General features: G+C 39.1%; 1 protein-coding gene across 4 annotated transcripts; it reads left to right on the top strand.

The window, feature by feature from the left end:
- The first annotated feature begins 2,763 nt into the window (after positions 1-2,763).
- Positions 2,764-25,519, top strand: LOC108712598 (mitotic interactor and substrate of PLK1). Of its 4 annotated transcripts, XM_018254891.2 has the most exons (6): positions 2,764-2,834; positions 7,454-7,607; positions 16,492-18,616; positions 18,792-18,958; positions 22,416-22,454; positions 24,497-25,519. In XM_018254891.2, exons 2-6 carry the CDS (start codon positions 7,548-7,550, stop codon positions 24,584-24,586), a joined length of 2,481 nt encoding a protein of 826 aa, XP_018110380.1. In that variant the 5' UTR covers positions 2,764-2,834; positions 7,454-7,547; the 3' UTR covers positions 24,587-25,519. The 4 variants fall into 4 exon arrangements, with proteins under 4 accessions (XP_018110380.1, XP_041417808.1, XP_041417817.1 ...); XM_041561874.1 differs by lacking the exon at positions 22,416-22,454; XM_041561883.1 differs by lacking the exons at positions 2,764-2,834; positions 7,454-7,607 and adding an exon at positions 11,256-11,381.
- Positions 25,520-60,948: the final 35,429 nt, after the last annotated feature.

Here is a 60,948-nt window from a genome sequence, read left to right as displayed (position 1 = left end):
AGGCGCAGTAAGTTCAGTACATAAAATACATTTCAACGCATATTAATTTTTTCATTCTCATATTAAACATGCATGCATTCTCATAGAACATATCAATTACTCCGACTAGATATCCCACTCATAGGATGGTAGCCGGTTGCATCATACTACCTGCTTATCTTGAATCTTGTGGACCTACATAGCAAATACAAATTAAAGAACAAAGGAGAAGTAAAACCTCAATGATACGTTTCCCTTTTGCCGATCGCTTTCCGCGGTTCCTCAACTGCATCTTCAACTCAGTACAACTTTATTCAATGCTTGAAGCTATAGGGAAAAACAATTACAGCACAACCTTGTGCAATACCATAAATTGCATTAACGTATCACCCATGTGTGATAAGTTCACTATTCTTGTGACCAAAACCATAAATGGTTAAGTGTTCAATATTTTCTTGCCTTTAAAGGAGTGGTTCACCTTTACGTTAACTTATAGTATGTTATAGAATGGCCATTTCTAAGCAACTTTAATTGGCCTTCATTTTTTCTTTTTTTTTTTTTTATAGTTTTTGAATTATTTACTGCTGCCTTCTGACTCATTCCAGGTTTCAAATGGGTGTGACTGACCAATGTCTAGTAGCAGGGCTGAGCCAATCTATTTTGGCACCCTAGGCAAGTGCTTCAGTTGGCTCCCACCCTCCAGTCACACTGTCACATTACAGGCAGTCTCATCACCAATAACCAACTCTGTTACTGCATGACTGGCCCTGATAAAACCCTCTACTCAAGATGTTGAATCAAGAGACATCTAAATAGATATGGCTTGTATAAAGAAAAATGTCACGCTTTTTAATTGTTACATCCTTCTCTCCTGCCTCATGCTACCTTTCTCTGACAAACCTTTGCAATTGAGTTCCATTCTGCTCTTTACAGAGGAAAAACTTGTCGTAGCCACATTATTATTTTTGTATTGGTGTTGAAGGAAATTTTGAGGGAGGAGTCTTTCCTAGGTGAGCTAATGTCTCTTATGCCAACTGCTCAATGAAACATTATGTTGCACACACTGACTGTAGAATAGCTTTTAAGTCAGATGCACAGCCTTGATTTAAAAAAAATACACTCGTACTCCTCCCCTCGAGATTCTCCCTTAACTTTAACAGGCTGCAATATCTTTTATAGATAAATCACCTTTTCGGTGCAAGCCACAACAGAGCACCAAGTCCTGCAGCTTATCCCACCACCAGCATCTGTATGAATGATTTAAGCACACGCTCACCAACAGAGCATGCGCCAACCAGGGTCAGGGAGCATCAGATAAGGTAAAGACCAGGAGGGAGTGGAGGAGCAAAAGCTCAAAAGCACTAAACGCCCTTTAGTAAAGGGTAACAATTTAAAGAATTTTTACCCTTCACAATAAAAATGGTTAAAATCCATATAACCCACTGTATAAAAGAAAAAGACAATGAAATCCCCCCTGAAAAGTGTACCCCTCTGTGATTGCACCCTAGGCAGGTACCTACTCTGCCTAACCCTAGTTCCGGCCCTGTCTAGTATAGTCAGCAATTTACTAGATTAACTTTCAAGGCAGCATATCAATATATAGAATTGTAGCACCCTATTATTTAAAAAACAGATTACTTCCTTTCTGCAGAGATATTAACAAACAGTAGCATACAGGTGGCCCCTGTATGGCCAGCTTTTTATATATAGAGAGAGAGAGAGAGTAGAACATGTATAGGATCTGTTATCCAGAAACCCATTATCCAGAAAGCTTCAAATTACAGAATGGCCATGTCCCATAGAATTCATTTTATCCAAATAGTCCAATTTTTTTTAAAAAAATTCTCTGTAATAACAAAACAGTACCTTGCACTTGATCCAAACTAAGATATAATTAATCATTATTGGAGGCAAAACCAGCCTATTGGGTTTATTACATGTTTACATGATTTTCTTGTAGAGTTAAGGTATGAAGATCCAAATTACAGAATGCTGTTATCTGGAAAACGCCAGGTCCCATGCATTCTGGATAACAGGTCCCATACCTGTATATTAAAAAAAAGGATGTACTAATTTAGAAAATTTCTACTTGTTTTCAGTAATTTAAAGGGGTGGTAGCATGTTATACAATGGCCAATTCTAAGCAACTTTTCAGTTGGTTGTCATTATTTATTTTAATTGTTTTGAAAGTAATTGTGTCCAAATTGTTAGAAGCAAGAGGCCCACTGACACCTTGGCCCACCGGGAGTTATCCTGGTATCCAGGTGGGCCAGTCCGACACTGCCCAGACTCGGGTTAACTAGAATACTAATCTCACGTACTGTAAGTACCACTTGAATGATTCCAATGTTTGCCTGCTGTTGCACAAGTCAGTATAAGCGCACTTCACAACCGACAATGGAACTGAGAGAAGCCAAACTCTATAATACAAATGGAATTCTATATGATTACAATTCATTTGTTACCAAATATTGTGCCATTCAGCATTCAGTCTGCCAATTATAGACACTAGTGCTACAGTGTAAATCACAGGTTTCTGGCTCAGTTTATGAAACCTGTTGTTGAAGGGCATGCTGAAAAATCTCTTCCTGATCCTTCCCCTACCATCCCTGTCCTGACGTTTCCACACTGCCAGGTCCTGTCCGCAACAAGCTCCTGTCCGGCTTCTGCCTAATAAAAGTACATCTGTCATCAGCAACATTTGTGCCAGTGCATTCCCTCTGTCAGAATCTCTAGCAATTGTCCCGTTATACTGTGGACCAAGCAGCAGGCACACCAGTCGTCAATTATTCACCCTATCCTCACACTGGCATGGCCACAGCCTTATGGATATCTTGCACAATGCAGAGGTTCAGGTGAGATTTTCTTTAGTGTCTTACCTTATGTGTCGAGAGATGGGACAAAATGTATAAAAGTATCAGTGCTCCATATGTATAAACAAGAACTTAACATAGTACATGTATGCGACCAATTATACATGATGCTCAGGACCTGGAGTTTTCCAGATAAGGGATCTTTCCATAATTTGGATTACTATACCAAAAAAAATAATACTAAAAAATGATTTTACCTTTACATGAACCCAATAGAATTGTTCTGCCTCCAATAAGGATAAATTATATCTTAGTTTGGATCAAGTACAAGGTACTGTTTTATTATTACAGAGAAAAGGGGAGCTATTTTTAAAAGCGTGACTTATTTATTTAAAATAGAGTCAATGGGAGATGGCCTTCCTGTTCAGAGCTTTCTGGATAATGGGTTTCTGGATAATGGATCCTATACCTGTACTCAGAATGCTCAGAATTGCTTATAAATATGGAAAATTACTTTCGACCAAGATTATCTCCACAAATTAATTTGACCCATGGTGACATTTTTGTATTCAACAAGGGTGAGCTGGAATCAAAAATAGAAATAATTAACATGAAGTCAGTACTAAGGCAGTAAAAATTGGAGTGGGGCTTTAGACCAATGGAAGACTAAAGCAGGCCATAAACGCAAAGATTCAATCGTACGAATCAAGGTACGATCGGACTTTCCCATCTCCCGACCTGCCACTAACCATTCAGATCAAAGTCTTACCAGTCAGATCAAATAAAGTAGTAAAAGAACAGTTCAGCCAATGTACTACCTCTGACAGCAATCGTACTATAGTTATGACTGACAAAGCTAGTGACAGTCTCCCACTGAAAATCGTATGATCGGCAATACACGCAGAGATATTATCGGCAGCCGACAGAAATTTTCTAACCTGTTCCGATCGACCAAACGACTGATCTCGGCCGGACAAAAAATGTCGGGACTCTGCACACACCGTCGAAAATCGTACAATCAGATCGTTGCGTCTATGGCCAGCTTAAAGGTGGCCATACACGGGCAGATTAAAGCTGCCGATATCTGTCCTTTAGACCGATTCGGCAGTTTATATGCCTATGTATGGGGGTTCTCGACTGTTTCTTCCGATCGATATCAGGCCAACAATTGGCCAGATATTGATCGGTCAAGTTTAATTTTTTGTACGATCCAGGACCGCATCGGCTAGTTGATGCGGTACTGCGACCTGTCGGAGCCCATTCGTAGTATTGTAATCTGATCGTTTGGCCCCAGGGCCGAACGTTCGGATTCATCCGATATTTCCCAGCCGTTAGTGGGCATATTCGGTTAAGATCCACTCGTTTGGCAACCTTGCCAAACGAGCGGATCTTATAGTGTATGGCCACCTTAACAGTTTTATCTGTTATTCTATGCATACAGATACAAACAATATGCAGAATGTTCCCTCTGGGTATGGCTGATTTACAGCTCCCATTAGCAGTCTAGCTGTACCAGAACCATCAGGCAATACAATCACACTATACACTACTACTAAAATGTAATTTCACCAGAAGGATAGAAGGTTGGTGCAGTACTTTTACATTTCCCTAAACTGCTGGTGAAAGGGTTATAGATCTGGTTGAGGCTTCCCCTCTAGAAACATTAGACTGTGACAGATTTCAGTGCTACTGACATTAAATGAGGGGGAAAGACCATCTTTTGTATCCCATGATTTGCAACTACTCTAAACTATAGGTGTGTGTGTGTATAGCCTATAGAAATAATGTACAAAAATTTTATTTAATTATTACATTTAATTAATAATTTACTAATTCATTTAATTCACTGGCCAGGGGAACTTTAGAACACATCCCCAGTGACTGACATCCAAGACATCCCAATGAAATGAGATTTAAAGTAACAGTAACACCAAAAAAAGAATGTGTTTTAAAGTAATTACCCTGCACTGGTAAAACAGATCTGTTTGCTACTATAGTTCATATAAATATTATCTACTGTGTAACCTGAGCCTTTTCACTTTTGAATTGCTGCCCTCATTGCTACACAGCAGCTTGTTTATATAAACTATGGTAGTGTTTCTGAAGCAAACACAACAGTTTTACCAGTGTAGGGCAACACTGCATTATATTTGTATTACTTTAAGACACTTACCGTATATACTCGAGTATAAGCTGACCAGAGTATAAGCCGAGGTACCTAATTTTACCTACGAAAACTGGGAAACTTATTGACTCGAGTATAAGCCTAGGGTGAGAACTGCAGCAGTTTTTAGCTGAAAGAGCAAGTGAATGCTCAAAAACATGGTAAAAATGTGCATTGCTTTGTGCCAAAAAGCTAAGGTAAGCACTGTGGGATATAGCTGATATAGCAGGAAAAGTTGTCAGCAGTACAATTAAAGATATTATATCAATGTTTCACAAGTAGAATCCTAGAACCCAGCGAAAGAATGCTGGGAGTTTTGTTTCAGCAACTGTTGACATGCAGTAGGTTGGCTGTTATATAAGCCTGTTGTGTGAGAGTGGGGCGCAGTGCTTACCTGGGAGGGCGTGCGGGGCTAATTGAGTGAAAAACAAGTGTGCGCTGTTCGGTGATGTCACGCGTAATGCGCAGCCGGTGAAATCACTTGCAACGCGCATGGAGAACAGATCAGGGGCATGGGACTCCGGTCAGAAGCGCAGCCATTCGCGTCCATCAGCTAGGTATATATTTATACTGACTCGAATATATACACTATTAGTTATCCTACATATTCTTGAATAACTAAAGCAGTGTTTTCAAATAGTAAAGGAACCCAGAACCCAGTAGAACGGCCACTTTACATTTTTCAGGGGGCCAGAAAAAATTGTGTAAAATATGGGAAAATATTGAATTTTGGAAATGTATCATACATTATATATTGGTGGGACCACAGAAAAACAGTGTAAAATGAGAAAACATCAGGGTATGTAAAATTTAGGTTTCACTATATCTGACTGTAACCTTGTAAAAATGTTAGGAAAAAGGCTAAAAACAAATACAGAATCACTTTAGGGGCTATAACACCCAAAATGGCTTAAAAAGTCCTCCAGAGATTAAAACTGTGTGCTTGTTCAATTCAATTCAATTCAGCCAGAGGAGCTATGCCGCATCAATCATGGGGAATCCTGCCCTGTTTTCGTGATTTGGCAGTTGTGACTCTGGAAACCCTAGCGGTGTATCTGCCTTGCCCCCTTTAATGAAGGTGGAGATGTGCGAGTTGGATGCAGTCCTGTAAATAAAAATGCCTGTCCGGTTTGGGTCTGGTGCAGATTGGGAGCAGGCAGGTTAGGGTTGGGTGCAGGTCGACTTTTTTGCAGATAACTACTGCCCATGTATGCATAATTAGCATAACCAACACCTGTGTTTAAAAACAGTGATACCATTCAGACAATGCTTTAAGAATCTGTTGCAACTCCCAGTTACACCTAGATAGGGCCTGGGGTAGCACCGAACCTCAGCCAATCCCCTTTCTTCAGTGATCAGCACATGCACAGACAGTTCGGCCAATGTTCCCTCTAAAGCTGGCCATATACGTTACAGTAATCATCTTTCCTGCAACCATTAGTTATTGGTTTGTTTTCAATACAGACATTTAGAGCTGAATTGTCAGATATACAGGTAGAAACAATAGAATTCTTCCGATTTAGCAGTAAACACTGACCGATATTGGGCACTTTCAAAGGCGCCCAATCCAAATTTTTTACGACCTATCCAATCGGCGAGCCAACAGATATCAAAGTCTTTTGCCGGCTTGTCTCCCATCATACACAAACTGAATACGAATACCTTGTTTTGTATGATAATATCTGCGTGTGTATGGCCACCTTTAAGCTGTGCACTGGCTATACTGCATATGCAGCAATCTTATTTTTCTTTTTCAGAAAAGGTCATGTTTCTAAAGGACAATGACCTTTTCAGCCAGTAGAAATGAATGTGGAGAATGCAGAGCTATATCCATTAGGGTATAGGATATAATGAGGAAAATCACCAGTTTGTTGATAAAGAGGGACATCGGAAGTATTATCTTACCTTTGACAAAGAGGGGATGAAAATACCGAAGATAGAATGACAGCAGTGTAAAAATTTAAGAAGGGGGTTTATCCTGGAAAACTGAGAAAGTGAAAATAGATTTTCTCACTGGCTCTATTCCAAAGGCAGTAAGCAATCGATACTAGGGGTTTAAGGTTGGATATGATCATCATAAATTCCAGACACCTTGCTTGATTGGTGCCAATAAATTATTTAGGTCATAAAATGAAAATATGATCTGTCCCTGAGCAAGCAGATCTTTGCATTTATTTTCAAACTGGTAGTAGACTTGCTGGTTGGATACACTTGCTGCCCATGTGCAGTTTAACAGCTAGTAAATTAATACAGATATGCATACCAGTTTTATTTTGTTAACATTAACATAGCTAATTAGATCTTAAAAATTCAAAAATCATGCGAAAAATCAAAATCGTGATCATTTTAGTGTTCCTGACAAGATTATTATGTTCAGTGTGCAGTTATTTTACAAGGACACTTACCATATAATTTTTTACTGGAGAGAGTGTGAAAGTTCACTGTTCTCTCTTTCCTTATTTCCTCCTTTTGGCTCATGCTGACATGCGTTCTCTAGCACTGACAGACATTTACCTGCCGCTGTTCCTGTCTCAGTCTGACCCCCTGGCTCACAACCTCTTGGTCATTGGCTTGTCCTCCATGGTAAGAAGATGTTTAAATACCCCTCACCATGGCAAGTGCTCTGCAATGGTATGGACAGAAGGGATGGGGTAAGTAAAATAAAATGTGACTTAAACTTATGAACATTGTATGTTTAATGGAACAGTACACTTGGTGCTAAGTTTGAAAAAAAATCAACACCCTGCATACAGTGAAGGGATTGTGTTCACCACTTAATTTTAAGTATTTTGTAGAGATTGATATTCTGAGAATTTTTCTTATTATTTGTTGTTTTTGAGTTATTTAGCTTTTTATTCAGCACTTCTCCACTTTGTAATTTCTGCAATCTGGTTGCTAGGTTTCAAAATACCCTAGCAACCAAGCACTGCTTTGAATAAGGGACTGAAATAAGAACAGGAGAGGGTCTGAATAGAAAGATCAGTAATAAAAAGCAGCAAGAAAAATTAATTTGTAGCCTCATGGACCATTTGTTTTTTTGATGGAGTCAGTGACCCCCATTCAAAAGATCGAAAGAATCAAAAGAGGAAGGTAAATAATTCAAAAATTAAAATAAAATTTGCTATTCTGTAACATATTAAGCGTTAATATACAGGTGAACCACACCTTTAAGGTGTGTTTTTAGGAAGGGAACTTCTGTAAAATACGTTGTTTGCCATTGCAGCAGATTTTAGCATAATTCTGTCAAGTTTTGTGCCCTTTTACTACTGTATCTCCTTTGCTTAGGGACAATTTATTTATTTAACTACTAGGAGCAAATACTAAAACCCAAGTAACTATTGAAGGGCACAGATGTTCTGCTTGGGGTCCTTTTAGAAATTTTATTTCAACACATGTTCAAAGCAGATACATTCCTCACCACCACCACTACCGGGTTTAAGGGGTTGCTGAGTTCTGGCAACCTATTGCAATGTTATTGGGAGGCACGTTCCCCACTTCCCACATGCCACCCCTGGTGCAATCTTACTTACCGTCCTTTTGTACAGGTAATACTGGGAAATGGAGAACTTTTTGTCAGTTGTCAGTAGAATGTACATACACCTGTTATTAGTAGGTTAAGACATAATTTAGATTAGATTGACAATGTATATTATAACTGATAAAATGTATAATAACTAAATGTATATTATAATGTGCCCTTTGCCAGAACTCAACATATATTTCACAATTGTACCTGTATATTCCAGGCAGGGGTAAAGAAAAACTCAACACACACAAAAGACACACACACACACACACACACTTACTTCCAGGGTGGAAATACAGTCACACATACATACACACATGAGATATAAGCACTAATATCACTGCAACACATTAGTTTCTGATTGTGAAACAGTGTGACAGTAGGACAAAGTACAGTACTCTGAAATCAATAGCCCAAACAAAATGGCAACAAATCGGTGCTTTCATGAGGTAACTGCAGACCTTTGCAACACATCTTATCATATATTTCCCTCACAGGAAAACATTTCTATTTCCTTAAGGATGAAGATTTGTGGCTGTAAAAATGAACAGGCAGAGATGCACATAGTGACAGTCAAAATGGCTGATACTATAAGTGGCTTCCTAATGATATTTCCTGCACGTGTGCCTGTTGGCACTTCCTATTGATGTCATAGGGGAGCAACTAAGTAGCAGTCATCAGAATGCCCCAAGTAATGTCCAGCAATTCAGTCATTTCAAATAAATATGTGGAATAAAGATGACATAGTGAATATTTATTGTAGAAGAATAACTATATCGCTGTTTTAGTTGTATCCAGAGCTGGAATGACTTTTTATGCTTTCTTAGGCCTCATCTGTAATGTCATCCACCCCCTGTAAGCTGATATAGTTACCCATCTTCTGAGGGCTATGAATGTGTGTCACACTAAGCATGTAAAGTGGGTGCAGCTATCAATTTACATAGTGCTTACCTGGGCTGTCTTCGGGTAGTACTCCAGCCAGGGGTCCTAGGCAGAGGGGGGCCCAAGAATAGCAAAAGTGTGATTTGTGGATAACAGGTGGTGGAGCTTGCAGAGTGGATCAGAGGCAGGCTATTGGCATAACTGGGCAGTGTGCAGGGTGAATGAGGGGTATTCTGACCATAAATTCAAGGGCTGGTCTACTTTTTGGCAGGAAGTCCAGATGACTGGTGGGCTAATAAACTAATACCCCAAGCCAGTGCTCCTGTTAGCAGAAAACGTTGTCAGTTGGGTACTTCTGACTTCTGAGCAAGCACCGTCTTCTTCATTATTCAATGACCCCTGGCCGGTACATGTGCAGTACAGTGAAAAAGACAGCTTTTTGCTTTAAGGGGTTGATATTAACTTATAGTACGATGTAGAGAGTGATTTTCTGAGAGAATTTGCAATTGGTCTTTATGTTTTATTATTTGTGGTTTTTGAATGATTTAGCTTTTAATCAACTCTTCAGTTTGGAGTTGCAGCACCTACGTGGTTGCTAAGGTCTAAATTACCTTAGCAGCCTAGCAGTGGTTTGAACGAGAATGTGAATAGGAGATGGCCTATACAGAAAGATAAGTAATAAAATGTTACAAAAATAACAATAATTTCGCAGCTGCTGGGGTCAGTGACCCCCATTTGAAAGCTAGAAAGAGCCAGAGAAAGAAGACAAATTATTCCAAAACTATATAACATAAAAAAATGACAACCAATTGAAAAGTTGTTAAGAATTGAGATGCTAAGTTAACTAAGAGTTAAATAAATTGGCATTTCAATCTACTGTGCATGTGCAGCTTGCTCAGAAGTACCCCATGGCAGTTCAGTCTGCTAACAGGAGCAACGGCCTGTGGTATCATGTAATTAAGTAAGTAATTATAAGTGTTATAATCACTTATCCTTTAAAGGGGTTATTCACCTTTAAATTTTAGTATGATGTAATGAATGATATTCTGAGACAATTTGCAATTGGTTTTAATTTATTATTATTTGTGGTTATTGAGTTATCTGGCTTTTTATTAAGCTACTCTCCAGTTTGCAATGCCAGCAATATTGTTGCTAGGGTTTAAATTACCCTAGTAACCATGCATTGATCTGAATAAGAGACTGCAATATGAATAGGAGAGGGCCTGAACAGAAAGATGAGTAATAAAAAGTAGCAATAACTATTTATACAATATATCTGTAGCCTTACAGAACATTTTTTTCAGGTGGGGTCAGTGACCCCCATTTGAAAGCTGGACAGAGTCAGAAGTAGAAGGCAAGTCATATTTAGGTTTTTATTCAGCAGCTCTCCAATTTGAAATTTCAGCAATCCGGTTGCGAGAGTCCAAATTACCCTAGCAACCATGCGCTGATTTGAAAATAAAACTGGGATAGGAGTAGGAGAGTGCCTGAATAGAAAGATGAGTAATAAAAAGTAGCAATAACTATTTAGTCTTACAGAACATTTTTTTAGGTGGGGTCAGTGACCCCCATTGGAAAGCTGGAAAGAGTCAGAAGAAGGTAAATAATGAAAAGAACTATAAAAAAAATGAAAACCAATTAAAAAGGTGCTTAGAATTAAGCATTTTATAACATAGTAAAAGTTAACTCAATGATGAACCACCCCTTTAATACATATACTCCATATCCATGCTTAATTAAAATCAAAAACACCTTGAGGGAACAGGACTAGGGAGCAGTGCATATGAAATGCACCTCTAGGTGCATAACTACTCAAATACTGTCTAATACAAAATACGATCATTCCACTATACTCATGCATACATTCACATTCACTCAGCCTTGTCTCTAACACCCTCCTTCCCTTTGGGTGTGGCATTATTATGATCTCTGGACTTTGCCTGTCACTCTCCTGACACATCTTCAGAACAGAGTGAAGGGACACGGGCCAGAAGAACCAGTATCCCTGAAGGTGAAGGTGAGAGCAAGTGTCTATATGGGGATGCAAGGGAAGTAAATGCATTAGGAGTGGCAGGGGAGTGAGGGCATCAGGAGCTTGGGTAAGTGAGAAAATGTGTCAAGGGGAATGAGAGGACCAGAAAACTTCACACAAATAATTGAAATTGAATATTAATTGGAAAAATAATTGGACCCCCTCTATTCTCTTGGGCCCCCACAAGCTGCTGAGTCTGCTGCCTTAATCACTAGAACTCATTAAAAAAAAGAGAATGGAGACACATGAAGCACTAAGAGTCAAAATTTCGGGAGACAACACAGGAAAAGCAATGCACCTTGTGTTACTGGTGCCAGTGCCCAAACACTTAATTAAACACACTCTAGAAATGTTGTTAATTTGACTTAGTTTTGTTTGAAATGCTGTTTCATGAGTTATACATATTTCTAACATATTTTATACAGGTATGGGATCGTTATCTGAAAAACCGTTATCCAGAAAGCTCCAAATTATGTAAAGGCCATCTCCTATAGACTCCATTTTATCCAAAGTTTTAAAAGTGATTTCCCTTTTCTCTATAATAATAAAACAGTACCTTGTACTTGATCCAAACTAACATATAATTAATCCTTATTGGAAGCAAACAATCCTATTGGGTTTATTTCACGGTTACGTGATTTTCTAGTAAATTTAAGGTATGAAGATCCAAATTACAGAAAGATCTTTTATCCAGAAAACCCCAGGTCCCGAGTATTCTGGATAACAGGTTCCATACCTGCAATACAGTGCTATTATTTGTGGGGTATAATGCAGAAGTATGTATGTCTCTATTTGTATCTTATGTATCTTTACCTTTTGAGACACCATACCTATGTAAGATACAGAAGATTCTGTTCCCTGTGTTTTTATGCAATACACATGCTTTTGGAAATTGTGTTCTTTTTCAGGGCCCCATGTTGCCCTATGCCCATGTCAGCGTGTTTGTGTTTGTAAAATGTCTGCTTCTGACATTCTTGGAATTATCTCCAACTGGCCTTATCAGCAGCAGCCAGCAGTACTTGACTGCTTTTGATCTTGTCAGCCCCCCCCCTCCTGTTTCTTATACCCTTGGTGATACTACCCAACACAGGCACATGTATAATCAGTACTGCATTAAATATCCCAAAGGATCTCTATGTAAAGTCTGTCCATGGCCATATCCCTTACGGGTTTACAAAAAAGTTATGACATACTATAAGTACTGGATACATTTTAGTCATTTGCCCTTATAGCTGCATCGGGAGCCCTGTAACCCTGTTACTTAGCTGCCCCTAAGATCCCCTTATATAGTCTGTATATGGAGTACATCTAAAGCAAGCCTTTTTCTTGAAGCAAAGCAAAAGCTACAATTACATGAGTGTGTTTAGAGAACTTGCACATTGGCCCCATTGGCAGTTCACTGCATAGCATACGGTTAGAGAATACAAGGAGAAAAGCAACCCCTAAGTGTAAGTTATAGGGCTGAAAATGAAGAACTGAGTTGCCTGTTTTATAATATGGATTAGCCATTTGAAACAGCGTGCAATGCACCTTCATTCATACAAGCATTATTGTAATCATGCAAATCTGCATTACACCATCAGTTGTTGAACTACAGTCTTTGGCTGACACCCTTATATGGTTATTCACAAACATAACGCCTTCTTTACTCATACATTAAAACGGGGACCTTCAAGTCACAAGACAAACTTGTTGGCGCTTTTTAAATAAATGATTCAAAATACAAGTACTTAAATGGGTGGTTCACATTAAAGTTCATTTTTAGTATGTTATAAAATGGCCAATTCTAAACAACTTCTCAACTGGTCTTCGTTATTTATTTTTTATAGTTCTTTTCATTATTTACCTTCTTCTTCTTCCGACTCTTTCCAGCTTTCAAATGGGGGTCACTCACCCCATCTAAAAATAAATGTTCTGTAAGACTAAATAGTTATTACTACTTTTTATTACTCATCTTTCTATTCAAGCACTCTCCTACTCCTATCCCTGTCTTTTATTCAAATCAGTGCATGGTTGCCAGGGTAATTTGGACACTAGCAACCGGATTGCTGACATTTCAAACTGGAGGGCTGCTGAATAAAAAGCGAAATAACTCAAAAAACACAAATAATTAAAGATTGCAAATTGTCTCAGAATGTCGCTCTCTATATTGTACAAAAAGTTAACTCAAAGGTGATCAACCCATTTAAAGGCCTCTCATATCTCCATATAGTGTGACCACATATACAAATGTCATCATTATTCCATATGACTACTTTTTAATTACTCTAAGGTTGTTAAATTAAAATAACAGACTGCCTATATAACATATGCATTCCCTTTTCTCTGTGAACTGGAGAAAAGGGTTAACATTGCACTTCTATTAAACAGTGTCTTGGATAGACAAGCCTATCTTAACTATCAAGCTGGCAGAGCTCAGAAACGGCTTTCTCTGTATGTCATGCTAACCTACTGTACAAATTTAAACAAAAGTTGAATTTGTAAAAAAAAAAAAAAAAGCAAAAAGTTGCCTCAATGCAGTTTTTACTAATACTAAAACCATTTCCTATTCCACTGAAAATGTAATTTTTTTACCAAATAGGTAGTAGACAGGATTTTTTTTTGTACAATCACAAACTCTAAACCTTCTAACATTTATTGCAATACATGTATGGGATCCGTTATTCAGAAACCTGTTATCCAGAAAGGTCCAAATTACAGAAAGGCTGTCTCCCATAGACTTAATTTTATACAAATTTTTTACATTATACTCTGTAATAATAAAACATTACCTTGTATTTGATCCAAACTAAGATATAAGTTTTTCTTATTGGAAGCAAAACCAGCCTATTGGGGTTTATTTAATGTTTACATGTATCTAGTAGAATTAAGTCAAAGGCAACTGGACATTTAATGTCCAGTTTCCTTTGACTTAATTATATTAGATACTATATATCATGAAATATCATATTCATACACAAAATTTACTTGATTTTCTAGTAGACTTAGGTGCATATTTATCAAGGGTCGAATTTCGAATTGAAAAAACTTTGAAATTCGAATTCAAAAAGACCAACCAAAATTAACTTAAAGTTTTTTTTGGGTCAAATAGGTCCGTTTTCTATCGCATAGGTCCGTATTCAGCCGAATTCGAATCGTTCGAAACAAATTAATATCGCATTCGATCGAAGCTGAAGTTTTTTTTCAAAGTCCAATTGACTCCAAATAGGTTCTAGGAGGTCCCCCATAGGCTAAAACAGCAATTCGACAGGTTTTAGATGGCGAATGTTCAAAGTCGAACAGTACATGATAAAAGTCGATATTCAAATTTTTTAATTTTTTTCAAATTCGTATCGAATTTGGACTATTCCCTAGTCGTACACAAAAAATAACTCAAATTCGAATTTTTTTCATTCGAAAATTCACCTCGACCTTTGATAAAACTGTCCCTAAAGGTATCAGGATCCAATTTACGAAAAGATCAGTAATCCGGAAAACCCCAGGTCCAGAGCATTCTGGATAACAGGTCCCATAACTCTACTATTTAATGTTTATAGTAAGTATACAATTCGAAAAGATTACATGGACTCACTTGCCTTTATTTTTTTTTGGAAACACCCTAGAAAACTGCCATTCCTGTACCAAATCACTGTTTGTCCAGTATTAAAAAACAATTTCACTCTTCTGCAAAGGGGTTGAGGCTTGGACCCATGCATTTACAAGTCAACTATGACTGCTATTCCTTTAATTAGCATCCATACTCAAAAGGAACCTTTCAGCTATATTTGTTTTGTTTTAGTATCAATACTCATCTTTAGTAATATATTAAACATATCACTCGGAGGGCAAGCTAACTTAAAAGTAATTTCATTAGCAAGATTAAATTAAGATGCTCTGCAACTGGCCTATATTCTTAGTTGGTGTGTATATTTTTGAATGTTCATAATCAGTTGCCTATGCAAATAAGGACTGGGTAGAACCACAATCTTCCTTAAAGAAGAACTAAACTTAACTAAAGAAGTAGTCTAGAAATGTTGTACATTATGCTTTGGGCTTCTGTACCAGCCCAAGGAAACCACAGCCCTTTAGCAGTAAAGATTTGGGCTTCCAAAGATGCCCCTGTAACTCTTCATCTTCTTTTCTGCTGATTCACTGCACGTCACTTACTGAGTTTAGGGACCCACTCACAATATACAGTACACATAGAATAGAAATATCACAATATAAGGCTGATTAGTGATTAATACTGATAATTACTACATGGCAGCACAGAAACCTGTGCAATTAGCATAATCATTTAATAATCAGCCCTGTAGCATCAGCTTATATTACAGACCATCCTCATTTTCTGCTGGATAATTTGTGACAACCCTAAGCTTAGCTTCTCAACAGCTGCGAAGTGTGTGAGTGTTGCTAACACTTTCCTCTGTGACAAGTATGATCATTGCTGCTATTGACAAGCTGAAACTTTAGGCTGGTACAATAAGTTCAGTATCTAAAATATGGTGTTTTTAGCCATATTCATTTTTAGAGTTTAGTTCTCCATTAACATATATATGATAAAGTCTTACAAACTGCCCTGAAGTTAATTAACTGTATATAATTTGAGTGAATAATAAACAGCTTTTGCATGTGACTGTAACTAACTCTACCTGGAACATATTATAAAGCATGGCCATAGATCATCAAGATATGGCACTTTTGCTATAGAGCCACTTGAAAAGTGACACAAGAAAATCTCATTATATTTACCTACTACCCACTAAAGTATTTGATAGCAGTGATGCAATGAGTGGACATTCTGGGGTCAAAGAGAGAGTGGTCTAAGGAACAAGGGGCTGCCTCACAGGCTTGCAAAAGTCAGATCCTCTTGCAAACTTAGAAGATGGAATTTACAGGCCATCAGCAATAATTAACCAAGTTTGACAGAACTGATAAAAAAAATTGGTGTAATGTATGCATGCATGCATGCACACACACAGATACCTTGAACATTGCTCTATATAATTTATGGCAGGAAAAACATCAATTTGCTTGTTACAGCATAATATAGATGGGTAATATGAACACTAACATATGGTTAATGACTGCTTTTTCTTTTTTTTTATTGCATCAGATCCCAAATGACGAAATAGCTAGAAGTCTCTACGTGAATGATAAAAGTCATTCTCAGACTGAGGAGCCGACAGACAATATATTTGATGTGCATAGCACTGACTCATTCTGCCTACAACTAACAAACTCCCTGAAAGACCAAACATTTGGCTTACCTGAACAAGAAAGGAATGATTTTGAAAATCAAGCAGTAATTTTGCCAGACGATGTTAGCACACATCATAAAGAATCTAGATATGAATGTGAATTACAGGTGATAGGTACAGAGGAAAAGCCCTTTTGGCAAGAGGGTACAACTTTTAGTCAGGATATAAACAACGCATTTGAGGTAAAGGAGCCAAACACATCTGAACCTCAAAGCGTTGATGTTCCTGTTTCTATCATGGATAGAATAACCAGGAGTTCCATCTACTCATTATCCTCAGCAAGAGATGCAGAAAGCTGCAAGGAAGAAGCAAGACAGGAGACTAGTTCAACTGCTCAAGAGAATCCAAATGTGGATCGGAGAAGCATGAGCAGTGATGTATGGCTCCCCAATCCAGATCGAAATAGCCAGTTGCGTTTGTTGAAGGAAGAGAAACGCTTCGATGTCAGAGCATATCGTTCCCAGACCAGCCCAACCAAGCTTTTTGCTGATGATGATTCAGAGGATGAATTTAAGCCTCGCTCGCGAGATCTTACACCAGAAAAGCTGTTGGAGCTGGATGCACAGCGAAAAGACATCATTAAGAGACAAGGTCAACGGAAAAGCTTGGATATGGAAGAGAGAATCTTATTAGATGAGACAGGGAGTTCCATTTCAGGTGTTGACATAAATGGGCTGGATAGCAGCCCCAATACTGACCAGATAAACTTTGAAGCTGCCAGACAACAATTTCTGATGTTAGAGAAGAAAAAGGAAAGCCTACCACCCCAGAGCCCCCAATTTCAATCCAAGCACACCCGCCTCTCCTCTCGAGTTCTGCTTGAAAATGACAACAACCAAGAAAAGATAGGAAGTATTCATGTGAAAATGAGGGGCATTGCATCACCCAATACTGAGAGCCAACCCATATTTAGCAGAAGCAGAAGTTCTAGTCAGCTCTATAATAATGTCTCTGGGGAGATATATGCTGATAACGTAGACTCTAGAGCACAGGAAAAAACAGAAGAAATTTTGAGAACAAGCTATCAAATCCCAGAGCAAGAATCTGAGCACATTCCAAATCCAAATAATGAGACACCAATTGAGAGGGAAATCAGATTGGCCAAGGAAAGGGAAGAGAACTTGAGGAGGGAGAGAGGCATCCAGGTTAGTACAGAAACCAATGAGATTGTAGAAATCCTCAAAAATTCTGTCATCCCTTTCACTTCAAATGAGCCATCTCAGAAAAAGAGCAAAGACAGAGCTCGTACCTCTATCTTTCTACAGAGGGAAATTGAAAAAGAGGCCCAAAGGGAAGCAGACTTGAAAAATGAGGGTAAAGTGGCAGGGCTCTATGATAAGGGCACTGCTCAGGAAATAGATGAGCGCAGAAAATTATTTGAGCAGCCAGATGAGATTCCTGTGAAACCACAGAATGTGACTACAAACCCAATCTTTAAGGGAACAATAACTAACTATATTACAGCAGATGATATAACGCAAGTTGATTGTGGAGAACCTGATTTTAAAAGCAATGGTAGCATCCAAGATGTCCAGCAGCCATATAGTGTTCGAACCAACTGGAAGCCAACTCCCATGAACACAAATAGAAATAGAAGCCAGAGTTTAGAAAACATATTACACTATAAGGCAACTTCAGAACCTTACCAAGAAACTCAGATCTTACACAAAGAAAATGTTCATGTTAAACCTCTGAAATTCAATGTATCAGTGAAAGGAGATGAAGATGAAAAGAGGAAGCAGTTGTTTAATGGAACAGAGGAAAATGTAAACCCAGAAATAATATACAATGTCAACAGGCTTAGGCCTTCTTTGTCCAACATTATTGAGCAAGATATCCAGCAGACACTGGAAAGGGATAAGGAGCTAAAAGAACAACGAAGGAAAAGTGAAATATTTTCACTAACACCACCAGTAGACCTCCAAACCACTGCTTCCTTTAATGGCTACAACCAATATGAAAGACCAATACTGAGTTCAGGTAAGCACATTTATGTTTGGGACAATGTTCTTTGTAAAAATGAGAAAGCTTTGACTTACTGTCTGTTTACCTAATATATATATCAATTTGGTTGAGATCATAAAATAAATGGGGACAGTAGAATATGTTGATAAATATAATATGAGTCATTGTACATTTTCTCTCTTTTCCTTAGGTGCTTCCAATCAGTCGTCACCTGCTCCACACAGAGCCACCCCCTCTTATGGAACTCCTTCATATATATTGTCACCAGAACAAGCATTCAAAATAAAGAGATACCCTAAATTTGTTGCAACAGAGTCAGATTCAGATGGGCTAAGGAAATATGGAGAAGATAGCTGGGTAAGTGCTAAAATAATTGGTGGAATACACTTCAGAAATATTTTTTTTAGAGTTGATTTACATGTCCATCTAAACATATATGTTATATATTTTGCAAAAGGGATCATACTATATATACAGTAGGTGGATAGCTTGGATACTAGGTAAAAGCATCAACTTAAGTCCAAAGCACAGCACTCAGCAGGTCTTGATAAAGGCAAAATATTTTTTTTTTATTATTTTTCCTTTTATCAAGACCTGCTGTGAACTAGATGGATTGCCACTTTGGACAGAATGTGCAAAATGTGTCATTAACAGAAACACACAGGGGACACTTCTGTCCAGGGTCTGGCTGCACTCTGCACCTTGGCCCAGATAAAAACTCTGGCACAAGGTGCAGAGTGCAGCCTTGACAAACAGGACCCTGATGCAGCCTGCGCCCACTAGATTCCATAGCTTGTCCATCTGAATGACACGCTAGTTAGGGAATGGATAGGGATGGGGGGAGCATTTACGTGCCTCCCCTGCCCCTCATAAATACAGTACTGTCAATTGCAGGCATTGCTGTTATTTAGGGGACGCCATAGATTCTGTGGTTTGAAACTAAGTCCTGCAGCAATTCATCTAGCATGGAAAGCAGGGTTCACAGTGCAAAAGCATGGCAGATTACACTAATTTTTTCAGCCCCAACTATATACATAACTCTCAGAGCAGAGACTACCTACTGCCAGACCACACCTCTTTTAATTACACTTGAGGCTACTCAGCCCAAACACATAAATAGGCACATTTTACAAGACTTCTGTTCTGGGAGAAATGTATCCTATCCTCCCCACTCAAACTTGTTAGGTTCAGCACATTTGACCATCAGACATTTTACCATAGAGAGGGCATAAGTATTACCTTGTCTACTCTATGGTCAGTGTTCTACTAAAAATGTTAAATATTGTAGTGCTCCAAACCATCTGGTAACCCTGGAATTGTTTTCTCTGGTTTTGTGCTATCCACTAGAGAAGTGACGTCAGTTACTAATCTGAACAGAGACCCTATGTCCATAGGGTTTTGAGAGTCAATTTGATCGGCAGACATTCCCTCTTTACAAAAGTGTTTTCTTTTACCTGGAGTAAAGGTCCCCATAGACGCAAAGATCTTTCTTTGGTGAACGACCGTTTTTTGGAAAATCCGACCAATCTGTCAAATTATCGTGAAGTTAGTGGGAATCAAACGATCATACATCTTACAATTTTTCATCCGACATCTGTCAGAAAATTGATCAGCCAGATTTTCATCGACCCCTTGGATGTTGCCCACAGTGGCTTCAAAGCAGATGCTTATTTTTTATATTCCTGGCTTGAAGTCTAGTTTGGGTTGAATAAAACCAGATGTTCTGCCAAACAGAGCCTACTCTAAACTGCTTGTCTGCATAGTGTAGGGTTGCCACCTTTTGGGTTTTGACTTGGACAGCCTGGTTTTCAGAAGGGCTGCCCCGGGTCAAAACTGTCTGCCCAGTCATAGTCCTGCCCGGGGACATCATTACACTGCCCCCGTAATGTCACAACCTGTCCTTGTGATGTCACCACCCGCCCCAGACAGGAAAAGATGGCAACCCTAACATAGGGGCTATCAAATAGCCAATCACAATCCATATTTGGCACCCCAAAGGAACTTTAGTACTTGTGTTGCTCCTTAACATCAGTAATCAGTAAACTTAATATTAGGGGCATTTTTAGCTTCACGGTTCTAAAGTATGCTTTGCAGTGTTTTCAAAATCTATTTAGTTGATTGTACTGCTAATGTTTATTGATCTATACAATTCAGGAATCTCCAAAAAAAACTATTCTTGTATGGTATTGCTGTATCACTGACACAAAAGAACAACCTTTCATGTTTATTTTAAAAGCACTTGCTTCGGGGTCTGGCTGCACTCTGCACCTAGCACTGGATTGCAAATGTGGAGCCAGGTGCAACACCAGTGAGCAAGTCTGGACTGTGGATCTGTGGATTCTGGTAAATTCCTGGAGTGGCTGCTGTAAGATGCCATACAGGGCTGCTCCGGCCATGAGGCAAGGTGAGAATCTTGCCTCAGGCGGCATGGAGCGGCCAGTTACCAGGGACAGCAAAAAGCCACCTCTGGTAACTTTGAGAGCTGAATTTCCTTTTTTGAAACAGAGATTTAGCTCCTTTCGTGCAGCGAGCGCAATATCGCTCACTGCACTAGCGATGCAGCCCCTCCTCGACCCAATCCGATGATGTGTGTTAGAAGCGCGGAGCGGGGGCGGCGTCAGCCCCTGAAACGCGCCTGATGTCATAGACAGTCACTATTGGGCTGGTGGGGGCTGTTCGGGCCTCTATGTCTAACTGAAATGTCAGGGCCAGTCTAATTCTTACCTCCTGCTGGACAGTACATTTTTCTTAATACAGGTACCTGGATTAAAGCTGTGGAGCTGTGAGTTGATTCTTTTGTGTATAATATCAGTGTTTTATTGGTTTCTTGCAATTGGTTTAGTGTCGATGCAGAACCCCTGACCCTTTATTTATTGTTAAACTATGACCAATGTCAATTTACAAACAATACTGTAACTGTATTGTAGACATATCAGTATAGTTTTTATTCTGGCTTGTACACATAAAAGTTGCCAAATTTGGTCAGGTTTTACCACAGAATGAGAGTGTGCTGGGAGTTGCATCACGTACAAACTTTTATTTTAACTTTTGTGCAAGCATCCACATTCAGGCAGGCCATTTGTCAGACAGGTAAGCATCCAGCTGTCACTAAAACCAGTTAAATTATACACCTTCAGCCTCCAGTATCTTTCTTTAGGGGAACTTTTAGTCGCACCCCCTTGCAACAGGGCCAAATCAGGGTGCTTTATTTACCGTGAACTTTTCACTTGGGACATATTCCTCTCCTGCATAACCCGACAGCTGCCCACCTGGTGTGTTCCAGTGTATAAGCTTCTCATGTTGCTTACCTTGTTGTTAATTCATTGGCCTAAAATTACCACATGCACTCCTGTCATCATTTTTGGACACCTCTCTCTTTTCTAGAATTTCCCCAGAAAGGCTCCTTTTCTCCAGCTCCTGGTGGTCACTTCTAGTATCACATCTTTTGAAATTAACAAAACTTTCTTTTCATCTACTATTGAGAACTATACATTACATGAAAACATTTCAACCTTTTGTCACCCGCTTTCATTTTTTAGCAGATAAAATCTGTAAGTATAAGGCATTGGTCATGCTCGCATGATATCATTTAACACAAATTTGCACTATGCCAAACACAATGAAGCAGCTATATGTTTGTTGTTCTTTGAGGTCAGACATAATGTTTCCAGCAGATTTACAAGAGAATCATATACCATTTCAACAACTATTACTTGTAGGTTATGTATAGTAAATTGTGTTAGACTTTTTTGGACGAATCCTCTGTGCTGTAGGTCACCAGTTTCTTATTTTTTCCTCACTTCTGTCCCTTCAGTATGCCGGCATTGAGCCAAGCGATGAAGTCAACACAGAGGTAAATCAAGTTTTCCAGTGCTTAAATACTATGGGGCATATTTACTAAACGGTGAAAGTGAACAATTAGGGGCCCATTTACAGTGAAGGAATAGAATAAAAAAAACTTCAAATTTCGAATGTTTTCTTTGGCTACTTCGACCATCGAATGGGTTACTTCTACCTTCGACTACGACTATTCGACCATTCGATAGTCGAAGTACTGTCTCTTTAAAAAAAAACTTCGACCCCCTAGTTCGCCACCTAAAACCTACCGAAGTTAATGTTAGCCTATGGGAAAGGTCCCCATAGGCTTTCTAAGCTTTTTTGGGTCGAAGAAAAATCGTTCGATCGATGGATTAAAATCCTTTCCTATTTGCGGTAAATCCTTCGACTTCTATATTCGAAGTCGAAGGATTTACATTCGGCAGTCGAATATCGAGGGTTAATTAACCCTTGATATTCGTCCCTATGTAAATCTGCCCCTTAGAGTAGTTTCACCAAAAATTAAGATTCCCCTCAACGTCGCCAATTTATTTAAAGGAGAATAAACCAAGTTTTGGTGAAAATTTTCTTTGTACCAGTGTAAATTCACCTCTCTTCTCCAGGTGAACTTTCTCCAGTGAAAATTTTCCAATCCACAGCCACCTTTAAATCTCATTATCAACATCACTTTTACATGGCGAAAATTCTATAAAAATTTTCCAGATACAACTGTATGGGAGAAATATACTGGTACATTTTCACAGAGAATTTATGCTGGGAGAAAATTCACCACATTTCTCTTGAAAAAAATGTACTTATGATAAATATGAGATGTATATTAAATTACATTCTTTTGTTACTGTTCCTTTAAAATGTACTTGTCATTGCCACATATTACTTATGATGATCCAGCTTAATCACAGGAATATGTGAGAATCACTGCCAGTAATATGATTTACTTGCAGTCATTACAATGGCAAGGCATTTTCTAGTGATTTGTTGTCCGCAGGCAACAAATCCTAAATGTACTTAGCTGTTAACACTATAGACTGATGTTTGCACATAAATTACATGGTACAGGTGTGGGGCCTGTTATTCAGAATGTTTGGAACCTGTATTTCAGTATTTTTGATCTCCATATCTTAAATCTACTAAAAAATAATTTAAACATTAAATAAGCCCAATAGGCTGGTTTTGCTTCCAATAAGGGTTAATTATATTTTAGTTGGGATCAAGTCAAGGTACTGTTTTATTATTAAAGAGAAAAAGGAAGTATTTTCTAAAATTTTTAATTATTTCATTAAAATGGAAGATGGCCTTCCCGTAATTCGGAGCTTTCTGGATAACGGTCATATGCCTGTAGTCTGTCATGTCTGTGTTTAAAAGCAGGGCAGGCATCAGTCATACAAAATGCTTTCCTTATAAAAGTCACAATAAACCTCCTAATGTTGGAGGTGAATTTTATGATACTGTTCTTTTATCTATAGAAACAGGGTTTGTGCTACTGCCACATTGCAACAAGTATCTATGGTACCACTCAACAAATAAATATTGAATCAAAAATACAAAATTGTAGTAAAAAATAAAGGCGAAAACACTCACAGTTCACCTCAGTCCCAAGGTGCAAAGTCCAAAAATACTGTGTCCAAAAAGAATGTGAGGATCTCCAATAATAAAGAAACAAATGTAAAAAGTAGAAAAATGTATTAGGACATAAGACCTAACGCATTTCGTACCTATTGGGGCACTTACTCATAGGCCATGAGTAAGTGCCCCAATAGGCACGAAACGCGTTAGGTCTTATGTCCTAATACATTTTTCTACTTTTTAAATTTGTTTCTTTATTGTTGGAGATCCTCACATTCTTTTTGGACACATTGTTCTTTTATCCCCTCAATAATCATACCAAAATAAAATGTACAATGTTTAGTTAATTTGAAAAAAAAAGGCAAAGTCCAGCACCAGGGAAAGAATAATCTGTAAAAAAAAATCTCAAGAACGTTGATGAGCCACAGTATCACACAGACATGCAGAGAGAATGTTTCCGATTGTAATAATGAAATCATTTGTTTCCCTCAGATTGTGGAGTCTACACGTGTGAATCGGCACAAAAACAAAATGGCTATGCGCTGGGAAGCAGGACTGTACACCAATGAGTCAAGTGATTAAATCCAGATCTCCCTAGGCAGCTGTCTTTCTTTTATGCAAGAACTGCTAACTCCTTAACCATCAGAAAGGCCATACTGGACACATGACTAGCTGTTGGGTTAAGCTTATTGCTTTAAAATTGTATGGACATGACAATGAAGTGAGAAGAAGGAGAATTGTCACAAGTCCTTTTGTTTTCTTATGGAGCCTTATTTCCAGCTTCAGTTGAATATACCCAACTGAAACAAAACGTCTTTGTTTTATCACACAATTTTTTCCACTATGCATATAAGGAGGGTGGCTGTTATTTTTGTAAGACATGTTATGTGTGGGTCACTGTTAAAGCAAGAAAATTATGCTTGTCCACCATTTATGTATTATAAAACTGACTGTCAAAATATGAACGACAGCCTTTTAACTACTAGCACTGTCAGTAAATTATATACTACCTTTATATCTTTGACTACCAGGCAGTGTGATTGCTCTGCTGTTTCATGAAATTCGGAATTGTTGAATTTTGGTTTCTTTTTGCCAGCCATTGTCACTGGTAGTCAAAGGGTTACATGACTTCTATCTAATGTATGTGTGGGAATCAACAGGGAGTCCTGCCACTCAAGCAACAAAGCAAATCATGTTTTGTAAACTATATGATTTATTAGCAGAACTATTAAACTGCTTTGCCGTTGTCATGAAATAAACCCACTCTGGGACTTTAATAATCCATTGATTTTTCTACTTTACAGAACAGTAATTATAAATTGCTTTAATTACATAATTGCTATGTAATCCCCTATGGAGGAGTGATAAGGATCAGACTTGGTGCATGGTCTAATGCAGTATGTAGGATTGCTGGAAATGTGCCTGATGTGGAAAAGGAGGGAAGCCGGCTTCACTCCACGCTAATTGACTTCTATGCTCTTAGCTACTTAGATTTAAATAAAAATATTGAAATGCTTTTGCTTCTGTGTTTCATATTTTGTTATACAGGTACGGGACCTGTTATCCAGAATGATCGGGACCTGGGGTTTTTCGGATAATGGATCTTTCTGTAACCATATGTTCTATGTATATAATTAATGTGATTTAGTTGTATACAAATCAAATCACATTTACTTTACAGTGCTATGCAATATGTTGGCGCTATATTAATACATGTTAATAATAATAACTTGGATCTTCATCTTGTCTTTTAAAAAATCATGTAAATACTAAATAAACCCAACAAGCTGGTTTTGCGTCCAATAAGGATTAATTTTATTTCAGTTTGAATCAATTACAAGGTACTGTTTTGTTATTACAGAGAAAAAGGAAATCATTTTAAAAAAATTTGATTATTTAGATAAAATATCTATTGGAGATGGTTTTTCAGTAATTCAGAGCTTTCTGGACAACGGGTCTCTGGAAAACAGATCCCATACATGTACTAGATTTTTCTGATTTTGATTAATCATAGGGTGAGGGACATGCAGGGGTGCTTCGCCAATGAGGCTAGTTGAGGCTGTCGCCTCAGGCGGCAGCACCCCACTAGGTACCAGGGGCAGCAAAAATGCTGCTCCTGTTACTTTAAGAGCGATTTCGGGGGGGGCAGCAGCAAATGCTGCTGCCTCAGGCGGCGGAGGGGCCAGGATTGCCCCTGGGGACATGACAAGTAAAAGTATTAGATCTAAATGTAATACTTGTAATTTGTTGTTTTTTTTTGTTTCTATAATGGGGAAAACATTGCCTAAAAACTACAAAAATTGGAAATGTTACAAAACCAAACATATTGCCATCAACATGGATTTGTACCATCTTAATTAACAATACTCCATGGCAAATGGCAATGCTGTACTTTGGACTACTGTTTACTTAGGGGATAATTTAGTAATTACTTGATCCTCTGGGCGCAAGTAATCGGATACTACTACTTTGTCTCCTGACAAAATATATAAAAAGGTCAGCAAGTGTTGAACATTGTATATTTTTGAAAACCTAATGGGGGGGGGAATTATCTATAGTAAGCCAAGGTATTTGGATGTGGAAACCACACATACGTTTAGGAACTCAGGTGTGATTTTAGTAAATAATTGCATGACCCCTAAGGCTTGAACATTTGTAAATTAGCCCCGTAATATCAAGATGATAAAACCCTTGTCAGTATACATATAGGTTTACCAACAAGAGAACTGAGGACCTAGGTACACACTGTCTAAGTCTTCTTTCCTCGTGCAAAATTGCATCACTGTTCTGCTTCCTGCACTTTTATTTGGTTATATTCCCAAATCTCTGACTGGGTACTATGACTCACCTCATGGCTGGAAGATCCCAGAGTCACATAAGACCTGAACAGCTTCAATTTCTATGGCTACAAAATACATTTGTATTATTGTATTTTCTGCTTGTGGGCACTACAAAACCAGTAAGCAAAACCTCCAACTCAAGCATAGTTTGACAAATCCAAGAACCTTGAATTTGTGTCACCATAAAAATGATCAAACCAGAGTTTTACACTGCACAGCCCTGATCCTTCTGACAGGTACCAGTGAAGGAATGTACTGACACACTCAAAACAGTAATAAAATAAAGATACAATCTCCAGTGTAGCATCCATGTGTAACTAAAGGCTCAACATTTGGCATTGGCATCTGCTTTAGTAAGATTTTACTATATCCTAATCTATGTCAATTACTGATATTGCACTGATTGATCTCTCTGTCAGTCTTGTCAATGACTAAACTCACCTGTAAGGAATTCAGAAGAGGACCCCATTGACTGGGCACAGTATGATTACTCATGGGGGCAGATTTAATATATGGTGTAAAAAACAGCAGGATAATTCAACACACATCACCAGGCTGTAAAAGTAGATTTTTTATGCGTTTTTTTTTTTTCCTAGAATGATTTCCTCTGGAACTTACAAAGGTCGGAAGCAATATAAAATAATTGCGGCAAATCTGGCATTTGCATGGCGTAAAATCAAACACACCTTGATAAATTCCCCATTTATTTTACAAAACTTTTTTTTACACTGCTTCTTTGATGAATTTTGTTTTACACACTGTAATAAATATACCCCTTAGTCTGATAATGTAACAATTCTGCAGCCTTCAACCCAGGAGTCTGTACTATTATCTTCACAGCCAATCTCCCTTAGTACACAAGCTGGGAAGTTGTAGACTTGTACCTGTTTCAGTAATGAATAGGCTTGCCATCTTTCTTATATCGGCCTTCAGGACAGGGGGGGGGCATAATGTCACTTGAGGGCAAGGACATGACATATAAGGACAATGAAATTAATTTGTTGGGCAGGAAAGGGTGGATGGGCCAGAAAGTGGGTGCACTAATGGCCTGACTAGGCAAGGAAATAGGCAGAGCAGAGGCAGATCAGGGTTAGAAGACAAGATTGGCAGCAGAAGGGGTAAGGGAGAGTAGGAATTTATAAGACGTTACAGATTTACAAGCAACTACATTGCCAGTATATTGGTAAGTAATACAAGTGCTGGTCCCAGCTGGTGATTTGCCGGCTGGGCCAGTCAAATACTAACCAGTTAGCAACCGTAGTAATGAAGCAAGGCTAGCAATACCATAGGGATCATGCAAAAGCAAGGTCAATTCAGACCAAATCGGTTATTGAAATCAATAACAATCAATTAGCAGAGCCATGTAAATCCGGGTCATACATGGGAAATCACCAAGTTAAAGTTTGCTGAGATAACCAAATTTATTTAGTCTTAGGAAAGCAGGGTTATATACAGAAAATACAGACAAGATATTCCATTCACAAATATTAGCTAGGAAATCACCGATTCTCACTAGGACACTACAGAGCCTGTTTGCTCAGGCAACGAGAGTAGGTCAGACCTTATATCACCGGTATTTACTTTTCTAGCTTAGACATGACAAACTTGCAGTGCACGCTTACTGACTTCAGTTTTTAACTTTTGCATCCATCGCCATACCAAGCATCTGTATTCTAAAGTAAAAAAGAAAAAATTTATTTCGTGCTGCTAACATTGATTGGTTTTACCACTTTGGAAATTGGCCACAAAAGATGGTTTTAGAGGCCAAAGCTTCTTAATACAATCTATTGCTGAATGGTTACCACTAAAAAAGAGTGACATAGCAGATAGCACTCCTATTCATTCTTTGATATGCTCTGCCCTGCTAGCCTATCTACTGACCTGTTCTCCCCTTACTTTACACCTGACAACAAGATCCAAATTTCCATTGTTTTCTGCTCCTCACTATTTTTTAAAGGGATCTGTTACCTAGACATACAGAATTTTTTTTTTTCAAATAGTTTAAAGATCATATACTGACTGTCCCATCTTTATGACATCGGCATAGCAATCATTTCATTTACTGTTCTTCCCTTCAACTCCCCACATTCCCCCTCCCTCCTCACATATAGGATGTGCTATGGCACTTGCATCAAGTCCTCCTTTCTGGAATATACACCAGATTTAGGAATGATGCATACTTTGATGACAACTTGATGACCAAAAAATGGAATTAACCTGTTGCTGTAATTAAGGATTGCACAAGAATTCACATGGGCTCAAGAGCTAGGTGTAACCCTGCCGGAACATGGGAAGAGGTGTGGAGCCTAGAAGATTGGTTGCATTATCTGTGTGAATAGGAAATTATGCCTATATCTTTGGCCATCTGCCCCTAAAATAAAAATGCCTATCCCTCTCGGATAATGCATAAGGTTTTGTAGACCTGATGGACTGCCTATTGTGATACAAACCTGGGGAACATGTCCATGTGGACCTAAGGTCATGGCAATGAGTTTCAATGCCAGCAGCAGTGGGTGGGGCTGATTCCTGGTACTGTTATGCAGGGTCCACAGGGTTGCTGCTAAGAAGTGGTCATCGGGTAGGCTCTGATCTATTAGAGTAAAGGACTTACTCAGCTGTGTGGGGGAGGCTTTCTCATCCATTAATTTTTTATAGTGCCCAGTGTTCTATTTTGGCTGTCTCCAGACATGAAACAAAAAAAGCAAAAAGGCTGGTACTCTCCCTAATAGGTACCTGGATTTAAAGGTGGGGCCCGGTTATTTTTTTCCCATTGAAGTCAGATGGGGGGTGGCCTGGAATTTGTCCTAAACTAAAAATAGATAGCTCTGCTGGTAAATAAATAACAGAATACGAATAAAACATTGCTATTTCATAAAAACAAGCTGTTAAATTCAGATCCATGTACTGATATTGAGGGTACAAAGTTTAGTTTGAAAATAATAAATGTTTCCTTGTTCCTAGGCTATCAAAAAAAAAACAACATGACACACATCTTACCAAAGTACTTGAAGGTACAACATTACTCTACAGTAAATTCATTAGTGTGGTGATACTGTACTTCTCCATATCACTGGGTTGCACACGCTTTAATCTTATTACATAAGGAACTATTCTTTGCTGTTGCATTTCCTTTGCAATCTTTTATATCAAGTTCTGTATTTTCTCATCAAGTGATAAAAGAGTTTTGGCAGTTTATCTAGAAAGTAGCAGCAGGTCATAAATACAGGAATAACAAGACACAATGACTGGGATCTGCTTTATGTCATATATAATTAAAACGTATACACTGCATTTTATTAATATGTCCACTTGAACTTGAACTGAGCTGTTTTACTTTCAATAGCAAACATGGAACACAATTTTATAAGGTAGCTTGTCTGAATGTTGTCATTTTTATTAGTTTCATAATTGCCTGTTCAGTGGCGTAACTACCGGGGGAGCAGGGGGTGCAATTGGGCCAGGGCCCGCACCCCGCAGGGCCCCCCGGCAGTCACGCTGGCTGGAGTCGGCCGCAGCGCCGCACGGACGAGGGTGGGGGGTGGGGCCCGGCTGCACAGCCCGCACCAGGGCCCGCCCCCCAACCTAGTTCTGTCACTGTGCCTGTTACAGTTTGCATTGTTTAGAAACCATCCTAACTTTCTGACATTTCATTCTTCTTCAGTGACCTATGTGATATTTAATACAGTTACGGCATCCGTTATCTGGAAACCCCTTATCCATAAAGCTCTGAATTACAGGAAGGGCATCTCCCATTGTAATAAAATAATTACATTTTTAAAAAATTATTCCTTTTTGCCTGTGATAAAAAGACAGTACCTTGTACTTGATCCAAACTAAGATATAATTAATCTTTATTGGAAGCAAAACCAGCCTATTAGGTTTGACTAATGTTTAAATTATTTTTTTAGAAGACGTAAGGCATGAAGAACCAAATTACAGAAAGATCCCTTATCTGTAAAACCCCAGGTCCCAAGCATTCTGGATAACAGGTCCCATACTTGTACAATCAAATCCAAAAGTGCCTGCTGAAAAAATTTTTTGCCTTAAACCCTAGGAGACATCAGTGTGCACTAGATGGCACTAACTTCCTGTGTCTGTGGTCCTCTGGTTCTAACATGCAAACAAGTGATTGCTTCGTAAAGTAAATACATAGAATTTGTCATTTAATTACCATTCCAGATCAGATGCAATAGTCATGGTTTTTTTTTTACCCCAAATGCAATGTGTTCCAAATGGTGTAACTTTTGGCACTTGTATCAAAATGATGTGTGCGCCAGATTCATTAGATGCAAGTTCATGCAGGATTATTTTTGAGTGCCAGGTCAGCCAGGCCAGCCAGGCCATTTACAAACAATTTTTGGAACTAAGGAACAGCAGGTGCTTAACACGACTATGTAGAAGTGCAAGAAGCAATATTTTAACACCCAATGACTGTGACCATTTTGTGTGGCCACAACTGCACTTTGAGACATAATAACCTCTACAGTATGACATTTACTGGAAAGAGACATCTCAAAAATCAGTAGTTCTACTAAACTTCACTTATGTAGCACTGGTAAAATATCATCATCATTTTTATAGCTGCAGCAAGTTGCGCAGAGATTTGCAATAATATTGCAAAAAATGAAATAAAATATGTAAAATATATATTTCTAGATGGTAATTAGTGACACGCATGACCTGTTTGTGGACATGTAAATATGGACATGCAAATCCTTGGTTACTGCTAAAGCTTTTATATAGATGCATTGTTCCTTCTCTAGACACAGTTAGTAGGCACACTTTAGAATGACTTCCACCCAGTATTCAAAAACGAATACTAGCAACTTGTGAAAGGGTGGGGTGCATTTGGATGACTGCATCTGGCACTTGAGGAGATCGGAATAATTGGTACAGTGCAGGGCAGAGGATAAAACAAAAAGCAAACAGAAGATGGAAGAATTGGCTACTGAGATCTATGTAAGTTTATATTCAATGGGGCATCATGTATTCCTAGCGAAGCATCATGTATTCCTAACGAAACCAGCAGGACCAGTAAGTCCAGTTTGGTAGGTCTTTGCAAAAGGCGGGCCTTCCCTCTAATTTTGTCGCTGTGCAGTAACCCGTAGCAACCAATAGAAAGTTTGGTTTTTAATACGTACTGTATATGCTACCTGCCATTTACAAATAGACGTGTAGCAAATTTTGCACCTTTTATTTAATAACCCCCTTAGTCCTGGTCCTTTACTGGTAGTTCCATTAGTGGCTCTAGATGGAGCTGTGACGCTATTCCAGCACCCACTCCCACTTGTCCTTTTCTCTTGCTTCCCCACACCTTCTTCTTTACTTTCCTTACTTGTTCTTTTCTCTTTTAATTAAACAAATGTTGTTCAGTATAAAATCATACATATATAATATTTGTTAATGCTAAAAGAGCAATTTTTATAAAGTCTATTTAAAATCAGTTATAAATTTTTATATATATATATATATATATATATATATATATACTGTATATATATATATATATATATATATATAGTTATTAGAATATAGGAATGCACACTGGGATAAAAAATCTTCCTTATTTATTCCAACATTAAAAGAAACAGGTCAACGTTTCGGACCTTTATCAAGACCTAGATCATCATTTAAAATCTCTATAAATAGTTAAAAACAATTAACCAATCAGTATACAACCACACTCTGATGCGTGACATCACTGTAAGTACAACCCCTTCATATGTTGTTCAACTGACTTAATCAGCTGATTTCACAACAGAGTGTGAACAGGACCACATAATTGTAACTTTGTATCACATCAATACCTTATCTCTGATTGAGGAAACATGAAAAGGAACAATGTTCATTTAACCCATATGGTGATAGAGTATTCAGTTTTTTAATCCAAAAGACTTCTCTTGATCTATCACCACCCCTACGTAGAGGTGGTATATGATCAATCGCTATATATTTAAATGTTGGCCCTTTTCCAAAAAATTTTTGGCCACAGGTTTTTGTGTTTTACCATCTCTAAAAGCTACACTAATTGCAGATCTATGTCCATCCATTCTCAGTCTCAATGTCTGATCAGTTTTCCCTACATACGAGAGGCCACAGGGGCATGTTACCAAATAAATCACGTGTGTTGTGGAACATGTGATATGGTCTCTTATAAGAAACCTCATACCAGTATGAGGATGTAAAAAAACTAACACCAGGGTTCATGTATCTGCATGATGTACAGCTAGGGTATCGAAAACATCCTGGTTTATTTTCAGGGAGCCAAGTATTAGTTGTTTTCTGATAGCAAGTTAAGGGATTGTTTTTTACTAGAATATCTTTTAAATTAACCCGCCTCTTGAAACCAACCATTGGTTTACTACTATAATAGAAATGAAAGTAGCTTGAGCTGTAAGAATGTGTTCATCTGACATTGTATGGTCAGTAAAAGACAAAATTCAGTTCTGATCATACAAAGCACTAGATCTTATGTCAAATATTAAAAGTATTTCCAAGATCGCATTTATGGATTTTGACTTATTTGAATTTCCATGTTTACAAGTTTGCCATGTTTCAGCGTGAAAATAAAAACTGTGTAAATAGATAGGCTGTGCAAAATAAAAAATTTTCTAATATAGTTAGTTAGCCAAAGATGTAATGTATAAAGACTGGAGTGACTGGATGTATAATAAAATAGCCACAACACTACTTCCTGCTTTTCAGTTCTATAACTCTGAGCTAGTCAGCGACTTGAAGGGGGGGCCGCATGGTACATATCTGTTCAGTGAGTTTGCAATTGATCCTCGGCATTCAGCTCAGATTCAAAAGCAACAGATATGACCCACGTGGCCCCCCTTCAGGGTAACCAGTCAGTGGAAACCAAGAGAGCTGAAAAGCAGGAAGTTGGGCTATGTTCTGTTATGTTAGACATCAGGGTCGGACTGGGGGGCCCGGGGCCCACCGGGACTGCTGGTCCAGGGCCCCCCGCCCCCTACTGCGCCGCTCGAACGCCGCCATGCGCATGCCTGAGCGGCGCTTCTCGGTGCGCAAGTGCCGATGCGCATGCGCAAGCGGTGATGCGATGCGCATCGCCGGAAACTTTTTAAACATTTTTATACTATTAGAGGGGGTCTGGCCCGGCGGGGGCCCACGAGGGTCGGGGCCCACCGAGTTTTTTCCCCGGTGTCCCGCCGGGCCAGTCCGACACTGTTAGACATCCAGTCACTCCAGCCTTTATACATTAGATATTTATCTAACTAACTATATAAGAAACATTTTTTATTTTGCACAGCCTATCTATTTACCCAGTTTTTATTTTTACACTGAACAATTCCTTTAAGTTTGCTGTAAAAAACAGTTGTCATAGGTGGGTGGTGGTGGGCCATATTTGCCCCCAGCCCAGGCTCTTTCACTCCATCCCCATCCTGTCTCAACCCCTTTGAGAAACACAGATACTGACTATTGCTATTTATTTACTCACATCAAACCGTCCACCCCCTCCAGAGACATCAGAAATGGGTGGGTTTAGCTTGGGCATGTAAAGCATTGTTGCAAGGTGGGCCAGGTTTGATTAGGGCAGCTTAGGGTAGGCATGGCTTACTGGACTTTCAGCCCCCATTTGTTGATTAAAGTTTTGAAATAAAGTCAGTGGCATAGTTATCATACATGCAAGCAAGCAGGTCTGGACTTGGAGTCAAAATAGGCCCTGGCATTTCAAGTACACAGAGGCCTAAGCAGTCCCACACCAGCCTACTCTACAGTGACTGTCTATGGCATCTTATAGCAACCCCTTTGGCATTTGCCAGAACTCACAGATTACCAATCTGGGCCTGCAAGCAAGCACATGTGAATGGAAGCTGCGTGAGCTGCATCAATTAACAAAAAACAAATATGAGTATATTTAAATTTGTATTATATTTGTATTGCATTGTATTGAAAATCCTATAAATGCTAGTAAATATCTATAAAGCCCTTTGATTTTGTCCCTTTAAGAGGCAACAATGCTGAATTGTGTTCTGGGCTCCTGTACCTTGTTCCCCTGTATCTGCTTTGCCCAGGCAGGTCATTCTCCACCATTATCTCAGCCACAAATTACACACAGTTGCAGTGTTGTGTACACAAATATAGAAGGTGAGGTCTATGCCCTTTAATATACTCCATTTTCAAAATATAGCTGAAAGATAGAGGCCAATGCTTCACAAATCACCCTGAGCTCTACTGCAGTCATGTACCTATTCCTCAGCGTTCACCACAGCCTGATATCCCAGTATTACAGGTTTCAGCTTGATGATCAAAACACTGCAATTAAGTAGGGATGGGTCACTGCCAGAATTCCCATCATCAAAGAAGTGCTAAAATGTTCATAGTAACAGTGTTCTTCACTAGTTTTCTCATTTAATATTGTTTTTTTAATTCTGAGATGGTGAAAACAATTCTACACTATGGGCAGAATCAGTGTATCCAGGCAAATAAATAAATAAAAAACATATGGTGTGTTCATGATGAATTCTCACACTGAACGGCTATGGCAAATTGTTGGTTGGGGAGAAAAAAATTCTGTAGCATATAAAAAATATTGTTTATGTGCACAGTAGCTTGCATTGTAATACATTTTAAAGGGGCAATAAACGTTCAATTTCATTGCTAGATTACTGAACTAAATATACTTTTTCCCAATTAGGAAATTTATATCAATCTATGACTGAAAGTAAAGCCACATTGTACTTCCTGACAGTAAAATAACAAATTACCAGTGCACTGAGAAGCCCCCCACCGCAGACTGTTGTCCTTTATGATAAAGAGCAGCTAATTTTTCAGAGGTTTCTTGGTGGACTGCTGCCTAATATATAGACATAACACAACGTTGCTCATTTAATTGAGCTTGTTACTGTGTAGCAGCCAATTGAATCAAGGATATAGTGAGTGAATGAGTGTGCCTCAGCATATGTACTATTTCTTAAAGTTGCAGCTGTCCTTTGTGAATCCTTCTACCTGCTGACAATCTCTACTCCTCACCCTGGAATTGAGTAAGCACAATCTATACATTTTAATATCTGAGGAATAGTCATTTTTTGTTAAAATTGAACAATGGGAAAAGTCCTACCATTTTGGTAGCTATAGATAAATAGCAGACTGTAGCAAATCTTGCACCTTTTATTAGGTAACCCCCTTAGTCCTGGTCTTTTACTGGTAGTTCCATTTGTGGATCTAACTGGAGCTATGATGCTATTCCACGTGGGTCTCCTCTTTTTTCCTTGTTTCCACTCCCCATTTGACTTTCCTTTCTTGCTCTTTTCTAAACAAATGCTACAAAGCTGATTAGTTGGTCATCTGTCATTTTATACAGTGTATATATACAAATATACAGTGTATATATACAAATATACAGTGCTTGATCTACCAGTAGCTCTACATTAAATCATGGATATATATCCATTGATGCTATTAAGATGTACTATCATTAAATTAAGATCAATCATAAGATAAAGAAAAGCCACTGCTTGACTTCAGATATAGATGTGGGAGCTGAATATGTTCTATGCAATATTTTTATTGAATGGTAACACAAGTGCTTGCTCGATTTGCCATTAAGCTACAGTATGACCACTGATGAGTTGAAATCGTCGTGTTAAAAAAAAAAAATTCCACTTAAGCATATAGGGATGTTTTTTAATTACATGAGACCAACGGGGACTTTTCTATACACTGATTCAAAGCTTGAAAATGTAAAAGTCTTGTGTTCACAAAGTGCAGCTTGTCTTGTTAACATAGTACAACAACTGAGTGTTTCTAAATGATTCATGTGAAGTGCAGTACATCTTTTAATTGGGTATATTACATTATGGCAGCTTTTGTTTGCCCCAGTTACCTCCCTGGCCACCCCTTACTGTGCACAACCCCCAGCTGGCTCCACTTTCAGTATTATACGTAATACACAGACACCAGCTCCAATTTCAATATCTACAAACAGAAAGTTTATACAGACAACAGGGGTTATTTATCATACAAATGTGTTAGGTGCCTGCAAAAAAAAAAATCCAATTTGCTCTTCAAAGAGCGTTTTATAGCAGTTACACATACTAACTAATACCACTATTTTTTAAAACCATTAGGCGGGGGTGCAATGAGGGTGTGACCACAAAATACATATAGTCAACTAGCCTAATGGTTTTAAAAAATAGTGGTGAGCACAACTTTCCCTTGTTTGTTATAGTTATACAGGAGCAGTGACCAGCTCCATGTTGTAGCTCCCACCCCTCCCAGCTATAGTCAGGTGATCCCACTGGTGACTAATAAAAGGGCAGCCAAGTTTGGGAGTTTTACTTTGAAAGCAGCTAGTAAGTTGCAGGTAAAACTTAGTCCCTTTGTAAAATGTATAATTAAGCAATTGAATTCTTAATGAATCAGATGAAAATTAAGCGTAGGACTGGCCAGATATGGGATGACTTTGACGTAGTTGGCCAGCTTAAATATATTGCAATATATGGACAAACAATCCCTGTGTTGTTTAAAGGGTAAAGCATTTTTTAGTAGCACTATGCACAAAATGTCTCTGTCTTAAATATATTGATAATGGGTTGAGTGCAGAGGACCTCTTGTAGTTGACTATATGTATTTTGTGGTCACACCCTCATTGCACCCCCGCCTAATGGTTTTAAAAAATAGTGGTGAGCACAACTTTCCCTTGTTTGTTATATATATATATATATATATATATATATATATATATATACACATATATGAGTTTTTGGACTAGGTTGGATGGGAGGGTGCAAGCACGTGGGTCAGTTATTTTTCTTTTATATTTGATTTAAATACTTGACCCTGCACACCATCTACTTTTTTCACATTTGAAGGTGCTCCCCAAGCATTTTTTGCATATATAAGGTCCAAATTACCCTAGCAACCATGCACTGATTTGAATAAGAGACTGCAATATGAATAGAAAAAGGCCTGAATAGAAATAAGTAATAAAAAGCAATAACAATACATTTATAGTCTTACAGAGCATTTGTTTTTAAATGGGATCAGTGACCCCCATTTGAAAGCTAATTAGTTAGAAGAAGAAGGCAAACAATTGAAAAAATATAAAAAAATACATAATGAAGACCAATTAAAAAGCTACTTAGAATTGACCATTCTATAACATACTAAAAGTAACTTAAAGTGGACCTGTCACCCAGACACAACAATCTGTATAATAAAAGTCCTTTTCAAATTAAACATGAAATCCAATTTCTATTTTTTATTAAAGCATTCATAGCTGTTATAAACTCATTTTAAATTCTCAGCTGTCAATCAAATATTATCTCCCCCTCCTCTATGCCTTCGGCATAGAGGCGGGACAGACAATTACTTTCACTTTCCATTTAGCACTTCCTAGATGTCACTGCTCTCCACACATTCCCCCATTCTCTTTACCATTTAATTGTGTAGCCAGAGCATGGGGATGGACATTGGGTCCCCCATTCTGGTGCACAAACAAGATTCTGAGATGATACAAGGCTTGCCTTAATTACAGTGTGCACAAAATGGCTCCTGCCTGCTTGCTATAACTATGAATTCTCAGACTGAAGGAAACAAGATTCAAATAATTTATATAGTGTAATTAAAGTTAATTTTACTTGACTAATGTGATAAAATAGAATTTTGAATAATTATTTGTGGTGACGGGTCCCCCTTTTTTTTTTTTAAAGATTTTCTTCCATATGAATACATTTATATCACATTTTTATGCCTGGGCTAACACCCAAGTGCCCCAGATCGCATCATACTTCCTAGGGCAGGGCTGTCCAACTGGCGGCCCGCGGGCCCCCCCCTCATGAGGCCCTCCACATTAAAGTCTGTTTACCATATGTAAAATTTAAAAGGTATCACTACAGAGATTAATTGGCCCCTGCATTGTTTAAATCTCAAATTCAGACTAATCCCCTGCATTGTTCACACCTGTGATCCCCCTGCATTGTTCACACTTGTGACACCTCTATTGTTTATACCCCTAAAGCCCTGTACTGTTCCACCTGAGACTCGGACTGAAACTGCCCACATTGTTCACCTGTTCACACCTTATTCAAACTGCTAATGGGGCACCAGCACTGTGTCGCTGTATGTAGTACATATTAGACTGGTCCTGATTCCTGTCTCCTGCCTGTTCTGCCTTCCCTATGCTCCCTGTGTGTGTCATACTTTGGTATTTATTCTGGGGGTTTGTTAGCATTTGAAAATTGGCACCTAAGGTGTGTAATCATATGCTGGGGTACTGTATTATACACAGGGAAGGAGGAGGCATATGGATTTATGGGTATGTCTTAATATGACTTAGCTTTTTTCACATATGAGTGGCATCCCTGCCAGGGCAGACACAAGGTAGTTTGGCACCCTAGGCAAGAGCTTCACTCAGTGCCCCCCTGTCCTGCATTACCATTTCCCTCCTTACCATGCTGGTTTTTAACTAAAGAGAGCAAGAAAGTGTACAACACTTTTTCATTTATATTACTGCCCCCTGTACATGTACCAGCAAGCTCATCAGCCATCCATCATACAGCCCTCCTGCAGCCATCATATTGCCCCAATCTTTAACTGTGTCAGCAGAAGCCAAAAATAAATCTGATCACATCATATTGCCCCCAAGTATTTATGTCACTGTGCCAGCGCCCAGCCCAGCAGCAACAGCAAACATATGGCCCCCAAATCTGTACCTGGCTGTGCCAGCAGGAAGCTTCACACTTTACAGTAATAGAAAGAATGTCTTCAGTTCAGTGCAACTGTGCAAGGCTGAGAGCAGCGAGATAGAGCCACACCAAGCAGCCCCCCAGCTCTCTGCCTCTCTCTGTCACCGAACACATGAGTGAGATCATTGACACTTGAACGCACATCGCGGTGCACCGCACAGAAGGAGCTATTACTTGCCAGCAAGAGGGAGAAGGAGATGGATTAAACCCAACTGGGTGACCATGATTACTGAAACAAATTATTAAATAAACGCTTGAAAAAAGAGCGCCCCTCAATGATGGCGCCCTAGACAGCCGCCTACTCTGCCTACCCCTAGTTCCGGCCCTGATCCCTGCAGTGAGCACCAACCATCTGTTTTTTTGGTGTGCTATTAATGTGGACATGGTCTTGCGGTAACATGGGTGTGGTTTAAAGTGGGTGTGGTCTAAAAACAGGGCGTGGCTAACATTGGATTCCGTTATCGGCCCTCCACCATGTAGATTGGAAAAATTCCGGCCCTCGGTACCATAGAAGTTGGACAGCACTGTTTTAGGGCATCCTCTTGTGATATAGATTAACTTTTGCTTTGTAAGAGAGTCATTAATTAACTGCTTCCAGAGGTCAAGGGGGGGAGCGGACATCGACTTCCACTGTAGTAAGATCGCTTTTTTGGCATAATATAACAATTGTAAATCGCATAGTCTTTGGCATTTACTTAGTGTACAATCTGCTATTATACCCAGTAGACATGTAAGAGGGGAACAAATGCCAGGAAGATCAAGGTATGACGCCAGAATACCATTCCCAGAATACATGAAAATACGTTCCTGTTGCGTTTCTACATTTGGGACAAACATCTAGTGCGGTAGGGAACATCTTAGCCATTCTATATGGGGTGTAGTACAAAACTTTATTTGAATAAACCTGTCCCTCATTGAGATCGTTATTTCAGGTACCTGTTTCAATGCATCCCTCCACATTTCCTCATCCAATTCAGGAATGTCTCTTTTCCATTTTTGTTTAATTTTATCCAAAGGGTTAGTGCCCGCATTCAATAGAATTGTGTAGCACATTGAGAGCGGTTTCCGCAACCCTGCTTGGAGCAGGTATTTCTCTAGTGTTGTTTCTGCGGTCTGTATTGGTCTAATGGGGAATTGTGATAAGAATGCATGTTTAAATTGGAGATATCGGAAAATCATATTGGAGGGGAGGTTGTACTCCTGTTTTAGGAGTTGGGAATTGTTTAAGCTCTCCTCCCTCTACAATATCTCCCAGTACCTTAATACCATGATTGGCCCAACAACTAACATCTGGCACAAGTTGGAATTGGGGTAGATTGCTGTTGCCCCATAGGGGGGTCCAGGTGGACCAAGTTAGAGGGTCAGTCCTTACAAGCTGCAGCGCTTTTTGGAATGCACGGGCCACAGTTAACATAGGTAATGTGGTGACATAGTATGGGGATGGACCCCTGTTTAGTGTCCTAGCCAGGCCTTCAAAAGAACCTACTGCTGCTGCCTCCAAAACCACAGCTTGGTTATCTAGTTTCGGGTTTATCCACCAGTGTGCGAAGACCATTTGACTTGCCAGAAAATACAGTTTGAGGTCTGGCAGAGCTAAGCCTACTCCTGTTATCGGGGCACATAGTGTTTTGAATGCTATGCGTGGATGACCCCCCGCCCATAGGAAGTTTCTGAGCAGTCTATCCACACTTTTAAACCAACCTGCTCGTGGAGTTATAGTAGAGTTTTGGAAGGCGTAAAGGAATTTTGGCAGACTAACCATCTTAAATATACTCACCCTACCAGGCAGTGAGAGTGGGAGCTCTTGCCATGTAGCTAGTTTGGCAGTAAGGGCTTTTACTATAGGGTCTAAGTTTAGAATGGTATATTGCTGCAAGTCCCTGTGTATCTCAATCCCAAGATATTTAAAAGTGTCGACTTCTTGCAAGTTCCCAATTCTCATGGGACAATTCTTTGGAAATGGGTCTATGGGAAATATAATAAAATAAAAAGTCCTGAAAATTCTCCAGAGGTGGATACCGTTTGCAGGAGGGCTGTAAGAGCTTGGTTGGGGTTCGCCAGGTAAATTAACATGTCATCTGCATTTAGAGACAATTTGTCTGTCACCGCTCCCAACGTTAGCCCCTCAACCTGCTGGTTTGCTCTGATTTGTATTTCTAGGGGCTCTATGGCTAGAGCAAATAATAGTGGCGAGAGGGGGCAGCCCTGACGCGTTCCCCTTTCCAAGCGCACCACACTAGATATTACTCCATTAACTAGAACTCTCGCTTGAGGATGTGCATACAATGCGCGAACCCAAGCTCTAAACCTTGGACCTATGTTATAGCGAGCCAGTACCTCCCACAAGTAAGACCAATCTACAGTGTCAAAGGCTTTAGTCATATCAAGCGACACCACAACTCTCTGCCCTCCATTGTCATATTTGAGTGATAGATTAGTATAGAGGCGTCTCAAGTTGATGTTAGTTGATTTATTGGGCATGAAACCAGTTTGGTCTGGGTGTACTAGCTCTTCTATAATGCCCTTGAGCCTGTTGGCAAGAATTTTGGCAAATATTTTGAGATCACAATTTAGTAGTGAAATAGGCCTGTATGAGTCACATTGGTCAGGTGCTTTACCAGGTTTAGGAATTAACGTTATATACGCCTGGTAGCAGGAGTCCGGCAGTGCCATGTTTGGAGTGATATTGTTATACCAGGTGTTTAATTTTGGGGCAAGTAGGTTACTATGCATCTTATACCATTCACCTGGGATACCATCTGGGCCTGGAGTTTTATTTGGTGGAAGGTCCGATATGGCCTTTTCTATCTCATCTTGGGAGATATCTATATCAAGCTGAGCTCCTTGCTCATCAGATAGTTGGGGGAATTCAATGGAACTAAGATACTTCGCAAGTTCAGTTGGGAGTGCAGACGGGGGGGCAGCATATGTGGATTGGTAATATCGGCCAAATGTATTAGCAAGTTCTTGATGGTCAGTAATTAGGTCACCAGTGCTATTATATACCCCTCTTATTACAGTGCGTGAAAGAGCCCCTCTTGCCAGCATTGCTAATAGCTTCCCATTTTTGTCACCTTTTTCGAACCAAGCAGCATTTCTATATAACTCTTTCTGGGAAAATGTATCCACATACAGTAAGTCATTTGCCTTTGGGCTGTGCCCATTTGGGTTGCCTTTTCAGATGAGGGGGCCAACGCCTTCTCTGCCTCCAATAGCCTAGAACGTGTTTGTGCCACCTCAGAGTCTACCTGTTGTCTTATTGATTTGATAAGCGTAATATAAGTTCCCCTAATATAGGCTTTAGTTGCGTCCCAGACCACCAAGTCTGATGCCGTGCCCTCATTAGCCTCGCAGTGCAGTGTCAGTGCATGAGGTTATTTCCTCTACCATTTTAGGATGGTGCACCCATTTGGGGGATAGTTGCCACTGCGTGCCGCATTGATTGGTTTTGGTTCTAATCCTTAGACTCATTGGAGCATGATCGGAACATATTCTGGGTAATATCTGCAATATATGTTTGCAATATCCAGGCCTGGATTTGTGGAAAGGCCACGTAGGCCTGGGCCTAGGGCGGGAGGATTTTAGGGGGGCGGCATACTGCCCAACCACACCCACATTGGTTCAAAAACACTGGGGATGCACTGGAGATACAATCATTTTTTAAATTTCCCATGCGCCAATCCCCATTGCTCCTGTCCCCCTTGAGGGGAGAGGGGCAACGAATGGCAGTGGGCCTAGGGGCGCCCACTATGTAAATCCAGCCCTGGCAATATCTCATTAGTGACTAGATATAAATCTATACGTGAGAGAGCAGCTGTAGCTGATGAATAGCATGTAAATTGCTGGGACTGCGGATTTTTCCACTGCCATGCATCGGTTAATCCTAGAGTTGTGGCCCACTGGGCAAAACAGAGTGAGTCATGGGGGTTGGGTTTGAGTCTATCTGTGACAGGATTTAGGACCATATTAAAGTCACCTGCCCATATTGTAGGTAGTTGTCCAAACATAGCAACCTTCAGTACTAATTCATTTAACAGTTGTGTGTCTGCTGGGGGAGGAAGTTAAACATTAATTATGAGATAGGATGTTCCCAAAATCTGAGCATGAAGTATGAGATATCTGCCAAACCTGTCGGAAGTCAGGCCTTCCAGGTGGAAGTTGAGGTATTTCCTGACAAGAATTGCCACCCTCTAGAGTGGGAAGAGTACTCTGAAGTGTAAGCAGCGGATACCCAGTGACGTTTAAGGGCGCGTGTGCGTTGCCCTACTAAATGTGTTTCTTGGAGGAGCATGAGGTCTGCACCAGACTTTTTTAGCGTGTCTAAAATCACTGATCTCTTAACTTTGTTATTTAGCCCTCTGACATTCCATGTAAGAACTTTAATTTACTATCAGCCATTTAGAAAACAATAAAATTTGTTCGAGGTAGGCCATCCGGGGCAACCCCAAGGCTCCAGCCCACCAGATGTCTGGTGTATAACATTTACAGGCGGAGTGTTGCAGGCATCTAGCCTGGGGATGCCCCCAATGCCCAAAATGCCCAACCCCACAATACCATCACAATTATTCATGGTGACCCGTGAGACAGAGATTAGAAAGTGAAAAAGAGCAAACATTAGGTAAAGGAGATACATTTCCCAAGGGAAAAAAAAGAAAACCCCTCCCGGTATCCTCCCCCAACTTGAAGATACATTAATCCCAGAACGTATAAACCAATTTGAGTGAGGTCTGGATTAGATCCCAACAGTTACTTAGTTAGAGTTCTGAACCAAAAAAAAAAGAAAAAACAAAGCTCACACCATCGTAATGGTTATAATATTATAAGATGGAGAATCTGGGTTATCTGGAGAACCCCGTTAGTAGTCGGGTGAAATCAAGCCTTTGTAACTCGGTCATAGTCCCACCAAATCAAAGTATCAGGAACCCATTGGGAAGCTAGTAAAAACATATTCCTTCCATGTATAGCAGAGACATTTTTGTTAGTCAGTTTTACTGCGTGGATGTAAACGTGAATTCCCATGGTGCCTGTCTGTGGCTTGTTCAAAGTAATCAAACATATATCCTGTATAAGGGCAGTTCAAAATAGTTGCTATAATTACATCATATGCTGGTGTAGCAAATATGCTTTCGCAGCCCGGGCCCTGTGTCCCCAAATAGTGGCCCATCTGACAAATAGTGTAGTGCCGTTGTTATACTGTACCGGTTCATGACCCAGGATCATCCATTGGGTGTCTCATACAGGCAAGACAGGAGATAGGAGGAATTAAGGTTGCCGATTTTGCAGTGGAGCATGTCTGCGGTCCAGCCAGTCGGCCACCAACTCGGGTTTGTCGAAGAAAAGTGATTTGCTTCCCTCTTGGATTCTTAGCTTGGCCGGGAACATCATGGAGTATTCGAGACCCAAGTCTCTAAGCCGGCGTTTGACTCCTCGATAAGAACTTCTTTTCTTCTGGACTACCGTGGAGTAATCCGGATACAGCGGATACAACTCGGGCTCCCTCAAATAATATGTCTCAAATATGTCTCACTTCTTCCGTGCCGCTCTTAGGGCTGCATCCCTATCTTGGTAATTTAGGGGCTTGATGAGGAAGGCCCTGGGAGGCGCCCCCGGAGGTAGGGGCCTTGTAGGGACCCTGTGTGCCCATTCTACAACAAATTGCGCTGAGAATTGCTCCTGTCCCAGTGTGTCTTTGAGCCACTTCTCTGCAAAGAGCTCTGGATTGGGCCCCTCAGTGCGTTCAGGAAGGCCTATTATCCTTACATTGGATAGTCTCTGCCTGTTCTCCAGATCATCAATTAGATCAGTGGCTGTTTGTAGTAGATCTTTTAGCTGGGATATGTCCCCTAGGACCCGTTCTGTGCGGTCTTCTACTCCCTCCACCCTCTCCTCCAAGCGCCCTGTGCGCTCTCTCATATTCTGCATGTCCTGCTTAATGAGTGAGAGGTCCACTTTAAGTTCCTCTAGTTTGGAGGTGAAGGCAGCCAATGTAGTTTGGCATTGCGTGATAGCTGCCATTAGATCTGCATGAGAGGGGCCTGGCGGTGCAGGCGCATCTGCTAGCGGAGGCTCTGGTGGTAAGGGAGGAGGTGACGGGGCCCGCTGCGGGGCATGCTGAGTCGGCGCCATCTTGGGGAATCACTCGCGCATACTGCTCAAGCCGCACGGCTGCTTCAGATTTAGTTGTGCGCGTATGCGTACCCATCATCAGTGCGCTCGGGATTCAGCAGGTAATAGGCGCTTATGTGCCACAATTTCTGTGCTAATGGTGGTTGCAAATGGGCATACAGTATAACAGAGGTTCGGTGCGTGCAGCTAGGTCGCCATTACGCCACGCCCCCCACGGGTCCCCTTTAAAGGTGAACCACCCATTTAAATGTTGTGATAAAAAGTGGTTATTTTTTTTTAAAGAGAAGATGGCTAGTTCTATAATATAGATACATAAATGGAGCAAATCACTGCACTGCTAAAAAAAATATTGATTTTAACAGTAAATATAAAAAAGTACTCTCCATTTCACAAATTGATGTTATTTGTCTATTTCTCTTAATATTAAAAAAGACCAGCAGAGGGCTGTCACGAGAGTTATTGCAGGCTCGCTAATAGAGAGCTCATTATCAGATGCTGCATTCTTGGCATTAACTATTCGGAGCAGAAATCATTCATATCTTTTCAGACTTTCATCTAGCTTTGTGTTTGTATGTTAAGAATTCTAAAATTGTCTGCCACAACTTTCAAACTGTTAGACTGTGAGGTGAAGTAAAAGACAAATCAACTGCAAATCTCAGATTGGTGATTATGCCTTTGCAGATGTAGATGCAAATATTTTTAAAGCTATGTTAAAAAAAAGCATTAAAATATACTGAAAAATTACCATGTTAACAGTACCTTTAACAATGTAATACATTTAGGTCTACGTGCAACATGAATTAAAACTGTAGCGTAAAAAGAGATACACTGTACCTGTATATTGGAAAAACATAAGCAGTTATTGCTTAAAGAAAAGAAAAAAAATATGAAAGTGCAGTGTATTAATAATTACTGCACTTTCTACGAGCTATCCCAGTCAGAGGGAACAAATAAAAACATTATTTTTTGCTCTTAAATTATGCATCTATAGTAATTAATAAATATACTTTTATAAATATTTATAGATATGATGAAAGGAAAATTAGCATTATTGTTCACTTTTTACCAGGTGAAGTATTGTATGGCAATGAAGGCCACATCTTAAATTGTTGATTGCGCTTTTATAAACAAGCCCTACAACCTGTGGTTTTATTAATTTTGCCTATTTATGAGAAAGTGTAAAATTAAAAATATGTGTTATACTAAAAATGTATGTAGTTGGTAGGCAAGTGATAAATATGTATAATCTATGGCTCAGCTAAATACAATAGCCTGAGCTGGACTTTGTTTAGACAGCAGATAAAAGATGGTTGTAAGTGATGCTGACATCACGTATTTCTTTTTCTTAGCGGAGGATCCATCTACAAGACCCGGTATCCTGGGCAGGTATCCTGCTATAGTGAGTAGTGAAATCTGTATAGTGAGCAGGGAAGAGGCCTCTATAATCAGCGTGATATAGCTACTAAAAAGTAAAATTATTTTTAAAAAAAAATTATCATGCCAACATGGTGCAGCGTTAGCAATGGTGGGATCATAGAATTGATTTCTTCATGGCACTATATGCAACGAGTATATATATATATATGTGTTTATTGTGTTCCCTCTGGATACTTCAGTTTCCTCTCACACGTGAAAAGTTACATAGTTACATAGTTAAATCGGGTTGAAAAAAGCCAAAGACCAAGTTAAACCCCTCCAAATGAAAACCCATCATCCATACACACACCCCTCCATACTTTCACATAAACCTATACTAACTATAGAGTTTAGTATCACAATAGCCTTTGCTATTATGTCTGTCCAAAAAATCATCCAAGCCACTCTTAAAGGCATTAACTGAATCAGCCATCACCCAGCAGTGTATTCCACAACCTCACTGTCTTGACCGTGAAGAACCACCTACGTTGCTTCAAATGAAATTTCTTTTCTTCTAGTCTAAAGGGGTGGCCTTTGGTAGGGTGATCCACTTTATGGGTAAAAAGGTCCCCTGCTATTTGTCTATAATGTCCTCTGATGTCTTTTTTTCAGAGAAAACCACCCCAATCTTGACAGTCTCCCCTCATAATTTAAGTCTTTCATCCCTCTAACCAGTTTAGTTGCACATCTCTGCACTCTCTCCAGCTCATTTATATCCCTCTTAAGGACTGGTGTCCAAAACTGCATACTACAGATGAGGCCTTACCAGGGACCTATAAGGGGAGATTTAGTCACTTGCGAATAATCGCCTCGTCTTTGCTGCAACCAATCTCCCCGAACGCCTTCCCTCTGTCTTGCGCCAGCTATATTCCGAAGTCACCCAAAGTTTCCTCGTGAGGCAACTTTGGAATACGAAGCGCTGCGTGTGCCATGCCGCAGGCAACTTTTCAGTATAGCCAGCGCAAGACAGAGGGAAGGCGTATAATGAGTAGTTAAAAACTTGTTGTCATGACTTGTATTCTATTATAATTAAAAGTTATACAACTATTAGTGCCCCTCCCCTCTTGTTTTCTGTATCCCCCTTGTTTATTTTAAGAACTGAAAATAAACAAAAAAAGAAAACTATACAGGCAGGTTAACAGTCTCCTAATAAAACTAACCTTAGTATGTGTGAATATGATAGAGATTAGCAGTGTCAGACTGGCCCATCAGGATACCAGGTGGGCCCAGGTGTCAGTGAGCCCTCCTGCTCACCCAACCATTTGACTGATATGCCGGCCGGATTTCAGGCTTGGGCGACCCTAGGCTGCTGGATCCCTCAGGAGTGAAAACGCCCCTCCCCACCTTTCCGCAGGAACCGGACGACTGGGGTAATATTACACTTGCCCAGTGCTCCTTAAGTTACAGCTGGGTAGCATGCCTACCCTAAAAACTTGCCGCCCTAGACCCAGGCCTTTGTGGCCTCGCCACAAATCTGGGCCTGCTTATTTGCCTATGATTTGACCATTTCCCATTTCTAACAAGGAGAACAAAGAGGAGAAAGTCCATTAAGTCCAACACTGGAAATTACACTGTAAGTTCCACTAGGGCAGGGGCTAGTGTAAATAATGTATCTGCAGAGAATGGTGGAATATGTCAGTGCTATATCCAAAATGTATACTAATGGGGGGATGGCACCTCTACCTTATTTATAAAATGTAATATACGCTGCTAATATCACTTTGTTACACGTGTTAGAAATATCTGGTCAGTCAATTCAAACTCAAAATGTACCTTTTTGTCTGTCTGAAAACAAAGTCCAAGTTAAAAAAAAGCTCTTTGTATCCATATAGGGAATATTTTATGCTGCCGTATGTTCGTTTCTGAGGAACCATGCGAACGTTGTATTAAAATAAGGTTTCAATTCTAGAAATCGTATTTGTTTTATTATATTTGCATGTACAGTAAGTCTCTGTGAATGCTACAGCTTGTTCCTGTGCCAGGCAGATCCTGAATATAGCTCGGAGCTACAAGATTGCCAAGTCTTGGGATACGGCTGTCCTTCCCACAAACATCTGGTACTGGAAAATCATTAACATGATATACTTGACTCATCCTTTTTTCAGTGAAGTGTCCCCACAACAAGGGTTACTTCATTTACAGAGGGCGCTTTATGTTCATACAAGGCAACACTGATACTTGGAATAAATGGCCTAAGCAGATGCTGGACTGCTCTGATATCAAAAGAGGTCTTTACCCACCAGCCTCAAATCTATGTAGAACACACTCAGAACAAGACTCCTACACATCTTTTACACCTTTTTTGATTATTGCTATTAAAGAAACTCAATTGAAATTTGTGACTAACCCCATGGTTAACATGATTTTCACCAGTTTTAAGATGTGAAATGCAAAAAAATTACAATGATTTTAACAAAATGTTTCACATTTAATAAATTAAGAATACTTAAAACAGTTACTGCAATTTGCCTTAATGAAATGCAGATAATAATATCACACACATACAAAAACAGATCATGATATGTTGGACATATGATATGATATGTTGGTGATGTAGGTTAGCTGGTAGACTAAGACATCCCTGCTGACATATCACATACCTCTCAACATTTTGAAAGGGACACAGCAGAGCAATTTTTTTAACCACATCAATTTTAATGACCACACCCCCTAATTACCGTGTTCATTTTACAAAATTTGGCAGGTTTTGAAAGTTTGAACATATTTCTGTTTTTTTTTCAGTTATTACAGTTTTGCTAATGAAGGTGAATTGCCCTTTAAGCTGCGAGTCTAACATTTCCCAAGGGACCTGATTATCTAAATGGTTAAAATTACTTATTTGCTTATCTCAAAATTGTTACAAAATATCTCATTTACACCTGTTAGCTTTTCTGGGCTCTCTGCCAAAAGAAAATAATGTTAGAAACGTTGTTTCTTTTTCTGCCGATAAATTCGGGACTTTCCAGTACAAACGAGGGACTGCGGGTTGAGCTGTCAAAAGCAGGTCTTTCTCGTTGAAAACGGGACAGTTGGGAGGTATGATATCAGAGTAGGCTCAATTAACATGTACTATACTAAATAATGAAATCTTTTGTTGGCATAGAATGGCCAGGAAAATATAAATCGAGGAATATTCCTTGCAACAGATAAGAGCCCCTAGGAAGATGTCCATGCTGTATTCAAAAATCAGTATTTCAGCTGACACTCGTTTTTTTCAGTGGGTATTAGGCGATTTTTACATGGTTGCATATCTAAATACAAAGAAGCACAAAAAGAGAGAGGGGATGTTTGCATAACAATGAAGGAGACAGTTAGGGCAGGGTCTTTAGCCCAAGAAGCATATACAATTGACTTGTTTTGAAAGCATCAAAAGGGCTCAAAAAGGATTAGGTTACAGGTAGGTGAGACCAAATGCAGTTGCAGTAGCAATATTACTCAATAAGAAAACTAAAATCAAAGTAATATAATATATGTTCTAGAAAATTTCTCTTTCTAGACTTTACATGTCTGGGTGCAAGCCCTCTGCTTTTGAATTAGTAGAGCTCATTTACTATAGCCAAGTGCAAGAACACAAATTTGTGCAAAATTCCATCCTTTAGTGCTTAGTTACAAAGAACTTGCTTCCAGAGCATTGATGTTCTCTGCAACTTATGCCGCATTAGGATTATAGTGCAAAATACCTCATATCCCTCTAATTTGTGGAATATTCAACGTGAAAGTTAGGAGTTGGGATAGGAGATGCCCATTTGATGCCCCCAGTCAGCCCCTCATGAATAGAGTGCTGTCAAATTCAAGCAGCACTGAATTCATGGTAGGAGAGTGTGGGGGTGCAAAAGTGCAAGAAAACAAACCAATTTACATTTAACATATAATGGAAAGCAAAAAAGCTGAAGTGACAAAATGTTATAGATTGCCAGGTGTGCAGAATATATATATATATATATATATATATATATATATATATATATATATATATATATATATATATATATATATATAAAACAGCCAAGTTTGGGAGTTTTACTTTGAAAGCAGCTAGTAAGTTGCAGGTAAAACTTAGTCCCTTAGTCCCATATAATGGAAAGCAAAAAAGCTGAAGTGACAAAATGTTATAGATTGCCAGGTGTGCAGAATATATATATATATATATATATATATATATATATATATATATATATATATATATATATATATATATATAAAACAGCCAAGTTTGGGAGTTTTACTTTGAAAGCAGCTAGTAAGTTGCAGGTAAAACTTAGTCCCTTTGTAAAAAGTATAATGAAGCAATAGAATTCTTAATGAATCAGATGAAAATTGAGCATAGGGCTGGCCAGATATGGGATGACTTTGACGTGGTTGGCCAGCTTAAATATATTGCAATATATGGACAAACAATCCCTGTGTTGTTTAAAGGGTAAGGCATTTTTTAGTAGCAGTATGCACAAAATGTCTCTGTCTTAAATATATTGATAATGGGTTGAGTGCAGAGGACCTCTTGTAGTTGACTATATGTATTTTGTGGTCACACCCTCATTGCACCCCCGCCTAATGGTTTTAAAAAATAGTGGTGAGCACAACTTTCCCTTGTTTGTTATAGTTATACAGGAGCAGTGACCAGCTCCATGTTGTAGCTCCCACCCTTCCCAGCTATAGTCAGGTGATCCCACTGGTGTCTAATAAAAGGGCAGCCAAGTTTGGGAGTTTTACTTTGAAAGCAGCTAGTAAGTTGCAGGTAAAACTTAGTCCCCTTGTAAAAAGTATAATGAAGCAATAGAATTCTTAATGAATCAGATGAAAATTGAGCATAGGACTGGCCAGATATGGGATGACTTTGACGTAGTTGGCCAGCTTAAATATATTGCAATATATGGACAAACAATACCTGTGTTGTTTAAAGGGTAAGGCATTTTTTAGTAGCAGTATGCACAAAATGTCTCTGTCTTAAATATATTGATAATGGGTTGAGTGCAGAGGACCTCTTGTAGTTGACTATATGTATTTTGTGGTCACACCCTCATTGCACCCCCGCCTAATGGTTTTAAAAAATAGTGGTGAGCACAACTTTCCCTTGTTTGTTATAGTTATACAGGAGCAGTGACCAGCTCCATGTTGTAGCTCCCACCCTTCCCAGCTATAGTCAGATGATCCCACTGGTGTCTAATAAAAGGGCAGCCAAGTTTGGGAGTTTTACTTTGAAAGCAGCTAGTAAGTTGCAGGTAAAACTTAGTCCCTTTGTAAAAAGTATAATGAAGCAATAGAATTCTTAATGAATCAGATGAAAATTGAGCATAGGACTGGCCAGATATGGGATGACTTTGACGTAGTTGGCCAGCTTAAATATATTGCAATATATGGACAAACAATCCCTGTGTTGTTTAAAGGGTAAGGCATTTTTTAGTAGCAGTATGCACAAAATGTCTCTGTCTTAAATATATTGATAATGGGTTGAGTGCAGAGGACCTCTTGTAGTTGACTATATATATATATATATATATATATATATATATATATATATATAATATATATATATATATATATATACATACATACATACACAGGTATATATTTATATGCATCCACTTTTGTGCAAAATACATAGGACTCGTGCAGATGTTTCGCACGGTGCCCATTTTTGTTCAGCGGCATCCGCCCTGCCCACCTTCAACAAATGGAGAGTCCTATTTATCAAAATTCCGATTTGTGAATTTTAAAGTCATTTTTAATTAGTATAAATGTGAAATTTTATCAAACTGGAATGTTTGCCTATTTATTAAAAAATTTAGATCCAAAAACTTGATCGAATAAAACTATGAAAAAAAACTTAAATGCATTAAATTCATATTCTACTTATCATTTTAAATAGGTCTACAAACTCTCAAAAAAGTCGAAATGAAAAATTATTTAAATATTGCGTAGGACAACTCCTGTTGTCTTCTACGTTCTAATTTTTGAGCTTTTAGATGTTTAATTTTTACATTTGAGGTTTTCAACTCTTTTTTTGTACTTAATAATCATTTATAATCATTCAGATACATCTATGACTAAGCGCCGGAGGGTGCGAAACGCGTAAGGTGGGCCTGGTGGGGTCAGTATGTATCTGAGTTTTAACGCTAATTTAAATAAAATGATATTTTTTTACTGAAAAAAGCCTCGGGGCAGTTATCTTTTGATAAAGGAATCTTTTGCATATAATTGCCTGAGAACTGGGGCGAGTCCCTTAGGCTTAACTAAGTTGGAAATCAGATGTGGACTCCCAATTGATGAATAATATAAGTTTTACATTTGAGGTTTTCAACTCTTTTTTTGTACTTAATAATCATTTATACAAATTAAAAATACACAAATCAGAATTTTGATAAAAAGACCTCACCATTTTTTCATCAGCTTCTGAGATCTTGGTTAATTAAATTCAAGTTTTGGTAACCCAAATTCAAAATCACGAGTTTAAATTTAAATCATGGTAAAAATTCTAATTTTAATTTTGAAAATTCAGCCATTTAGAGTATTTCCAGATGTTAACTGAAATTATGCAAACTTTTTTGTATTTAATATTTATTCATTATTAGTATTATGCATTCATTATATAAATATTATGCATTCATTATTACACCTTAGGTGCGGCAATTTGCACAATAAAGCTTGACATAATGTTTTTGTGGTTTGTGGGATAGGCGAATGAATGCAAAGGTTTGTGGGAGAGTGGAACAAATTATGAATAATGTAGAAACAAACCTGGTTGATATACTCAGATACAAATGCTTGTATTTTGCAAAGGCATTTTACGTTGCAACATAACAATGCCATGTATAACTCTTAGGGCCTATCCCCTTACTTTAATGCCGATTGTGGACAGAAGGCTCCAATTAAAATTATGAATGCTGAACAGGGATGTTACTAGGTGCTCCATAATGGAGCATTTCATTTTGGTCACGTTCTATTCATTTAGAAACCTTTAAAAATAACACAGGTATTACCTTTTTATATTTTTTAAATAAAGTGATACTGGATTCATTCAGCTTTGTGCATCACTATTGTCTAGCATTTATAATTGACCTATATGTTGTAACAGGAGCCTGCATTCTAATTAGGATACCCAATCCCAATGACAAAGAACTGAAAGCAAAGCAGACAAGCTCCTCTTTCAGGAATATATATACGTGTAACCTGACAGGTGAGGAGTTACTGAGAGCTCAGGAATAATGCATGACAGCTCCACTTGGCTGCTGACTGCACTCCCCACCTGCCACTTGTCACCGCTTGTCTAGTTTCTTACACAATGAAGGCTTGAGGGAAATTTAATCATGGAAAATAAAGCTAGTTTGGCAATGGCAAAATTGTGTGCTCACCGTATGATCTATGATATTTTAGACCTGTAGAGCCTCTTACTTAAGTAAAAGAGATAAGCAGTTAGAGATATATTCTAAACGCCCACTGAATTACTGTACATGAAATGCCTATTATATTTAATTTATTTAGATTTTTTATTTATAATGTTCACAAATGCACTAACTGTAAGTTAGTCTATTACACACACAAGCATGGTGTAACATTTACAGCCATTCAAGCCCAGCAGACTTGTATATAATGCTGATTAGGGTCATTTTAAGCAGGCTGGCATGAGGATTTTGAACTGTACTGTTCAAAACAGGAAATTAAAAACTTTTTATACACAGACTCCTTCATTCTGGGTGATAAAATATCTTTCCATTCTATCTTTTTGCTAAATTTTGAATTTCTCATTTCTCTATTTAAGGGTCACAGTGTGAACAGCTACCATAATACTGTAAACTGTTGGACTATTTTGGATACTTCTAATATAAATAATTCTAAAACAACTGGACTTGCTGAGTAATCATTGAAGACTTTCACTACTCATCCGAGCAACTTCTTCAGTTCAACTGACTGGTGTGGGAAGTCCTTGGTATATAAACTCTTCCACTAATCCAATCACAATGGCACATTGTAACTCTTCAAAGAGGTGACATCTACAACGCACACCCTTCCATAGTCATATTTTGAATACTGTTGAACAATTTACAAAGATATAACAAAATTGTTTAATACCAGATCTTTTTAGACTACACACCCTAAATTGCAAACTGGAGAGCTGCTGAATAAAAAGCTAAATAACTCAAAATCCACAAATAAAAAATGAAAACCTATTGCAAAATGTCTCAGAATACCACTTTCTACATCATACCCAAAGTTAGTGTAGTGTTTTGATTTAAAATATGGATTCATAAAGAAATCAGTGTTCTCCATATTGTGTGGCAATTCAACAAAATGCTAAATTGTACATAATGATAAGGAAAGGCACCGGCTGGTGCGCCATAGCTTGCGAGTCTGTATGATATGCAAGTTAGGGAGCAACCTGATGTATAGTCCCTAGACAGCCCTTTGTGAATACAGTAGAGGGGCAGGACTTTGTGGGCCTTTCCAGAGTGCAAAGAGCTGTTCCATTGAAAATTAAATACAGAGTGCAAAGTACATGATGATCTGTACCCATAACACAGAGGTGATATCAGGATGATGGTCACTCATACATTCCAAATGACATAAATGGCAAGAAGTCAATTTCTAAAGAGCAAAGAAATGATTAATCAAATGATAAAACAATGTATTTTGTTACTTAGTATAAATGGTAATGGTGCCCCTCTGCTGCTTTTCTCAGTAAACTTCTATCCTTTTTCTATGTATAAAACAGTTAAGATTTTAGTGGCAGAAAACCAATTTCTAATACAAGGTAGCTTTTAGTATACCTGTATAATAAAAAAAATAATATATAGCTGCAAAGATGGACACAGATGAACAACAGTATTGTAATCACACTGCATCAATGATCGTTGTTGAGTAAAAATAACCAAGGCCACCTCACCCAGGAATTAAAAATACTGTACCTATTACTTTCTACATTCTTCCAGAACTGACAACTAGAAGCTGATTATCCTTTACTGCGTAGTTACAAAAGGTTAGTCATTAAACCATTTCCAGAGCTCTCAATATATAAAGCTCCTATAAAATGACAAAACATGCACATTTTACTGCAATAAATTCATCTTAATATAGATATGCCCCAAACATTTGTGTATATTTATCTGAAGAATTGTACGACATATTTTACAGATTTGCAACATTTGCAAGGAAGAGATGGGTTTGTTCAGCACGTTTTTATTTTCTGGCAACACACTGACACAAACAGGAGGTTTATCTCTACAATAAATCTGCAGCCTTGGCTGAATTTTTGAAGGAGTCTTGAATAGAATGAAATGCCTGAGCTACAAGGCACAGTTGTATTTCAGATGTTAAGGAACCAGGAATCAAACTAAAGGCAAAAGTCAGCAATCACTTTAGCATTCAGAAGTACTGTAGAGGTGACTGAGAAGCTGGATACAAACTAACAATGTAAAATGATTTTCCATAGTCAAGTCCAATCCAGTGTGTTCATATTTGAGTTTTAGGGCACAAGCTTATAAATATAAACTGTGTGAGAAAATATGAAACTTCCCCTCAGCCCCTCCCTTATGGAGCCTATTAACCATCACTTTCCCCTCCTCCATTTTCCTCTCTCCCTCCCTCTATCCTCAGGCTGTCTCCCCCTACCTCTGGCCCCTGCCTCTCAAACTGGTTTCTTGCAAAATCCTGCAGCATACTTTACATTCCGTGGCTAAGACCGAACATTTATTTATACAAACAAACCTCTGCTCTTCCTCTACTCAATCACATCAGACATCTGTGAGAATACACCTCCCCCTCTCTGCACTCTTAGAAATATTTTCTGAAAGATTGTGCAACATAATTCTTAGGATCATTTAAAGTGGATTGCTTAATGCTGAAGCATCATTGGAACTGGTGATTTTGTTTTGGTGTGAGAGAAAATGGGTGCCCATGAAAATGGAGGAAGGCTGAGCTCCCCCAGCATGGAAAAAAAAATGCAGTCATATCCTGTCTGTCTGCAGAACCCAGCCGTTGATGCTGGGAGCTGTAGTTCAACAGCAGGGGGTCATCCTTAAAGGCCATATAGCAAATTATAGGGCAAATTCTCTTTATGCTCAGCCCTTGCACCAGAAATGGCTTTGGGATAATTAAACAGCACAGGGGAAAATAGACATAGGCAAGCAAGTATTCCATATGGTATAATATGGAAACCTCCATAATTTCAGTTTAGCTTTATGCACTTTTAAAATAGATATAATAAACAAAGACCAAATAGGTCCTGGTATAGGACAACACATATTTTAAGCACACCATGAGCAATATGAATATTTATTCTGATTTATATCAGAAGTCTGCCACAATTTGTACAAGCATTTTGCAGGCTGACGATATAAAAGCTGGAGCTTTGAAGCATGAGTGGGAAATGTTTACAGGAAAGGTGGTCGATGGTTCTCCAGTAGAGGCTGTGACTTCCTGAGTACAGGCATAATATCCAGGGTGCAGAAAGAGTGTATTATGCAGCTGATCCTTATCTCCCACATTAACAACAAAAAGAAACTAGAGGAAGAAGAAATGAATTATGTAGCATATTAAAAAATTCATTACTTGTTTGTGCAGCTAGTTGATAGGGGTAGTTCAATGAATAGTGCTTGGGCTGAATATACTTTTTGCATTTTGTTTTAATGGTTATGGTTTTTGTTATTTCTAGAGCTTAACAGCGCAAAGAGGGAAACTGAAGCAAATACTTTGATTGTTAGCTCTATGGCACAGGGACCTCCTTCAACTAGTCATTTTTAAACTTTAGCACTTAAATTTGAATGTAACTATATTTAGTATTAATCTTTTATTTTATGATGGTATTGACCCCTGATTGTTCTATTAACATTTATTTTTATAATGTATAGTGCTGCCTGCACAAGTAAAGCTTTCAAATAAATATATACTGTACATACATGCTGTAGTTTGGTCCTTGCATGTTAGATATATTACCATGGCACAGATATTGCTCAGAAGCACTTGTCATTCATTTGAACGGCAATTGCCTGGACTCGTGGGTGCACCTGTTTGCTTCTGTTCACTTATGCCTGTGCATTAATCTTTCAAAGAATCCCACATCCAATGTTGCTGCTTATATGGACTTCAGATAAAGTTCACTGTTGCCATTTAAAGCCTCCAGTTTAATAGCTCGATTTTAAATTGAACTTCCACTATTAACAAGCGTATTGAGAACGTTTGCGCCATAAAAAAAAAGTGTTTGTGGGGCAATCTCACTGAATAAAGTTTAATCTAAACCTTTAAAATCTTGTGGTCTTGCTAGTTATCCACCATCTTAGTTCACCCATATGCAATCTCTGGATGCCATATTTGACCTCTCAAATATGAGGTGTTATTTAAGGATACTAATAAAGCACATTTAGTTGTGCAGCCCTTGAAGAAGCAATGGCATAATATGCATTGGGCTGAAGGAACACTATAAATTTTTGAGTGCTTCTGAAGAATCCAAACTGATCCCTGTCCCAACAATTTTTTAGCAGTACTGACTAGCCTACTTATAATAATAGACAGATTTATTTTTATTAGTGCTGTCTGATAGAAATCAGTAATAACCTTGTATTTGCTATGGTAGAAAGAATAGTATAAATTTTGAATATGTATCTGTCCATGCAGTGATTTGTAGGTGCATCAACCCAGACAGCTGCTGCTCTGTACGCAAGGGTATTAAGGCATTGGGGTATATTTATCAAAGAGTGAAGTTAATAGTGAAGTTCCCCCACTAGAGTCAAATTCCGCCACTTCCCATTCATTTCTATGGGGTTTTTAAAGGCGTATTTATCAAAGGGTGGAATTTCACTCTAGTGGCGGAACTTCACTCTTTGATAAATTTACCCCATAGCCTTTGAATGCTATTAATAATTTTGCCATAAAAGTATTTGCCTGATGCTTTTACATTACCTTTCTTACACCCATGTTCCTCTATGAGGGGGCTGCCATATTTGTGCAGCAGTAGTCTGTTAGCATTAGAAACTCTAACTGACAGGTTAATAAGAGACAGTCAGGTTGGCAAAACAGTCAAGTTTATAAACTTCAAGTAACAATTACTTACAAAAGGAGAACTATCAGCAAAAAATGATCAGCATGACCTAAAGGTAACTTTTAATGTAGATAAATATTTTGAAAATACCAACAAGACCGCAAGAATTTCATGGTCTACTCTGACTGCCCCAACAGATAAAGGAGGGCTCGCCCTCCCCCATTTGCAACATTATTATTTTGCGGCCCGATTATCCTACATTCACAACTGGTTTAACCCAGATAACAGTAACTCTTTAACTGCTGTACATGCCACAATTCTGGGATCTTTGGAGGCCATACGCAATTCTCCCTATAGGCGACTATGTGACCTCCCTCAGTTGCTAGGAGTAATTACCACCCCCATTAAAGTATGGACGAGGCTACAACCCAAAGCAGGGACCCCGGTACCTAATGTTTCTGGCAAAACTCCTCTTTGGAGAAATTCTAACTTGCCCCATATGAAGACTCTAACAGATTTTAATTACTGGCCACAAATGGGTATAAGACACATTGAAGACTTGATTATGGAGGATAGCTTTGTCTCCCTGGAGCAATTAAACACCAAACTGAATCGTCAAGATATACAATTCTTCCGATACTTTCAACTGAGACATGCGTTTCGTGCACAGTTCAGTTCTTTCCAAATTGCACCCACATTGCTGGGGTGGGAGGCCAGACTTTGGACTCCAGACCCCAACAAACTATTATCTCAGCTTTATAATGTAATTCAATCCACTCAATTACCTCCATTCCACAAAGCCAAACAAAAATGGCAGTCACTTATTCCTTCTGTAGAGGAGGACCAATGGGAAGAGGCTATAGATAACCTATATCCCTGCTTAATATCACTCAGAGACAGAATGATTCAATTTAAAATGATTCACCAAATTTATATCACCCCACTGAGGCTCAAAGCCATGGGTAGACTAGACGGAGCCAACTGTGTAAAATGTGGCAGGGATGAAGCTGGTTTCCTTCATTTGATATGGGACTGCCCTCAGGTATCCGCATACTGGGCAGAAGTCCTACAATATATCAATGTATTTCTCTCCTTTCCAAGAATCAAGTCCCCGGAGTTTTGCCTATTAGGTATCATAGATGAAGTAGTGCCATTACAGGAATCCAGAACACTTCTACGGTCAATCCTTTTCTACGCAAAAAAACTAGTACCGTATATACTCGCGTATAAGCCGAGTTTTTCAGCACCCAAAATGTGCTGAAAAACTCAAACTCGGCTTATACGCGGGTCATACCTCCTTCCGCGGCCCCAGCAGGACTGTCTGTGACTGACTGTGTCGCCGCCCGGAGCAGGTCCAGGAGCGCCGGGCGGCGCGTCCTTCCCTGCCGTCGTTCGCTCCCAAAATGGCGGCGCCCATGGCCGCCACGTGGGTAGCGGCGCCGGCCGGAGCTCCTGGACCTGCTCCGGGCGGCGACACAGTCAGTCACAGACAGTCCTGCTGGGGCCGGGTCACGTTTTACTGTGACAGAGGGAAGAGCAGCAGACGTGAGGGCCGGGGTGGGGAGAGCGACAGATGGGGAGGGCAGGGGGGGGAAGTGGCAGAGGGAAGCAAACATGAAATAGGGGTAGACAGAGGACCCTTTAACAGGTACCTGCCCAGTGTCCCCCAATTGTTGCGGCCGGGTCACATTCACATTTTGAAATCTGACATGGGGCCCCTAGGCTTATACACGAGTCAATACATTTTTCCAGTTTTCTTAGGTAAATTAGGTACCTCGGCTTATACACGGGTCGGCTTATACACGAGTATATACGGTAATTATGAAATGGATGAGCCCTATTCCTCCCTCACTGCAGCAATGGATTGACTTAATCAATGGT

The sequence above is a fragment of the Xenopus laevis genome, chromosome 1L (assembly GCF_017654675.1).
Source record: "Xenopus laevis strain J_2021 chromosome 1L, Xenopus_laevis_v10.1, whole genome shotgun sequence".
NCBI lineage: Eukaryota > Metazoa > Chordata > Amphibia > Anura > Pipidae > Xenopus > Xenopus laevis.
This window is presented reverse-complemented; position numbering and strand designations above follow the sequence as displayed.

What these genes read in the sequence shown, in the direction of transcription:
- LOC108712598 (XM_018254891.2), top strand. Translation starts at nt 7,548, where the DNA reads ATGTTTAAATACCCCTCACCATGGCAAGTGCTCTGCAATGGTATGGAC. An exon ending in GTATGGACAGAAGGGATGGG is followed by an intron (nt 7,608 to 16,491) that starts GTAAGTAAAATA and finishes TTATTGCATCAG; the next exon opens with ATCCCAAATGACGAAATAGC. An exon ending in AATATGGAGAAGATAGCTGG is followed by an intron (nt 18,959 to 22,415) that starts GTAAGTGCTAAA and finishes CTGTCCCTTCAG; the next exon opens with TATGCCGGCATTGAGCCAAG.